The sequence below is a fragment of the Periplaneta americana genome, unplaced genomic scaffold (assembly GCF_040183065.1).
Source record: "Periplaneta americana isolate PAMFEO1 unplaced genomic scaffold, P.americana_PAMFEO1_priV1 scaffold_20, whole genome shotgun sequence".
NCBI classification, from domain to species: Eukaryota; Metazoa; Arthropoda; class Insecta; order Blattodea; family Blattidae; genus Periplaneta; species Periplaneta americana.
Window position 1 is genome coordinate 219,917 of NW_027185501.1, and position 72,089 is coordinate 292,005.

Below are 72,089 nucleotides of genomic sequence, written 5' to 3' on the forward strand. Positions count from 1 at the left end.
GGGGGGGGAATGTAATCAAGTACTATATCATATTATTCTCAGTGTTGGATTTTTTTAAATTGTTTTTATGGTGCTGCGATTTTAAGTTTTGATAACCTAGCATGTAAATTTACCTAAATTGTACGATAATTGATATTGTTTTGCTTTAAGTTCAGTGTTACTGTTTTTGGCGAAACTAGTGCTGAGTTAGTTCCAGTGATTTTGGAAGTGAATTTCTAAGGGTTTTTTTTTTTGAGATGGATTTGAAAACTTGAGGGTTTTATACGGGTATATGAAGAAAAGGAAATTGCTCGGAAATGTATTAAATTGCATCTGGATTGATAGGTGCGTGGTCATGAAAGTGCAAACATTGTGACTTCTAGTGAAGGAAAGGAAATTAGAGATATAAAACACACAATACTATGTAATGTGAAGAACACAAAACTTGTATTAATCCAATAATTACTGAAATATAGTGGAGCATAACAAATAATAATGAAATAAACACACACTTTCCATAATGCAACTTAGTTTGCATGTCAGCCATTAAACTAGCCACCAATAGACCATTAATGATAACACCACTAAAAAAAAATCATCGCACTTGAAAATCCTGAATAGTTTCGTATATTCAAGACACAACAATGGCCTAAACTAACATAACCTAACCTGTCACAGATTCGTATATGCAGGGCTTAGCGCGAGTGTACACTAGCGTGAAACTTTCGTAATATCACCAAAATTATATTGCTATGGCAGAGAATAAGGTAAGACAGTTACGGGGGATTCAGCGAAGTACGAAGGGAACTAACCAAGCCCTAGTTTAGCCCTGTTTATTTGTTTATTTTTTTAGTTTTGAATGGTTTGTTTTCTTTAATTTAATTTGAATGATATACAACATAATATATTATAAAGATGACTGATATGAACTTAATTTCATCGTTGTATTAATTCCAATGTTTTATTGTTTGAGAAAGTTCAATGTTACTGTGTTTTAAGTTTAGTTTTGGTTTGTTTCTTCAACTTTGTTTTGTATAAAATATAATTTATTGTATAACAAAGATGACTGATATGAGCTAATTACATTGTTGTTGGGTTTATTAAATTATACATATTTGTTGTATGTTTTTTGTTTTCTTAAGATGGTATTCTTGATATAATAATCGAAAATATACTGTATATAATCGATACTATGGAATACTCGGGGTGGGTCCTATAATGCATCTGTTCCTTCGTCAGCACTGTAGGAATCTCATCTACCAAGCTTCTCCGTAACATGTCAGTGTACTCTGTGTATTGTTCAAGTAAGTCTGCAAGACAAGTGGGTCATAATCAACAGTAATCTTACTAGAAGTTTTGATTTTATCAATATACCTGTGAGTTGAACACGACTGACTTACTAAAATTCTGTTTCACTAATGTTAGCTTCGCCAAAAAGTTTGAGACCACCTCTATGATGTAGGGGTCAGCATGCTGACCTCTTACTCAGAGAGCCGGGTTCGATTCCTGGTTGATGTTTTCCAGGATTTTCCCTCAACTGTAAGGCAAATGCCAGGAAATTCGGGCCACAACATCCCTGAATATCACTGGCCTCATTCATCACCAAAATCATATTCATAACAAATCAGTAATACATATACAGTCGCCATCTAGTCTACAACAATAAAACCAGTCTCAACAATAATACACAGGCCTCCGGATTTCACCCAAAAGATTAACTCGCGATATGACCAAAGATGTTAAAGTTAGTATAAATAAGAGCGAGACAAAAAAAAAGTTTGAATGGAGCCACCATTTTCAGTTGACTATCAATGCGGTAAACAAATCACGATTGCAAAGCATGTTTTATAGTACTGTAAAGAATTTGCAGTTTGAAATGTTGGCAAACAAAGAAACAAATGGTAGGGAGGTGACAAAAACAGAAGAAAGTATATAAATATTAGAAGAAATGAAGTACTCCAATACAATAAAATAGATATTGACTTACTAAAATTCTATTTCACTAATGTTACCTTCACCAAAACGTTTGAATGGAGCCTATGCGGGAAGCAAATGACGATTGCAAAGCATGTTTTATAGTACCGTAAAGAATTTACAGTTTGAAATGTTGGCAAACAATGAAACAAATGCTAAGGAAGTGATAAAAACAAACAAATGCTAGTGAAGTGATAAAAATAAACAAAGCTAGGGAAGTGATAAAATTATAGCGATAAACAGACATGACTGGTTGAAACACGTCCTTCCGTACCGTTTATTGGTAAAAAGTAGTATGACACAGTAAAAGTGTAATAGTCATTACAATATCGATATTGAGTATTGTTGAACAGGTTCACTTTTGACAATGTTATTTCCAGTTATTTTATATGTATATTTTCTAGTTAGTATTAATTTCGGAAAATTTCAAAGATATCATTCATATGTAAACTAGAAACTAAGGTACAGTTATCCAACAGGAAATGACTTTTATTTAACTTAGTACTGAAACAGTCCCAGGGAGGAATTTGTTCCAATAGATCAAGAAACAAGCTGTAAAAGCAGCCCAATGATGTGGATATTTAAATAGGTTGAAATGAAACACTAAAATCTTGTGTTCTGACAGAAAGTTTAGAATATAACACCATAATACCCTTTACTTACTTACTTACTTAAATGACTTTTAAAGAATCCAGAGGTTCATTGCCACACTGTCATTGGTCCCTATTCTGAGCAAGATTAATCCAGTCATCAGCATCATAACCCACCTCCTTCAAATTCATTTTAATGTTAACTTCCTATCTACGTCTCGGTCTCCCCAAAGGTTTTTTTTCCCCCTCGGGTCTCCCATCTAACACACTATATGCATTTCTGGATTCACTCATATCCGCTACATCGCTGTCCATCTCACGTGTTTGGATTTAACCCTTTCTGACCTGAATTTATGGGCGCACAACATCATAGAGACACCATGAAGAAACAAAAAAACAAAGCAAACCTCTTCCTAATAACAGCTGGCCAAGGAACTGGCAGGTGTTGCACTCTATCAGTAAAGAAAAGAACTACTTTTGAGTATACCAAATGGAAATAAAAGTAGTAGTAAGTGCTGTTACTGCTAGTTTTTAAAAACTTGCATTCTAGTGACAAAACATTTCAATGTGCAATGTGTAAGTACTGCAACTAAAAGTAAGTATTTGTTTGTGCCAGTAAATACTAGGGAATTTTCAAATATGATACAGACTAGTGTCGTGCAATGTTCGAATATGAGAGGAGATATCAGGATACTACAAAGTTCGCCCTACTCCATAGGCATTCCAACAAGTGAAGCATGTATACTAAAATAACCGAGTCCATTGAAAACTGGTAAGAGGCCTTATGTTCGGTTCATGTTTGTAGAACCAAAGCTGCTCCCTTTGCATTTGTTCAATCTTTCCCTTTCCGTACATATGTTCGGTGCCATTCCCTTAGTTCCTACTCTCCCTGCACTTTTATGCTTTAGCTGCATAAGGATATCAGGCACATATCTTGCGAAATTACGCATAGTAATGAGTATAGATAATTTTTTTCTTATTAATATGATTAAACATTCACACAAATATGTATAAATAAATCAAACAAAATATATTTAAAAGAAGTGTATGTTAAAAATACTGACTAGTACATGCAATGTTCAAACATGAGAGAGGAAACCAAGACATTGGAAACTTCGTCTTATTCCATATGAAAAAACTAATTGCAAGATATGTGCTCAAATCTTTAAGCGGTTAAAATAGTGTCCTGCAATGTTCGAATATGAGAGAGGCAACCAAGACATTACAAACTTCGTCTTATTTTATATGAAAAATTAAGCGCAAGGTCTATGTTAAAATATGAAGGGGTGGGAGTGGAGGACAGCCAATATTTTTACAACAAAATGGAACAAACACGACAGGCCTTCTTCCGCAGAGCGAACATCGATGAACGTCGAACTTCGTCAAACTCGACCAACTTGAATTGAACACAGTGCAGGTGATACTTCCATTCATCCATATAGTCACACAAATATTGTTACCAAGCAACTGTGATTTATTTGAATATTATGTGAAGAATGTAATTATGTATGTATTTATTAACACTACAATTGGGTATACACCCGGTGGTAGTGATATATAATATACAATAATACCATTACAATTATGCAATAATTACAGCAATACAAGAAAAAAATAAAATAAAATAAACCTAAATTTATTTCTAACTATAAATAAATAGATGCAATAAACCTAGGAAATAGATGCAATAAACTAGCTATTTTCTTTCGGTAATTGGTATAGTAACAACTGTCATGTATTTTAAAACATTGTGTGATATACCTATATGTACATATATTTCTGTTGAAGTTTAATCATATTTTTGTAATAAAAATTATCTCTCCTTAGAACTAAATAAAATTTCACAAGATTTGTTCTAAAATCGTTACTCGGCTAAAACCATGAAGGGTTGGGAGAGGAGTGTAGGAGAGGTCAGGGAACTTCAAGGTCATAGATCATACAAGGCGCAAGACCGAGCGAGTGAGACAGATCCACTTCTTCAAAGCAGACTTCGGTTCTTGTTATGCTCGACAAACTTGAACTAAACATAGAGTATGAAATGCACGATACTAATACAGACCATACAGTATGTTTTATAGTAATTGTAATACCTTATCCTAATTACTGCTTCAATGACAATAAGAACGCACGAAGTGTAGAGAACTAATCATAACTCGAGAAGAATATAACCGCAGTTTGTTTAGCTTCAAGGAGGAAAATTTGTAGTGGCTTACATCTTACTTCTTGGAGGAAAGTAATTCATTAAACACGAGAAGGCACCTTAAACAACGAACAGAAGATGGAAAATTTTCTTGGATTTTTAAGTGGAATTGTAGTTGCTAAAGATATTGGTGTTCACCACACAACAACATGCAAATCCAAGTTGAGTATCATTCTCATTATTTACAGTCTTCTCTGATCAAGAACTCACACTGAAAAACTAAAATTCATTAAATTATTACTAAAAACTAATTTGACAGACATTGTTGTTTTCAGATAAGTTACTATTAGGTTGAATATTTATCAGGTATACTGTTGACCTGAAGTTGCTGTTAGGCAAAAGCGCTTGTCTTAAAAATATGTTATATAATCAATGACGTAATTCATTGTTTGTAATGTGGTAAGTGTAGACTGAACAATATAACTGATAAATATTAAAAAATAATCAAGTTGTTAAAATTTAATAAATGAAGATTGAGATTAAATAAATCTCACATTATATACTGTTCTTCTAAAAAATCATAGCCAATTTTAAATAATCAGTGTTGATTCGCTGATTCATTCATTCATAGCTTTCTGCCCAAGGGCAGGTTTTTCACTGCAAAACCAGCATTCTCAAATCTTTATTTTCTGCCTTCCTCTTAGTCTCTGCATGTATGATCCATATAACTTAATGGCATCTATCATCTGATATCTTCTTCTGTCCCGAACTTTTCACCTGTTCCCTTCAGTAGGCAGTTTCTTCTCAGCCAATTTCTTTTTCTCTTTCTATCAGTTTCAGCATCATTCTTTCATCACTCACTCTTTCCAACACAGCTTCATTTCTTATTCTGTCTGTCCATTTCACATGCTTCATCCTTCTCCATATCCACATTTTAAATGCTTCTATTCGCTTCTCTTCATTTCGTCATAATGTCCCTGTTTCTGTCTCGTACAATGCCCCACTTCACACAAAGCACTTCACCAGTCTCGTCCTTAGTTCTTTTTCCAGAGGTCCACAGAAGATGCTCCTTCTTATATTAAAAGCTTCCTTTGCCACTGCTGTCGTCCTTTTGACTTCCTGGCAGCAGCTCATGTCATTGGTTATAGTAGTACACCCCAAACATTTGAAGGTATCTACAGAGCTATTATTGTCATAAGTCCCAGAAAAGAGCACCCGGCCGGCCGCGCCCTGCGTGGTTTCCGCCGAGCGCATAACCATTTCTCCGGCGCTTCTCCAATACATAACAGTACTAACAATAAATGTTCAATAATTTGGACTCACCATGCTCACAGTCATTGCTGAAAAGGCCCCCGTTTGCCGCCACACACAACTGACATCTTCTGATAAACGAATGAACAACACTCTGAAGTTCCACATCATTGATAGCTTGGATTTCTTCTCGTATATAATCTTTTAATTATCTACAGAATGAAGACTTTTCCTATAAACCCCACCTTTTAGTGTTCCCCATAAATAAAAGTCACAGAGTGTTATATCTGGGCTTTGTGGAGGCCACAAATTATTACTGATTAGTCTCGATCGAAAATACGCCTCAATTCCCTCATTGACAAGGCAGCTGTATGAGTAGTGGTGGAATCTTGTTGGAAATAAACTACAATCGTTCTGTGTAAGAACACTATGTTTCCTGCTTGATTTTCGATTCTTCACCGAGCCTGTTTCTTTAAATCTTTTAGCGAGTTGTCTAATTGTTTTGGCAGAAGGCACAGGTCTGTTTGGAAACTTTATTCGAAATTTTCGTCTTGTTTTCGCACACGACCTTCTGTCTTTTATGAATGTATTGTACATATACACACGTTCACACAATGAGAATTTGTTGCTAGGCATTACCTAAATACACAATAATCCTAAACTTTATACACTAACGTTGTACACTTGAAGAATTGAGAGTTTCATTACACGACTTCTAAGCACACTAAATGCCATACAGCTACTGGAGGTCGACTGCACGGGAGAAACAGTCAGCGCGCGGCAGAAACCACGCAGGGCGCGGCTGGCTGGCTGCTCTTTTCTGGGATCTATGATAATAATAGCTCTGTACTTGCTCTACTGTCTCATTTAGAATTCGCACGTTTACCTTCTTTATTTTCTTCTGATAACCATGGTCTTCGTCTTGTTTGTATTTATCTTCATTGCATACTGCTCACAGCTTCAGTGTTGATAATAAAGTGTTTTACACAATTATTGAATGGGAAGCAATTTTATCCAAAAGATAATTCACACAAATTAAAAAAAAAAGCTAGTACTTGTAAATATGAATCAGCATTAATTACTAGTACTACTAGCAGCTACTTCAATTTTTATTCACTCCACCTGATGAGTACCAAAACTGATGTCATGAAGCAGATACAGTATGTTTACATCTAGTCTATCAACATTTCAAATCTTATTTCTGATGTCATGTATGAAAGACGGATATAGAACTGGGAATAAAACACGTAGCAGTATCACTACAGTCTCTCCAACTGCAATTTTTCCAGTATGAGGAACATAAGGTCAAAATGTTAACAACTGCAAGATGGACAACTCACCAAGAACATGAGGCGTGCTTGTTCTGAATCTAATCGCCTTGCTGCACGCTGTATGCCAGATAACCTGACGCAGCTGCTGCCTCAGAACTTCACAGATGTCTGTCTCCAGGAGAGCACATGCATTGTTGATAACTGCACAAACCCCGTCCAGACTGGAACTTGTGCTAGCTCGACTGGAAGTGCAACAGTAATGCATTCAACTTTTAAATAACGACTCTAAGTTCATTCCTTCCATACTTAAAGCACTGCATGTAAATTAATACACAATTTAAGTGTCCAATATTACTTAGCAGTAATAAAGTCTTCAACAGTCCACTGGTAATTATTCTCGCTAGTAGCTATTCTCGCTAGTTCATGGGTTCAACCTGACTGGCAGTGAAATATTACTCCCTGGGAAACAAGGGAATAAAAATTCTTTGTTATGTAGATGACGTTGTTTTATTTGCTGAAATGTTGATGATCTCCAGTGATCATTTCACCAGTTTAACATGACTGTATATCATCAAAAGACTAAAGCTATAACAATCTCGACTTCCTATAATACACAAGTTGTTGTGGTTAACAATGTTATTGATCAAGTGTCAAAATTAAAATTTTTGGAACTGTCAAAGTTAAATTTTTTTTTAAATAAATATTACTACCTACGCAAGTCTGAAGTAACCATTTGAACGAACGAATAAAGGTAACAGAATTCCAGTATATTTAAGGGAAACAATTTGGAAAAATTAACATTTTAGGGATGAACCAAAAGGCAAAAGTACGAATAAACAAATTAATTGTGAAACCAATTTTATTACAGTTGAAACTAATTTATATGCAACCCAGTTCTGATTTAAGCACAGGATTTTGTGTGTCCTGGCAAAGCAGCACTTTATTACAGTCACGTTGTTGACTCCTCCTCTTTGCTTACGCCTTAGGAAGTGAAGGCTCTATAAAGTCTAGGCAGGCATTATCAATTTGCCACACCGTTAAACATTATCATGTCGTAGCTCCTATGATAATAAATCAAATGCACTGTAATTGAGCAAATAATTGAGCGGCAAATAATGTCCTTATGTGTTTTCTGCAAACGCCAACGAAAGAGGCAAAATGGCGGGCAATTATATTAAGTATTTATCGAGCCTTAGGAAGTGCATAACGTCATAAGCAGCAAATCACAAGACACACACATTTAAATGTAGCAACGTGATTGGCTGTCGGAAATGAGAGTGACAGGACTATACCTATAAATTTTCTCTGAGTTATACATAACTAATTTAATTCAGGAAAGATATTCAATTAATGAAGGGCATGCATTTTCATATGAAGTGACATTCCAAAATTAGTCCTGGCTTCACTGTGGCTCACTCAACATGCCTATTATCACGAATTACGAATCACAAGAGTGGTCACAAAGGCAGTTGCTCTCGATGCAACATGGCATGGCTGATCACACCCACAGAGAGGGGAGGTGGTGTCATTGGTCACACAAATTACATTGGTTCACGGCCTAACATTAGCATTCCACTGTGGCTCATAGTCTTCTTAAAGCAAGCATTTTAAATTCTGCCATTTTTTTGTTTCATTACAGATACCGGAACAGTGTCCATTAAATCGGTGTGGGGAAAGACATATTCTACAACAAAACATAATAACAGAGGTTCTCAAAGGGAATAAAATCGGAAAAAGATGACCATAAGACAACATTCATTGTAATTACGCGACAATATTGAATCTGATTGTGAATAAAAATGTATATTTACATGGAAAGATACTGCTACTGTTTTTCAATGGCAACTCTCTTGATAGCTCACGCTATTTTTTTCTCTTACAGTAGAACCCCTTTTTAATGAATCTCTGAGGGATTACTTTTTTCACCTTAAATACTGCTTACATAAAATGGGAGGGAAAGCTTAAATTAATTAGTACTAACATGTGTGTTATATACGAAACATTTTAATTAATTAATTAGGCCTACAATTATTATTTACAATATATTTCATTATATTTCTTAACGCTTCAAATGGTGAGACATGAATGATTTTCCATCTGGGTGAACCCGAACCACACTGAAACTCGGCATTGAAAGTTTCTTCTTTGTTCTTCATTATTCCCCATAAGGAAGTAGTTGGCAAACCAGCTTTTCTGCCATATGCGACATGTTATGTGAGGATTAACCTCCACGTTTCTTATTATTTCCACTTTCCGTCTGATAGTTAATTTCTTCCATTTAGTTGCGATTATAACAATGCATAAACAGCATAAACTAACAAAAAAAACTTGGAAACAGGATCCACACAACTCACGAGATCAAAGCAAGCAAAGCGACCATCTGTGAAAGCAAGACCATAAAGAACTGCAAAGAATAATGTCACCGCGTGGCACCACATTACTATCTGATACTACTGATTAATAATGTCACCGCGTGGCACCACATTACTATCTGATACTACTGATTAATAAAGTCACCGCTTGGCACCACATTACTATCTGATACTACTGATTAATAAAGTCACCGCTTGGCACCACATTACTATCTGATACTACTGATTAATAAAGTCACCGCTTGGCACCACATTACTATCTGATACTACTGATTAATAAAGTCACCGCTTGGCACCACATTACTATCTGATACTACTGATTAATAATGTCACCACTTGCCACCACATCACTATCTGATACTATTGATTAATAATGTCACTGCTTGGCACCACATTACTATCTGATACTACTGATTAATAATGTCACTGCGTGGCACCACATTATTATCTGATACTACTGATTAATAATGTCACCACGTGGCACCACATTACTATCTGATACTACTGATTAATAATGTCACTGCGTGGCACCACATTACTATCTGATACTACTGATTAATAATGTCACTGCGTGGCACCACATTACTATCTGATACTACTGATTAATAATGTCACTGCTTGGCACCACATTACTATCTGATACTACTGATTAATAATGTCACTGCGTGGCACCACATTACTATCTGATACTACTGATTAATAATGTCACCACGTGGCACCACATTACTATCTGATACTACTGATTAATAATGTCACCACGTGGCACCACATTACTATCTGATACTACTGATTAATAATGTCACTGCGTGGCACCACATTACTATCTGATACTACTGATTAATAATGTCACTGCGTGGCACCACATTACTATCTGATACTACTGATTAATAATGTCACTGCTTGGCACCACATTACTATCTGATACTACTGATTAATAATGTCACTGCTTGGCACCACATTACTATCTGATACTACTGATTAATAATGTCACCGCGTGGCACCACATTACTATCTGATACTACTGATTAATAATGTCACTGCTTGGCACCACATTACTATCTGATACTACTGATTAATAATGTCACCGCTTGGCACCACATTACTATCTGATACTACTGATTACTGAAAGTCTATTCGATATTTCTGGCTCCATTATCACAAAATCCACTTCAAAAGTATTCCTTAAAATTGGGATTGTCCTTAAACCAGTTTCCTTAAAAGCGCGAATTAATTACATTATTCTTATGGCAATTCGACTGGGCCTTAATAGATTATTCCTTAAAAACGGAATTTCTTAAAAGTGGCAATGTTAAAACGGGGTTTTACCACAGTCTAAAATCATACAGTCACGAAGTTTGAGATGATATTTGGCATTTCTCGTGATACAGCACTGCAAGCAGTTAGCAACTGAGAGTACTAGGAACAATAGACTGTGCCATACTATGTTGCATTGTTCCTTGTGAAGAAAAGTTGTGTAAACTGTGAAATGTTCGTTATCGGTTGTAATAAATGTTAATGGCTAAAACACAATAATTGGAATAATAATAAGGGACAAGGAGGAGACATTTGTAGTGCTATAAACTGTAGGAGACGTTTGTAGTGCTATAAACTGTAAGAAAAAGAGGCCAGAGTTATACTCCTTCTGAAAGAGCCAGCAAGCTGAGTTCATAAAACATACTATGTACTTCATGAAAATAATAAATAAACCTTATGTATATAATATTTCAACAAAGGAAGGAAAGTGTCAATTAAAAAAAAAAACACGATAACGAAAGTATAATACATTTTGTCGTCTGCTAGGAAAGGGGTGTATGATGAGTAGAGCTCTATATAGACAGAGTACCGCAAAGGTCGGTCGCTGGACCCAAGCCCTCACTCTGTTAACATTGTTGGAATAGGGAAATTGACGCTCTCTCTGTTTTTATGCTGCAAATTCCATTCCAGGGCAGTGAAATAATTGTAAATACACTGACATGTAGATAAATGTCTCACGCATGACCTATGAACTTTTAAATGTAACATCTCAATTAGAAGCATTGCATACATGTTACTCGCGTATTAGCTCTGGCAAAGAGAGAGAGTAAATGTACAATGCAGACCTACTCCAAGTATTACTGTACCCCTTTTTAGGAAATATATTTTGTTATCATTTAGAGACTTATCTAACCTCTCTGTCCGTGATTCATTTTCTTTCAAGGCTTTGTTTAACTTCTTTTTGATCACATCAAGCACACCAATTTCCTGCTCCATCTGCTGTGAATCTTTCTTCAGGTCACAGTTGCATTCTTCTGGTGGAATGGGTAAATCTGCAGATTTCTCTGCAGTGCCGGTTTCCAATTTGTTAGTGCCAGCCTGTGTCATATTTAAAATGGAAAATATTATGAAAAATAAGAAAGCTGTAGGCCTAATACAAATTTTATTATTTAATTATATATCATTATAATATAATTAAGATATATAATATATTATATCTTATGTATCACATATAATACAGTGTTACTATAAATGATCATTTCGATTACAAACTTGAATAACTATCGTTAGGAGACACTTAGAAACATGATATTGGTATCAATGGAAAGAGAAACTCAAATATTTTTTGTTATATTGGTGAACCTGTCGCATATTTATTAATTTCGTTGCTAGGAGGCGATATAACAGAAAATAATTGCAAACGAAAACAGGAGGGCATTTTGTGTGCTAGATTTTCACATATCCCAGTCTGTTGCCACTGTACAACGCAATTTTAGAAGAAAATTTGGTGTTGATCCACCCAGTGGGCCCAGTATCTGTAAGTGGTACGCTGACTTCAAAACGAGGGGATGCATCTGTAAGCGGAAGTCAACCGGTCGTCCATCAGTAAGTGAGGCAAATGTGGAGCGTGTGAGAGAGAGTTTCACACGAAGTCCACAGAAATCCACCGTAAAAGCCAGTAGAGAATTAAACATCTCCCAACAAACTGTGTGGAAGATTTTACGGAAACGTTTGAAGTTCCATCCATACTGTCTGCAATTGTTGCAGGCTCTGAAACCAGATGACAAAGCCAAGCGACAGTCTTTCTGTGAGGAGATGCAACTCAGAATGGAAACTGAAGGTTTCATCGAATCATTGGTGTTTAGTGATGAAGCCACTTTCCATCTGTCAGGAAAAGTGCACAAACACAATGTCAGGATATGGGCTTTGGAAAATCCTAACAGTTATGAATTATGTGGAACATGTACGCGATTCCCCCATAGTGAACGTGTTTTGTGCTATAAGCTGTGAAAAGGTGTATGGCCCTTTCTTTTTTGTCGAGGCGACAGTCACAGGTAATTCGTACCTAGACATGTTACAGTTATGGCTTCTTCCACTACTGGAACAGGACATCGAAGGTCTCAGTTATCAGCAGGATGGGGCATAACCCCATTACCACTTAGATGTCAGAAACAAACTGAATACACGACTTCCAAGGAGATGGATTGGACGTGCAGGCCGTGAAGATTTAGAATGTTTGCATTGGCCTCCACGTTCCTCCGACCTCACTCCTTGTGATTTTTTTGTGTGCGGTTTTATAAAACAACAAGTGTATCAGCCACCATTATCACCTACCATTGAGGATCTTCGTGTCCGCATCACAGAGGCCATTGCACTGGTGAATGGTCCAATGCTACAACGTGTATGGCAGGAAATTGACTACAGACTTGATGTCTGTTGTGCGACACATGTGAGCACATGTGACTTACGGTTGTGAACCAAATGTTTCGCTTTCTGTTTCATGTTACATGTTTTGCAGTGAAAAAATTGTTGGAGTTTCTGTTTCTGTTGATACCAATTTAATGTTTTTTTAATTTTCTCATTTTTGCTGATTTATGAGTAGCACATGTGATTTAACCGAATGGATAACAAAAAATATTTGAGTTTCTCTTTCCATTGATACCAATATCATGTTCCTAAGTGTCTCCTAATGATAGTTATTCAAGTTTGTAATCAGAAAGATCGTTTATAGTAACACTGTATATTGTATTATATTATGTTAAATTTTATTGATTTATTTTATATATTATTATATTATATTATGTATAGGAAATAATCAGCATTTGCGAGGAAATAAACCAGCATTAATACCATACTCACTTCACATAATCGGGAATGTTTAGATGGTATTCATTTGCACCAGTTTATCCTTGCCCTTGAGGTATCCGATAAACATGTACACCTTCCTCTTGCCTTGTGTTACATCCATATGCACAACACTGAGGCATTTTACTGTCTTTAAACTAAGAAGAAAACTGCTATTTAATTCAGTTTAATGGTTTTCTTATGCTAGTACTAGCAGGTGAGGTCACGTGAACCAATCAGAGTGCCGCATTGTGGGCAAGCAGCAAGGAAAACAATTGCGATACTCTGTCTATATAGAGCTCTGGTGATGAGGCGATAATATCGATCCTAATGGTTAGCAACTAAAGTTCAATGGTCACTGGATGCATATTCCCCACGTACTGAGCTTTGTGACTGTATGTACTAGACTGTGCTTGCCAGTGATGTCTCTTGCTACCCTGCAGTGTTGTCTGTGATTCTTGTTCATGGTTGTATTATTCTTGCAGACGGGAGATAAAATAATCCACTTCCACATGGTATTCCTTAGACTAGCTCAGTAACTCTTCCAGAAATTAACAAGAGAAAAGCACAATTTTACGGAAGGTAAAAGATCAATACAAAATTAATTGCTACACTGACAAGAACACATTCGCAGTAACAATTAAAAAATATTCTCCATGCTTATTTTCCTATTTCTACAAGGTGTTAATCCTTTTCAAAAACCCTGTTTATTAAACAAACAGCATTCTGTTTTACTATACCAGATACTGGAAATACAATGCATAATGCTGCTCTTCAGTTTATTTAGTGTGCGAGTCCCAGCAGTGTGACACAGGAAGAACTGCAACCTAACAAATATATATATTCTGTAGTGACAGACGCTTCACCAACAAGAGTCTCAGAATAATTCTCGTTACATATTGCAATGGCAGAAAATAAGGTAAAGTCAGAGACTTTATGTCTATTCTATTAAAATGCTTCTTAAACATTTTACTTTATGGCTGATAATTTGGGCACTAGCACAAAATAAATACGATAAAATATACAGGTAGCTGAAATGAAAGTTTTGAATGAAAATGTAAGAGTTGAGTTCCAAATAAATTCGGTAACGAAGTTGTAGGATCCAGCGTGAAATCGGCAGAACATTATTTACTCAGAATGAAAAAAACTACAGACTACTTAAAACAACTTCCTATTACAATCCAAAGACTAAACAAGATCAATAAGAGTACAGATCCGGTGAACACTGAAAGAGCTGTAAAGCTGAAAATTTCACAATGTCTAGACTCTGAAATGTAGAAAAAGAAAGTGACACCACAAGTCCATATTTACACGAAAGGTAGGTGCTAACTCTACTTACCTTATACATTTCCTAACTATGAAGTAGACATACTGGATGTCTGTGAACCCTCTTCTAAAGCATCCATAGCTGCAGCCTTCATGAAGTATCCTGCATGCGGTGACAGAGCTCACTTCCCACAGCATGGCTTCCAACTCTGACACCAGAGCACTTCGATTAGCACACCAATTTCCAAGTCATTCTTGAACAAAGTAGAACGAGTAAGGTAACATAAACAAGCAAATGCAGTCAAACTACTATCAACAACAAGCATAAAAACCATCATTATGAGCTCTTGTTCCATCAAGGATGTGGGAGATGTCAGTGAAAGCTTCACAGCATCCTTACATTTCATTGAAGTTATTAAACCACATTTATCTATAACAAATTACAAATATTCTTAAAATATAACTGCAATATAATAAATAATTAATACAGTTGTATGAACACAATATTTTCATCAAGGCTTCTTTAATCAGACAAGTTTTGGGGTTACTGCTGTCCCATCATCAGTAATTAACAGTGGTCCTCACATAAGTCCGCCATCGGTCCCTATCCTGAGCAACATTAATCCAATCTCTATCATCATAACCCACCTCCCTCAAATCCATTTTAATATTATCCTCCTCCCATCTATGTTTCGGGCTTCCCAAAGGTCTTTTTCCCTCCAGCCTCCCAACTAACACTCTATATGCATTTCTGGATTTGCCCATACATGCTACATGCCCTGCCCATCTCAAACGTCTGGATTTGATGTTCATAATTATGTCAGGTGAAGAATACAATGCATGCAGTTCTGCGTTGTGTAACTTTCTCCATTCTCCTGTAACTTCATCTCTCTTAGCCCCAAATATTTTCCTAAGCACCTTATGCTCAAACACCCTTAATCTCTGTTCCTCTGTCAAAGTCAGAGTCCAAGTTTCACAACCATATGGAACCACCACTCTTTTATAAATTCTAACTTTCAGATTTTTTGACAGCAGACTGGATGACAAAAGTTTCTCAACCGAATAATAACAGGCATTTCCCATATTTATTCTGCATTTAATTTCCTCCCAAGTGTCATTTATATTTGTTACTGTTGCTCCAAGATATTTGAATTTTCCCACCTCTAGGAATGATAAATTTCCAATTTTTATATTTTCATTTCGTACATGAGACATACAGTGGGTGATCAAATTATTAGGGACACTTGGTAAAAGTAGGAATTTCATCTTCAAATTCACATAAAACACAAGTAATTCGGATTTTCTCAACTGGAAAAGCTTTATTACTCTAAATACTGTTTTATAAACAATATTATTACATATTTAATTGTGTAATAATGAATATGGAATGAAATAAACAAGAAAACTAATATTTTGTCACACCTCCCTTTGCAGCAATTACAGTTTTAACTCTCTTTGGCATACTAGAAATGCATTGAAGACAATTGTTTTTAATTTCTTGGCTGTGATGCCACACATTGATCAGTTTTTCTATTAAAGATTGTTTATTTGTAATAATTTCTGAATGAATTTGCCTCTTAATTAGCTCCCAAATATTTTCAATCGGATTAAGGTCCGGAGAGTTACCAGAACCCTAATTTTGTTGTCAGACAGGAATTTTGTCACCTTATTTGCCTTGTGACAGGGCGCAGAGTCGTGCATGAACACAAAATAACCATCTGGAAACCATTCACGGACTTGTGAAAGAAGCCGTTCCTTCAGAACCTTTATGTATTGATATTGTCTCATCATTCCTTGAACAAAATACAGGCGACCAGTTCCATGACCACTAATCACAGACCACACCATGATGCTTAGAGGATGTTTAACAGTCTTCTACATAGAAAGGCGCCAATGAGAGATGCTGGAATCAACATATCTTCTATGACAACCCGTTGGAGGATCAAAGAGTTAGGGTTTTCATTTCCCACTCCAACCAAGAAACCATTCCTGAAACCATACATGGTGAAGAAGCGTCTCTCTTGGGCAAAGCAGCATCAATTTTGGACTGTTGATGATTGGAAAAAAGTGAGTTGTTTGTCATTCACATGATTTCTTTGGTAGTCACAATTTTACTTTGTGCAAATGTGTTTTATGTAGGCCTACTGTTTATTTCTTTTTCCAGGTGTGTTTTTCAGATGAATCCACCATACAGATATTTGCTGACAAATCTGTGTTCGTTAGAAGGCGAAAGGTGAAAAGTACAATAATGACTGTATTATGAAGACTGTTACACATCCTATAAGCCTCATGATGTGGTCTGTGATTAGTGCTCATGGTCGTCTGTTTTTTGTTCAAGGAATGATGAGACAATATCAATACATAAAGATTCTGAAGAAACGGCTTCTTCCACAAGTCCGTGAATGGTTTCCAGATGGTGATTTTGTGTTCATGCATGACTCTGCGCCCTGTCACAAGGCAAATAAGGTGACAAAATTCCTGTCTGACAACAAAATTAAGGTTCTGGATTGGCCTGGTAAATCTCCGGACCTTAATCCGATTGAAAATATTTGGGAGCTAAATAAGAGGCAAATTCATTCAGAAATTATTACAAATAAACAATCTTTAATAGAAAAACTGATCAATGTGTGGCATCACAGCCAAGAAATTAAAAACCATTGTATCCAATGCATTTTTAGTATGCCAAATAGAGTTAATGCTGTAATTGCTGCAAAGGGATGTGTGACAAAATATTAGTTTTCTTGTTTATTTCATTCCATATTCATTATTACAGAATTAAATATGTAATAATATTGTTTATAAAACACTATTTAGAGTAATAAAGCTTTTCCAGTTGAGAAAATCCAAATTATTTGTGTTTTATGTGAATTTGAAGATGAAATTCCTACTTTTACCAAGTGTCCCTAATAATTTGATCACCCACTGTAATCATATACTTTGTCTTTTCGGGATTTACTTCCAAACTTATTGTTTTACTTGCTTCAAGTAAAATTCCCGTATTTTCCTTAATCATTTGTGGATTTTCCCCTAACATATTCATGTCATCCGCATAGACAAGCAGCTGATGTAACCCGTTCAATTCCAAACCCTTTCTGTGATCCTGAACTTTCCTAATGGCATATTCTAGAGCAAAGTTAAAAAGTAAAGATGATAGTGCATCTTCTTGATTTAGCCCGCAGTGAATTGGAAAAACATCTGACAGAAACTGGCATATATGGACTCTGCTGCACATTTCACTGAGACACATTTTAATTAATAGAACTAGTTTCCTTGGAATACCAACTTCTGTAAGACTATTATATAAAACTTCCCTCTTAACAGAGTCATATGCCTTTTTCAAATCTATGAATAACTGATGTACTGTACACTTATACTCCTATTTTTTCTCCAATATCTGCCGAATACAAAAAATTTTATCAATAGTCGATCTATTACGCTTAAAACCACACTGATGATCCCCAATAATCTCATCTACATACGAAGTTAATCTTCTCAAAAGAATATTGGACAACATTTTGTACGACGTCAACAAAAGTGATAATCCTCAAAAGTTAATACCGTTAGTTTTGTCTCTCTTATGGAACCCTTCCAGTGCTCTGATACACCCCAAATAGCAAGCACAATGTATTAATGTCTGACTTCTTAGTACTGATGGTTGCCCCTTCCACTCTCGGAAGCTGTCCCTGATGGTGAGTATATATGTATAGCAGGCGAATTATTGTGACTTACCATAATTCTCCTTCTAATGAAACGAACACAGAGTTCAGCACGTGAGTGCATGATAGTTAGTTCTCCAACTCCTTGGGCTCTAGCTGGTCTGGATATTACTGCTGTGTTCATTGCTGCGCTATCTTTTCCAAACACGATGTTTGCTAAACTCAGACACGATTCGTTTGCTCTGACGATCACATTCCCTTTGAAGATGTCAGCAATCTTCCTGTATAAGAAAGAATACATATTATCTCACATCCTATAATGAGACAACTCAACTTCATAATAATATCGTCACTACAAAAGTTCCTTTTTAATCAGAGAATATGAAATCATTAATGTTAATTGTGGGTTTTAGGCTTTATAATTTATTTTCCAAGTTTCACATCCCAGTACCATTCAGCAATGAACACTTCACGGTTAACATTAAACTGTCGATATAATGTGAAAGAACAGTTAAGTGAAACATAATGAAATTAATATTTTGTTCTTTTCTAATTTTCTATGCTTATCTCTTGTCCAAATGTCATGGGTTCTAGTCTTACCGAAAGCAATGAAATTTTAGGGGTAATATAATATCTAAGTGTGGACCAGAGACCTGCAAGAGAGCGATGCTTAACGATATCTGAGATCGGTTTTATCGAATGCTCTTCGTGTCTAATCGCTCGAGCTCGGGTTTGGCCTGCGCTCGCTTGAGCTCGCCCGGGGGATCGCTCCCCTGTCAGAACGAGCGCTCGCTTCAACCACTGTACGCGAAGCAGTAAGCTATAGTACTACGTAGTACAGCATTGGTAAAAATCGAATGAATTCATTTGATTATCAAAACCATTCGAAATAATAGAAATATTCACAATATCACTCGATTATTCATTGATTTTGCTTACCACCACAACAAGCCGTATGAAGTTACACAAAATATGTACTCATATAACAGAATATGTTCCATTTTAAGATAATGATAAGAGCTTCGAGTTCAGAATCATATGACGCAAAAATAGAATGATAAGCTTCGAATGTTCTGTGTGGTTGTAGCGTACTGACTCTTCTAACAGCCCCAGTATCTGACCCTGATCTTCATTAAATTAAACACCTGACCTACATGGCGATAAGAAAAAAGAGCGCTGCTCTCAGGCTATAGACCTACGTATAGAATGACTAATTAACATACTGCAATGTTATTGAACAATTCATTCATGCATTCGAATGATTTAATCCTACAATGGAATAATCATAGAAATCATTCGATTGTTTTCAACAATTATATATTTTAGTGGAAATTTAATTAATTACAGATTTTTCTTTGTTTAGATTGAAAGAGCCTGAAATGATTTTCTGTATAAATATATTTCATTCTTACTCAGTTTAACATTTAACTTCAAAAACAAACTGAGACACAAATTTAATCGTGATAATATTGTAAATGCAAATGAAATGTTTGGTTATATTACTATAAAATGTATATAAAACCGAGAAATTACATTTAATACGTGATAACTAAAACTGTCTATCGAAGTATGAAATGCAAATAATAAATTACCGGTAGTAGCGATATATTTTGTTTCATCTCGAACGTAATATGAACTTTACTCATATTAACTTGGGAATATTTTTATTTTTTATTTTAGTAGGTTATTTTACGACGCTTTATCAACAGCTTAGGTTATTTAGCGTCTGAATGAAATGAAGGTGATAATGCCGGTGAAATGAGTCTGGGGTCCAGCACCGAAAGTTACCCAGCATTTGCTCGTACTGGGTTGAGGGAAAACCCCAGAAAAACCGTTAACCAGGTAGCTTGCCCCGACCGGGATTCGAACCCAGGCCACCTGGTTTCGCGCTGACCGTTACTCCACAGGTGTGGACAATCCTATGTACTTTAAGGCATTCTTATCCCTTACTTCTCCGAATTTAGTCCAAGCAGAGTTAGTAACTACTTTCCCTTTTTTTCCACTACTCTGACTCTGCTGATTTAACTTTATTTTCGGCATATACTTTTGACATAGTGTCTTGTAATCTTTTACCATCAATAGAGACGGTGTCCGAGCCTCTGCTTGAGATCGACGTCGATACTATTGAATCATCTTCAACATTCGTTTTGATGAAACGTACTGATTAGACAAGCCTACAATTCACCTACTGCTTACTGCTACCGGAAGAGCACTCATGAACACCGAGCGCTCGTCGTCAGACCCGATCGCTCGGTGTGTTGCTTTACTTCGTGATTTATCGGAAATATTCGTATATGATCGCTATTCATTCCGTCAGTGCCTTCCTGGACTGATAACGATATCCCGCGCTCGCTCTCTTGCAGGTCTCTGGTGTGGACTATATCAAATTAGGAAACTGTAAAAGATTTCTCTGTTAATGAATAAAAACGAATAAAAGCAAAATTCTATGTTCAACCCCATCCATTAGATGTATTCAATTTTCAACTTTTCTTAGCATTGAGGAGACCTCTAGTAGGAAAGGAATGGACACTTTTTACTCAAATCTCACTATCCACAGTATTCTGTGTGATAACACCCACTGAGGTGCACAACCTGGAACTGGATATCAGTGGGCCGGATTTATATAAACTTGTTACACTTCTCCAACACTCGTTTCACACCTCACAACCGCACTTTTCCTGCCTGTCTGCATGTTTGGGGTAGATTCATGCACAATGCACGTTTTCAAGAAATTAGATTTAACAGCACATATATTGCACGTTATGTTCTTTTTTCTGGATTTAGTGGATATATTATGTTAACTTGCATAATAGTGCCTTTTATGAATGTTGCTTCGTAAAATCTGGTATTTCCACGTCATTTGTTTATTGAGAAAAAAAATAAAACAAAGCTCCCCGTAATATGGTTTTGTAGCATCAAAAGGCTTTGCACTAATCCCTCCCTTTGTTACACTGAAAATTCCAACCCCCAACTCTCTCTCATTACAAGTCAGGGGTCAAAATATTGAAAGAAAGGAAGCCAGAAGCAGCATGCTTGCAAACTGCAATTTAGTATACTTTTGTGTCGAATTCTGAAGTGTTGCTGTAGCTCCTGTTAGAACTGCAAGAATAAATCTTCTGTTAAAATGCATTGAGGAAAAGGAATATCTAAAGACGGACAGTGATGCAGTTTATTGTGATTGTTGTAATAAAGACGTAAGCACTTGTGTATTTTGGGGCGCATCACAGTTAAGATGTAATGCTGCAAATCCGGAAGGTCGCGGGTTCGATTCTCCATGGGGTCATGACCATGCGGAAATGCAAAAGACTTACAATTCGATCTCACTTTGTCCCAAATTTCATCTCTTAAGTATGCATCTGTCACTTCTCGTGATGTAGAAAGATCATTTTCTGTGTCCAAGAATGTGCTTCAGATAAACATATGAGCTTAAGTGAAGAAAATTTTGAGAAATCAGTTGTAGTAAGCTTATGTTGTTTCAAAATAAAATATAAATGTTGTTGTTGTTGTCTAGTGCCTTGCATTTGGCAATGAAGCCATTAGCAGTCGTGCTTTCCAATACTTTTGAACTGTAGTTTCTTCTGATCTTAATGCTTCACAGGTCTTCAAGTGGTCTTCATTCATTTCTGCTGGATCGTTACACAGGACACATATTGGTGAAGCTAAGATACCTATTCTGTAGAGATGACTTGCTAGACAGTCATGATTTGTCAATAGTCTGAAGGCTGCAACTGCTGTTTTCCTTGGTCTCTGGGGGATTATATCTGGGTTGGGAAGTAGTGTAATTCATTTTTTGTCTTCAGCATTTGATTCTATTTCTTGTAGGTATGAATGAGAAAATTTTGTAGTGATCAAGCATTTTATTGAGGAATATGAGAAATTAAATTTAGACTTTTGTTTTATTGTTGTGCCTTTCTTGGCAAGTGTGTCTGCGGTTTCATTCCCCATGACTCCACAGTGTGCTGGAATCCATTGGAGATGGACAATCTTATTAACTTTTTGGAGTTGTGTCAACATTTTGTAGCATTCCCTTATTTTTGTTGACTTCTTTGTAGCATTTGAACATATTCCCTGAATTGCAGCTTTAGAATCTGAAAGAATTACTGTCTTGTTATATTTATTTAAGGGAAGATTTAATAATTGTCGGAGAGCAATGTGTATAGCCTCTATTTCACCATCATAATTTGTTGTGTCTCTGCCAACAGAATGATAAAAGGAAAAATGTGTACATGTAACTCCAGCTCCAGTAAGGTTTTCTGTGGTTGATCCATCAGTATATATGTGTAGCCATTCTTCTGTAGGGTATCTAGTATTGATCGTTTCCTGTGTTAGAAGTTTTTGTATTTCTTTTTGTGTGTCTGATTTACTTATTTCCTCTGTTAATTCCAAACTGAAGATAGGTTGCAATAATTCCAATGGATTTTCTCTTATAAGTAAATTTTCTCTTGTGTTAGGAATGCTCAATTTAGATTTAATCTGTGTTACCTTTTCTAGGAAACTACTATGAGTTTTAAGGATTGAAGAAGGGAGGTTCTTTTCTGTCCATTTAGAGTTTGGTAGTCGTAACATTTTCTCATGTTGGAGCAGTGCTTGTTCTTCTATTTTTGTTGTTATTGATGGGGTCCGTGTTAAGGCAAGCATGGCATCAACAGGTGTGGATTTAACTGCTCCAGTGATTAGGCGAAGAGCCTGATTTTGTATTTGTTCAAGTTTATTGATGTTAACATTTGCTGCTGTTATTAAAGCTTCAGAACAGTACAAAAGGTTTGGTTTAATATACATTTTGTATGTTGTATTAAGGACTCTCCTTGAGCAGCCCCATTTAGCACCAGCTAACTTTTCAGGATTTGCAGTTTCTTTTCAACCTTTTCTGAGATGTTTGTTATATGTTTTTTCCAACTAAGTTTTCTGTCGAAAGTGATGCCCAAGTATTTGGCATCATCAACTGCTTTGAGTGGTTTATCATTATAATTTATGTTAATAGTCACTGGTTTATATTTTAGTGTAAATAATTCATAAGTTGTTTTTTCTACATTAATAGTCATGAGGTTTTTGGAGCTCCATTCATGTACTTTGTTTAGGGCTGTTTCTATTCTGTCTTTAATTAATTTAGGTTTTTTTGGAGAGCCTGGAGTCCAAATGACTACGTCGTCAGCAAATAAAGCAATTTTGGTTTCTGAAGTTTGTATTATTGATGGAAGGATGTTTATATAAATATTAAAGAGCGTTGTGCTCAGAACAGCACCTTGTGGAAGTCCTCGGTGCGTTTGTTTATATTTGGAAATGTATGTATTATATTTTGTAGCGCAAAATCTTTGTGAAATAAACTGGGTTATCCATTTCAGCATGTTACTTTTCACACCTATTGATTGCAACTTCTCAATTAATTTATTTCTCCAGACTGAGTCATATGCTGACTGAAAATCAATGAATACTGCTAAGGTGTCCTCTTGTCTATTGAAAGCTTCCTTGATGTCTTGGCTTAGTAGAAGTACATTTTCACTTGTACTATGATTCTGTCTGAAGCCGGTCTGTGAACTATTAAGTAGGTTGTAGTATTCTAGGAACCAGTTAAGTCTAGATGCTACCATTCTTTCCATCACTTTTGCAATAACGCTGGTTAAAGATATTGGTCTGAAGCTATTGATATTGTTTGAAGGTTTATTTTTCTTTAAAATCGGGATGATAATGGCTTTTTTCCAGTCGGATGGTACAGTCATTTTCCAACATGTGTTATACAGTTTAAGTAGGATTTCTTTTCCTTTCCTGCCAAGGTGTTTAATAAACTCTGGGTGGATCTTATCAGGTCCTGGAGATTTTTTGTTCTGTAATTGTTCTATTGCTAGATCCAGTTCTGTGTCATTAAAATCTTGATTGAAAATATCATTTTGTATATCTTTTGGTTTGTTAGTTTTTCTGATAGTTTTTTTGGATAGTTTTATCTTCTTCCTTGTATGCTTGGGGTATTCTTTGAGACTGAGCATAAAATTTGTTAAGGGATTCTGCTATTTCCCTATCTGTAGTTAAGCCTTTGTTATTATATTGTAATGGTTCTGTTGTATTTTTTGATAATTTTGTTTTATTAAGAAATTTGTAGATATTATTTCCATCTTTCCTATAGTCCATATGTTCTACAAAATTTGTGAAACTGGTCTTCTTTGCAGAAATTAATTCTTTCTTAAAAGCGGCTGCTTTTCTTCTACAGTTTTGTACATCTTCTGGACACTTGGTTCTTTCGTGTTTTAACTTAGATAGAGATGGAGACCAAAAGTAGCTATATTTCTTTAACTTTCCTTTGGGAATATGTTTTTTGGCTGCTGTCAATAATATTTCACAAATTTTTTTATTCATTTCATCTGTTGACTTGAACTCTGATTCTAGCAGTATATTACACCTCCCTTCTATCTCATTTTGGAAATTGGACCAATCTGCTTTTTTAAAATTCCAAGAAGTTTTTATTTTTGGTTTATTAGTTTTATTTATTAGCCCTGTTATGGAGTCTATGGTGATTCCGTGGCCTGAGCCTGGGTCTTCTATTATTTCTCTTTTTGTATTGTCAATTATATCAGATGACACCATCAGAAGATCAGGATTTGTACCAGAACCATTATAATGAAGGTAAGTGGGTGGATCATTTGGATTAAATATTAATTCCATTGTTGATGAGTTTATTAGATCTTCTATGACTCTTCCTGCTGAATTTATATCTCTGTAGCCCCATCTAGGGGAGTGTGCATTAAAATCACCTATTAAAATACTTTTGGGTTCTATGGGGATAGAATTTAGGTCTAGTTTATTGTCTGGAGGATTGTAGATACTGTAAATTATGTATAAATGTAACATCTCGTAGAACTCAATTTTGATAGTGCATATTTTTAATGTTTTTTTTTTTTCACTTCATTGTGCATGTTTTGTCGTATGATGGTGCATGAATGCATGCATGTTTTAAGATTTGACAGTGCATGGAAATCCAGATATCAGTTAAGCTGAGACAAGAGAAGAAGAGCCAAAGACATAAGAGAGTTTTCACACTCCACCTGTCTGTAATTCTATCATGATGCCATTAATTGCAGGGCCCATCAGAATCAAGACATATATGCTACTGTAATAAGTAAAGCGCGGATTTCTAAGCACAATCAAACAGTAAAATAAGCACGAAAAATGCTGAAAAGAAGCCCCAAAATAAGCAAAAACGAATACACGGAAATATAATGATAAATTATTTGTTTCGTAGAACTCTTCCCTTATTGAAGGCTGTCACCTGGAAACAAGAAGATCCACGTCTTTGTACTGACTTCCAACAGTTTCAGTGACACAATGCAAGGCACGTCAAGTGAACTAATTTAGGGTAAAGAACTTTTAAACCAGCTCCCGCTTTAACAATATATGCAGCAGCATCACTGAGAAAAAACAATAAATTGTCATACCGCATCCCTTCCAGCCACAAGAAAAGTAACGAGTCGTTGAAAAATTTTGCAACAGTGGAATTATTTACTCAGTCAAGCAGCTATTTGTATATTAAGAAGAAATGATCTGCTGCCTGCTTCCCACTACAGCACTACACACGCACTGTCCCGATGCATCTGTGGTTTCATCAATAGAAATTCGTATGTTTTCGTGCTTCAGTTTATCCCGAATATTACAAAATACTTCTTGAAAACACTGTGGCATATAGTTATTGGGCGATGTAGATTCGTCCGGCACCCTTTTGTTTGTGAATTCTTCTAAAAATACCCGAAGCTGCACATTATTCAATTTCCACAATGAATGTCGGAACCCGCTAATGCTAAGCACGAGTCTCTTGAAATGTATCGCTAGAACTCGACTGTACACTGCTTTCAATCAGTTGCTGGTTTAACTTAGATTTATTCTTAAACCTCTCCTCATGCCGCATTGCATTAATATGCTGCACAGTGCCATATTTTTTCTTCGCAGAAACACTTTCTTCACACACCAAACAAAATAAGACACTGCTGCCTCACTGGAAATATTACTCCCAAACTCATTTACGCCTTTGCATAAGAATGCTGATTGAGAGGTTTTTGTGGGTGGCATTCCGTAACTACAACAGCAGCAATCACACACACCTCATTGAACCAACGCGTATTGCACAACTTGCACACTGCAGCTTGGAACTCGGGGATTCACCATCCAGGCACATGACATCATTCTGATAATGCGATAAGTGCAATAACCGATTGACCTGCCTAGTCGCAGAAGCTTGGCGGGGAATCCCAAGGTTCTCTAATTAAAACTACGCAGTATTATTTTGCATCATCCTGGGTCATATCCTAGCATTGCTTTCTTACGCATTCGACTGAAGCTAATTTTTATTAGCCAATAAAAAAAATGGAATCAGTGATAAATGGCGGCTAGGTGTGAAATAACACACTTTTAAAATCACAGCTTTGGGTAAAATATGCAGTTTGAATTAAAAATCGTAAAATAAGGAAGCAAAACGTTTTCCTGCGAAATAAGCATTTATTAGCACTAACAAACATAGTTAAAACTTCTTATCTAGGTGTGTCTTACAAAGTATAATCTTTCTGCTTACCTTTAACAGTGTGGAAAAGAATGTGCATTTTGCTTAGAAATCCGGGCTTTAGTAATAAGCAGTGACTATTCAAAGCAGATAACGTGAACCTTAATGCTGTGATGAAACAATGGCTGGGCTGCTCCTTTGAGATTGAATATCACCAACAATATCAGGGTGCTGCCAGTGCTGTCATGGTAATTTTTTTCTTGGTCATACGCCCCACCCTTGTTTTCTCCCTTGAACTATATTCTACTCTGCTCTCTCTATCTCTCAGACTGTCATTTAATGATTTTTTAATATTAAAGAAGAAGTAAAGAAATTGTTTTGCTTTACATTTTAATTGTACAAGATTTAAAGAATACACCATGTAGCCCCACCATAGATGCACACTTGTCTCATGAATCTTGGAGTGTGTATTTGCAGCACTTCTTGTTTTTCAACCATTATTTTATATAATTGTGGATTCCAGTGCTGCAGAGGTGGACAATTTTTGTTTATGAACATCACACAAAATACATTAGGAACAGCAAGAGATGATCTAAGATCTGTACAGATCTCCGTGTACAAAACTTAGGCACCCATATGCTGTATGGCTCCATACAGATAAAATTTTCTTTTCCCCATACGATTAAATATTGCCTCCATGACAGCACTCAATGCTGCTCTTTCTTCTGAAAACATTTGCATCAACAAAATGTCTTCTACACCTAAATCTTCACATAAAGCCACAATTTGTAGACTTCCTTCCATTTCCTTATGAAGGAGAAACATATACAATTAAGATGACTTAACAATAACAATAAACAAATGAGCGCGAATGTTATTGATGACTCAGCGGATTTGGAGGTATTTTCTATTCATGACGAAGCTGCTGTCATTACAAAAAAAAATGTATTTTGATTGTTTTCAATTTCTATTTTATACAGATGTAATAGTAAATAATTGTATATTATTATTAACCTGGTATATTTGACATAAAAATCTTCATGGCAATACTAATTACGTTTCAGACGAAAGCATAACATGTTCAAAAAATATTTGGAACACAAAAATATTCACAAACCATAATAAGTCTCCACAAGAGGTTGATGAATTTCACTGATCCGAGCAATTCCTTCAAACAGTAGAGTCAACGTATCAGCATAGATAACACTAGCTCGCTTATTAGAAGGGTTCGTCTCCAAGGCAACTAGCAGATTCTTATGAGCTGTTTCTTGAAGCTACGAATAAAAAAGGTAAGTGCTACAATTGTACAAAATGTATAAGCATAACATATTTCTTAGTTCGCTTTCCACCTCAGAAAATATGTTACTTCAAAAGAGATGCAATTCCACCGAAAAAGTACAGAAAACACCTTTAATACACAGTATATACACACCTAAGAACAGGCCAAACCTTCTATGTCTATGTCGACAAGTGTGAGCTAGTAAATGTTCTTAATATGCAGAATCAAAATATAGTAGCATCTTGCAGAATTGCGCTCAGTTAATGTTTTCTCAATAGAACACTTTTTAATATACAAATACACAAAATATCTTATCTCTCAACACGACATTTTTTGATTGAAGTTTATATACAGTCAACTCCGGACCAGCATATTTCGTTCACTATATCCGAGGTTCACTAAAACCGAAGTCTGTTTTTATACCACAGACATTGCTATACACACAGGATAGATTACGTTCAATGTAATTAATAATGTTCACTTTTTTATAGCCATTAGGCAGTAGGTACTGACCGACTTCGCACCCCCTTCCATTAATCAGGAAGATATGTTTACTGAGTACGCGGCCTTGGTAATTCCTTCAGTTCACTTTTACAAAGATACGGGAGGAAGGGTTGACAACAGCTGTAATCCTGCTTGTACTTACCCTTTGGTCATCACTCTACTCCCTTTTACGAAAGAAAACAGTTTCTCTTCCTACTCATTAATAACCTCTTTTAAAGGAGTCAAAACTGAACTGAACATTAGTTCTAGTGTAAAAAAATTCACCTCAAAACAGGCTTATTATCCTACCAAATTATTCAGTTTTAACAAATTTATTGTACGTACAAAAACACTCGTTGCGCACTTTTCATTTGTAATTTCTTGTCCATTTATTTAATAAGAATAATATTTTTACTGCTAAAATGACAATATTTTTTCTTTTACTGTGAAATTTTATGAACACAACTCTCAACAACTGCGCATCAAACCAAAAAAATTTACCAATAATTACTGATGAAAGGGTAGCATCAGTGGTGATATTGAAGAAGTTTAACAACCAGTTCTCTCATGTGTACCTATGCTAAAAAAAAATACGGTATATGTCCATGGTAATTGCAAATAATATCTAAAAATAATTTAACAACCGGTTTATCTGAACTGGTGCGAACCGGCTGAATATCACCACTGGGTAGCATGACGTTAGTCATTGTCAATGTTCTGACACCAACCCAGACCTGTTCACCAGATGTTCCAGTTCTGATACTCAAATGAGCGTGAATATGATGTATAGGTAAGAGGTAAGAGAGTCCCTTTATAACCTGTCTTGATAACATAATTTTAAACTTGAGTGGTTTTTAGCACAAATGCGTAGGCCTATTATATTCGCCAATTTTTTTTTCTGGATTTTTGGATAAAAAAATTGGCGTGCGCATTATATTCGATGGCGTAAATACGGTATTTTCGCGTTCTTACATTTCATGGCAAACCTAATTTCGAGCAAAATTGAATTAGGACGTATAAATGAAGTTTTGTACCTCTCAGGGTTTAAAATACGATAAGTGCGAAAAACGTATAACTGAAATAAATTAACATGAAGAGTAGAAGAATTTTGCCGGAATTTAAGAAAAAAAGTATATGTTAGAAAATGTATAAGTGAGAAATGCACAAATGAAGTTTTACTGTATGTGTACCTCGCCTTGCATATTTTTTTTAAATTCTGAATCTAATTTTATTTACTCATACTCTCAAAATATATAAAACATCTCAATATAATTCTAATTGCAGCTTCTTTGGTGCTTTGCAAATGTACATCCCAATTTCGTATTTGACTCAAATATAATTAAATTCATAAGACTTAGCCAGATCTCTTTATGTGGGAGATGTCCGAGCTAAAGCTCAGAAATACTAAAGTATAAATAAAATTATCCTACCAAAACATTATTTTTTTAAGATAAACATATTAGAATAGAAAACAAAGACAGAAAAATTGAAGTAAGAACTGCATGATTTTGTAATATTACCTTTGAACATAGGTACAATCAGAACTTAATCAGACCTTCATCTTGCATTCCAAGAAGAGGAAAGATCTTAAAAAATCTCTCTACCGATGCTAAATCTTCAGCACGCACTGCTTCGTCAAATTTGTGTGTAACGACAGCCCCAAGCTGGGTTGCAGCTTCATGCAGTAGTGAAAATGAGTTCGTAACACCTGTGCAATCTAGAACAGAAAATCAATTCAATTACCAACTGCACAAATATTTCCCTCAAATGCCACCACATTGTCTTTGGACATTTCTTGGCAGTGGATTATGTGTAGGCAGAGTGACACTGCTCCAATGATATTGTGTGGTTGTGCAGTGCAGGAGAGAGACTTAACCTAGATCATGGACGAACACAAGAAGGAAAAGTTCCTGTGCTCTAACCAGAATCGAACTTGGAACCTCATGAACTGTGGCCAGAAACTCTGAGGCTGAACACAGCACAAATATAAGATAAGTTATATAATTTTACATTTATGTAGGTTCTAAATGATTTACTTTGATTATAAATAATTAATGTAATGATTAACATGTAAACGAAAAGAGATAATGCAATTGCATCACCCTGTCTACATATGTATAATCCTGATTAATGCTCCTGTAGTCAATGAATTCGCGGATTTTATGGCTTGTTTTCTTTTAACCTAGAGAATATACCACACACATAAGTTCAAAACCCAATTTAAGCAAACTCGGTTCTATAACATACCCACATTTAAGAAAAGAATCCTTGGAGAATTTTAGGCTGCACAACTAGAATTATTTAAAAAAATGTAGAATTTCCCCAATACTCTCCCCCTCCTCACTCTCCCCTCTTTTATGATTATCTCTTATATTTATGGAAGCCCCACTTAAGGAAATAAAGAAAACAAGGTCCCCAATGATTCATTAAATAGAGGTTGTACTTTATTTAAAGGTATGTGCTACTGATTTTTACGACTTCCACAATTTTGATATGATTTCAATTAAGTTTTAATCACCAATTTCTTTCCTTTAAGATTAGATGATGTTGTTGAAATTTTAAGAATTTTTGGTTTCTAACTTTGATCCATAAAAAATTAAATAGACAAATTCATATCTTACCAATAAATTATATTACACATGGAAGAATAAAGATCTGTTTCTAGTTTCATGGCTTGACATCCAGCTGAAGAGTGATGAGACTGTGTATTCGAGTTTTGTTTTTATTTGTGGTTCCGAATAAAGAAATTATCTTGAATTTTTTTAAATTTTTTTCTTAAGGTCATGCATTGGCTGTATTTTTCAAGTAACATAAAAATAAAATAAAAATGTCCCTGGAATACAGTGTTTAAAATATGTAGTAAAAATGCCACTGCATTATCTTACTTAGTTTTTGATAAGTCTGGATTCCTAGATTGAAAAATGCAAAAAAATATTATATCCCAGAAACTGGGTTTAAAGGTTAGATGGCCTGGTTAGCTTACAGCCCTTTAAAAGAATTAATATTTAGGTCACTTACAATTCGAATAATGAAACGAAACTTTGCACAAATATTTATCATAGACCATATGAGTTTTTGGTGGGAAAATTTAAAAATGGTAAAAATTGAAATATTTCATCAGAACTCAGTAGGGCATAACCTTAAGAGAGAAATATTCTTCCTTTTGCAATATTTACAGTAGATGGGCTATATACTGGATGTATTAATTATAACTGAAAGTCCATTTATGTGCAAAAACAGAGCAACATTTTTTCAATGTCATGTTCAATAGTCCAATAGTTGGTTACCTGCTTATTCAGGTGTCTACCGAAGATGTGAAACAAAAATTAGTTACATTTTAGTTACGTACTACAACTTATCAATTATTCATAAGCACAATGAAAAAACATTAAACACGTTTTACTTAACTAATGATTTATCATCAGACTTTTTTTTTCTTTTTGTTAAGTTTATTTATACACGCTTTAACATTCACGGTCATCTCGCGTGTTTTAGTATCTGCGGGTATATAAGTAAGCCCCTTTTACTATTCCTGTTTCTATTGTTGTGTTGTAGATAGTTTGTGTGTAGGTAACCGACTCAAATTTTCGATTAATGTTTATGATATTGGTGACTGAGCTGGTGATGAATCATGGTATGCAAGTTTTCAATCCGGCCTTTGTGACTAAGTGAAACCGTGAAAAACACTAGTCAGATTGGTCGGCCATGGGGTTTGAACCTGGGATCTCCTGACTGCGAGTCGCAAATGCTACTACCTGAGCCAACTCGTTCAGACTTGTTCCACAGGTCATCTGATCTTCAGTGCAATGGACGAGCAGCCAACTTTTCTCCCAGCCTTCTAGACTATATCAGACTTACATATGTAATCACTATCGACCACTGTAACAGAGGCAGTTGTGACAACATTAAATAAGTGAAGCAGAATAATAGTATGTGTAATTTCGTTATTCACGACTATTCAAGTCTTTTAAATTCGTTACTTTCGTTACCAATTGCTTAAATGAGTTATTTTTAGTTACTTTTGTTAACAGTAGATGGCCTGTTATTTTTGGACCTATCTGAACACAATGGTATTTTTAAGAATGATGAAAACTCTTATCAAAGCTTTTTTTGAAAGAAAAGTAAAGTCAGGTCATACATCAGAGTTTAACAAGTGAAAGAAACCTGTCCCTGAATGAGAGATCTCCAGGCAAAATTTACCCGTTGCTTGTTGTCGTCTATATTAGAATTCACTTTTATTCATCATCCTTAGCTATCATTTCACCATCAAGGTAATCTTTCAACTTATGGTATATAAAGAGCTTCTCCGATAACGTGATAACAATAGAATACACAGTAGGCTACATAAAAAATCTAAGTTATACACTAACACTACCAGTTATACCTTCATATGTGCAGTACGTTTTGGCACTTTTGATTACCAGCAGTTACAATAACTATCCTTGAATCAGCAACTGTTTCATTTTACATTAAATTTCTGTTCATTACGATGTTAAAAATTCATACCTTCAGCCACATCATCAGCGGTCTGTTTCAAAAGATGTTGATCCACTGAAAGAAAGCGATGTACATGGGTTGCTGCTTCCTCATAATCTTCATTTCGAAGAGCAGTCTGCACCCCGTCACTACACAGCTGCAGATCTGAACTCTCTGCTGGCTCTATGTAATATGGGATTAAAACAATAATACTTTTTAGCATAAGTAACACAACAATATAAATATTGTGAAAAAAGTTCCATTAAAAACTACACAATGAAAAATAATCATAAGATTTTACAGCATACAGTAACATAACAGTATAGTGAGAAAGAAGTCGCTTTAAAAGCTACACAAAATGTTTTCTTTCTCTTTTTAAATTTTCTTTCTCTTCCAACCATTCCATATTTCAACCTAACCTTGATGGTTACATTTGATTTTAACCACTCAAAGTAATTCAAGAAATAATGAACAAAATGTACATTAAATATTACTGCCAATATACTGAAAACTTCGATCTGTGATTATTACAAAAATAGCCCGTTATCACTATTATTTCAAAAGTATAAAAAAAGATTATTAGCCATAATATCCAACTATTGAAGTTAAGAAAGGAAACATGCTGACCTGCAGAAATTAAATTTCAAGATGGAGGGAGCACTTTAGCGAAATGCTAAATTGTTCACCCCCAAACAAGTTTATTAAATATCAAGCACAAAACAACGACCGAGATACTGAAGGCCCAGACTTGAGGGATATAAATCTGTTAAAAATTTAAAACAATAAACCTTATGAAAGGAAATTATCATATATTATTATCCCCATTCATAAAAAAGAGAGATGACAACTTTCAGAATTTCTATCATAGACAACTTTCAGAATTTCTATCACTGTGTAACGAAATATATGAGAAAGGCAAATGGCCTCAAGATTTCACGGAGACAGTAAGGCTGCCAGTATCAAAGAAAAATAATGCCAAAAAAATTTAATAAGTTCAGGACTATCAACTTGATATCGCACTCAGCAAAGATTCTCCTGCAAATACTGAATCGATGTTTATATTCTAAGAGGAAGGAGAGTTGAAAGAGGAAAAATTTGATTTCAGGAAGGGAAAAGGTACGAGAGATGTAACTGGGCTGCAATCAGCAAGAGATATCAGAAAAAAAGTAAAGAAACGTATGTAATATCTGTGGTGGTAGAAAAGGTTTTAATAAAGTGCACTAGAATAAATTTATGCAAATCGTGAAGAAAATTGGTGTGATTAGGAAAGAGAGGAGGCTATTAAGTAATCCTTATATGGAACAGCGAGTCAAAGTTAGAATAGGTCAAGAAATGTACAGGGAAGTGCAGTAAGGACAAGGAAGCTCTTCATCACCTTCCTGTTTAACATCTACTTGGAGGATTTAGAGAAGAACTATTTTCAGAAGGGGTGATAGTAGGAGGAAGAATAAAGTGCATAAGATTTGCTGACGACATGGCGTTGTTAGTAGAAAAAGAAGATGATAATAAGGAATATGCTAATGGAGCTAAATGAGAGCTGAGAGCAGTATGGGATGAAGATAACGAAGACCATGGTTACTGGTAGAAAAATAAAGGTGATAAATGTGCGAATTCGAAATGAGTCAGTAACAAGTAGACAGCTTCAGATACTTGGAGTGTAGGAACATGAGCTGTTGCCAGGAAGTCAAAAGGAGAATAGCAATGACAAAGGAAGTTTTTAATAGAAAAAGGAGCATTTTCTACGAAACTTTGGAAGAAGAACTATGAGACCAGTGAAGAGTTTTGTGTGGAATGTGACTTTGTATGAGACAGCAGACAAAATAAGAAATGAAGCAGTGCTAGAAAGAGTAGGTGAAGAAACAATAACGCTGAAACTGGACAGGAAATTAAAGAGAAATTGGCTACACCACACACGCACGCATGCACAGATATGTAATAAAAGGGTTTTAAAACACTCCACATTCATTGACTTCTAATATACACTATTCTCTGCTTGTCCATAGATCTTTCAGCACTCTCCTACAGATGGGACCTCTCCAGCTCCTTCAGTATTAGCTTCACTTCTTTTCCCTCGTCCAATAGTCAGCTCTTATCCACCTTTCATACCATAGTCATCCCTTAGCCATCCTTTATACATCTAAGAAATTCAAATGTTAAATCACTTATAACTGTAATCTCTCTGAATTCGCAAAAAGAAAATGTATTCTGTTTAAAATCACCTGGCAATATCTAGCCGACACACTTTAGCACTAACATTCTCTGCCAGAGTTGAAGTAAATGTTATCATCTCAGCAAGTTTCTGGGCATCAGAATGGACGATCTCGCAATACTTTGGTAATGCCATGAAGTTTTGCTTCTAGGTGACACTGTCTCGAAAGAAGGGTCTCCAGTCCATTATTAATCTCATCCTGTAATAATTTACTTAACAGTAGATTATTCTTTATCATTTCCGTATTATTTCAGTTACCCTGAGTTAAGAATTTTATTAAATAAGAACAATTAATATAATTGTTCATTTAAGAGTCCATGAATTGTGGGTCCCTATCACCACGGCATGGTGCGTCCTCAGGTTGCGGATCGAGGAGACGGCCTCCAGATATGGAGGGTAGCTGTGAATATATTGAATAAGCAGTCGCGGACAGCCGATGAGGGGTGGTCCTACAACTTGAGGGTTGGGCGAAGGGCTAACAACCCATCACCGTAAAAGACAGCTTGTTACGAATCCTTCAAATAAGCCTCGGAATGGGACTGATTCTCTACGACCACAGCAAAGGAATAAGGTTTTGAGATTTGGTACTTGGAATGTTACAAGTCTATATAGAACAGGATGGGTAACATTATTAGCAAAAGAAATAGCTAGATATAGAATAGACTTTGTGGGAGTACAGGAGGTTAGGTTCGATGGGAATGGCATAACAGAAATAGGAGATTATTTGTTGTATTATGGGGAAGGAAACGATAATCACCAATTAGGAACAGGATTCTTTAATCATAAAAGAATAAAATTAGCAGTAAAAAAGGTCGAATTTATCGGTGATAGGTTATCATATTTAGTACTTAAGGGTAGATGGTGCGATATCGTAGTTATAAACGCACATGCCCCTACAGAAGAGAAAGACGACCATATAAAGGATAGCTTCGATGAGGAATAAGATGCTTAGGAAAATATTTGGGGCTAAGAGGGATGAAGTTACAGGAGAATGGAGAAAGTTACACAACGCAGAACTGCACGCATTGTATTCTTCACCTGACATAATTAGGAACATTAAATCCAGACGTTTGAGATGGGCAGGGCATATAGCACGTATGGGTGAATCCAGAAATGCATATAGAGTGTTAGTTGGGAGGCCGGAGGGAAAAAGACCTTTAGGGAGACCGAGACGTAGGTGGGAGGATAATATTAAAATGGATTTGAGGGAGGTGGGATATGATGATAGAGACTGGATTAATCTTGCTCAGGATAGGGACCAATGGCGGGCTTATGTGAGGGCGGCAATGAACCTTCAGGTTCCTTAAAAGCCAGTAAGTAAGTAAGTAAGTAAGTTCATTTAAGAGTTCCAGAAATTTACATTTTAAATTTTCATTCTAGGACCCTATTGTATTACGTACAAAAGCAAATAAAGTGTGAATTACGAAACAGAAAAAAAATTCTATCATTTTAATTATGTGGCAATGAAACAACATGCGAATCTGCAATACATATTCAGGAGGTACACACATAATTTAGACAAAATATAATTTGAGTGAGCATTAATTTATTGTCCAAAATTAAACTTGATCCTTACATTTAAAGCTGTGCACATAATGCTAGGCCCTAATAGACAACAGGAACAAAACAATTACTCTGATCCTCCAGGCTTCAAGCAGAGAAATTTGTTAGCTCAAAATAAACTTCATGGAAAGCGGCAGCAGCAGTGGAAATAAAGAATGATGCTGAAACGGATCAGGAAGAGGAGAAGGTTGAAAAGAAACTGCCTTCTGAAGGAATGGTGAACGGAAGAAGAGTTCGGGTCAGAAGAAGACATTAAGATATATGAATCATATGCGGAGACAGAAAGGAAGACAAAAAATAGAAAAGATTGGAGAATGTTGGGTTTGCAGTGAAAGATCTGCCCTTGGGCAGAACGCTATGAATGAATTGTTTGTTATGCAAGTCCAGTTTTCAGGTAAAGCTCCTATGAAGCAGACTTCAATAATTTCAAGGAAGAAATTGTTCCGGGGTCGGGTATCAATCCTGGGACCTCTGGTGGAACATACCAGCGCTCCACCAACTGAGCTACCCAGAAACTCCATCCGACACCGTTTCAATTTTTCCCCTTATATCCACACAACTCGAGTCTGAAAAGACGCCAGAGACCCACATCGAGTGTACACAAACTCTGTGCAATTCAGAATTGTGGTTTTCTGTTAAGGTACCTACAGTAACGTATATAGGCCTATTATGCAAGTCTAGTTTTTCAGGTAAAGTTCCCTGTGAAGCAGACTGAATAATTTCAAGGGAAAAATTGTTCCGGGGCTGGGTATCGAATTGTTATTGCGTAGGAGTGCATCTGTTAGACGAATTCTTTCCATAGCCTAATATAAGAAAAAACTGTATTTGAGGTGGATGAAATGGAAACATAGTTCTGCCAGTGCTCATCGTGATTTGTCATAATTATTTGCCGCTTTGGCGGAGATTTCCCAAAGCTCGATTTGGCGAAACGAGCGTTGAGGGACTTCCGCCGATTTTAGCAAGACTTCTGACTTCTGTTGCATTCAAATAATTATAAAATACGATAATTTGGTCCAGGGAGGATCTGTTTTTGGTGCAAAGATAATTCGTTTGGCATGTTTCTTAATTGAAATTAACCTAAGTGGGTCAGTGTCTATTTCAAAATCAGCGGAAGTCCCTCAGCGATCGTTTAACCCTCGACTTATGTATGTGAATGCTGAACTTGTAAAATCATTTGTTAACCTATTCACGTAGACGCAATAAATGAAACTTACAGACATGTGTATTCTTGTTTCTATTATAGGTGGAATAGCTTTTTTAATAGACTAATCGATACAGATATTACAGACATCTACAATTACAATTACCAATTACACAAAAAGTTTTCAGGCTATCCAAATTGAACTAGACATCAATCTGGTAATAGGCATATATAATGCACCATATAACTATGTGTCTTGGATCTTTTGGGAACACCATTTTGATCTAACAACATCCAAATCTATAATAATCCTGGGAGATTTCAATCTTAAACAATCTCTGCAAATACTCAGGCCTTTCGAAAATACAAATTTTTACAATACTTTGAACTCATAACCTCAACTTAGTAAATGAAGATACTCCTAGTAGATTAGGACTTCCACATCAAGAGAATAGTTCCCCAGATTTGACATTTACTACTACCCCTAACGACTTGGAGCATTTCACCTGATACGATGGGTAGTGATCATTTTATAGTACAGATTCAGATTGCTCAAATGCCATGGACTCAATACCAACAATGACATGGATATAGGAAAATTCAAATTAATCCGCAAATGCTTCAAGAGAAACTAGATTTATCCAGACATCACCTGATAGCCCAAGAGAAGGATATGACGAAATTCCTTGCTATATTCAAATAGATATTGGATAAACATACTAGTGCTCCATCTTCCCCAACCAAGGAAAACTTCAAAGCTCGAATGAAACCACCCTGGTGGAACAAAGAGATTATGATGCATACAAATAACAGAAAGATAGTATGTAAACAATTTATGAAGCATAAAATACTTTCCAATTTTATTAAATATAAGCAAAGCAACGCCAGGGTTAAACAAAGCATCAAACAAACCAAAACCAGATCATGGAAAATGTACGCTTCCATCGTATATAGTCCATACTACAGAACATTCATATGATAAAACGTCCGAAAGGTCAAAATGTCCATACGGTGAAAATGTCCATGTACTGAATGTCCATCCGACAGAAAGCCCATATGATAAAACGTTCATAAGGTCAAAATGTCCATACGATGAAAATGTCCATGTACTAAAAGTCCATATGACAGAAAGCCCATATGATAAAACGTCCGTACGGTCAAAATGTCCATAGTGTTAAACGTCCATAATGTCTGAATTGAATAGAACACAATCAATTTTATTCTGTAACTCGCACAAATAAGTTATTAATCATCGGAAACCAGAGCCCCACTTTTAAGATGGTAACCAATACTTTTAAGGTATATGAGAATTTTCTCCATTTTCTTTGTACCTGTTGTAATTTCTCACAATTTGGAGAATTTGTCTTTGATTCGTCAAATACGTTTCATTCACCAGCTCTTTAATTTGTGTATGCCCCTCCTCTTGCTTGCAATATTTGTGCCCAAATTTAATTTTCTTCGCTCTTTAGGCACACATAAATTGCCAAATGGATAATAATGTACAGCCATGACTGTGCCAGCCTTCTATCGCATTGTTTGTGTGCTGCATGATTCGAGATATCTCCCTTGCACTGTGAACAATTGTGCAAACCACTGGGGCGCACACTTAAAAGTCCCATCACAAATTAACATATTACACTGAGACAGAACCCTTAGGGAATCATCATAAGAAAATATTAAAACTCTATTTTCGTCATCCTGGCCTGAGCTAAACAACAGAAACTGTTGACCCCTTGCCATAAGGTCATAAGGAGCTGTTATGACTAAATCATTCAGCGCTGTTGGATTGGGAGGCCGCTCATGGATTTGTGTTCGGTTTATCATTCTTTTCAAACTTCTGCACTCAAGCATCTTTTATGCTACCTCCTCCACAAGAGAACCGAGAGTTGCTACCAAAACAGTTGATGGAGTTTCATTTGGCATCACTCTTGCTCTTGCCTTAACACTGTTCAAGATGCACTTTACTTCTATACCTGCTTCATCAGCACTATGTAAATGCTTATCTGTGCCATCCTGCAAAACCCAAATGTTATGTAGCTTGCTATTAGTTGTTATTGCAGCATTACAAATTTTCCTTTATCTGCATCACCAATATAGTTTTGTCCTATCTCTATTAAAGTCATGATGTTGGTACAGGTACCCACGAAAAGAAAGAAGTGGCTTACCCTTCTGTGATGGAGATAGTGTACATTATAGAACTATGGACATTATGACTCTGGACATCAGAGTGAAGTGGACATTATAAAACTATAGACATTTTGACTCTAGACGATTTAACACGGACATTATTCCATGGACATTTTGAGGTATGGACATTATGTCTGGTAACCAAACGTACTGCTTCCAACTAACACAGCACACTCCGATATCACATATATGGCAGAGAATTCACTGGTTCACCAACAGATTTAACAGCTCCTTCAATATAATTCATCATAATACCGACATGCAAGAGGAATTCCTAAAACTAGTTACACCAGATGACGTTCCACCGCTTGTCTCCCTCCAGGAAGAGAGATTGAATCTTAACGTTTCAAATGAATTGATAGAACCGATATCGTACAACGAAGTAGTCACTGTGATTCAAAAGAAAACAAAAAAAACACCTCTCAAGGACCAGATATAACATATACCATCTTAAACTATCTATCACATCACTTCCTGCAAGGCTTGACTAATTGTTACAATACTATCCTCAATACAGGCAATATCCCGCTCCCATAGCAGCAGTTCTTTGCGATACCAATTCAGAAACCAAAAACAACAGGAGTAGACAGTAACCACTATAGACCCATCATGCTAAGTAATACCACCAGAAAATATATTAAATACTCGTCTATACATTACATTGAACGAATTAGGAAATGGCCCCAATGCAGTTTGATTTACATACTACTCTACATACTCTACTCACAATCTTTACAGAAATTAGAATTTAGAAATCTTCTCACTATTCGTGAGCTGCCACAAGGGACAAAGAGTACTTAACCATATAAATGTTTACAAGTTCAGTGAACCATTAATTTTGTTTTGACAATGAAACTCCTACAAGTACATAGCTGCAAATACAGCTGTAGCATGGATCAGGAAGCAAAATCTCCACTTAATCGCAATTGATGTATCCAAAGCATATGATAATGTTAACTTACAACTTCTAGTTCCTGCATTAGAATACTTCAACATTCCGCAAAAGTTAAATCAATTAATCATTAACCTTATGTGTAACAGGAAAATCAGTTTCCATCCAAGATACCAAAATACTAGTAACCGAATTTCTAACTCTGGTTTATTACAAGGATCATCTCTTAGCCCCATTTTATTTACAATATATACTCATACTCTGTTCCAGTTAAACCTTCAGATAGCCAGACTTACAATGTTTCCTGATGACATTTTTATAACAGCCCGGATACCATTAAGAAATAATACAATAGCTTTGCACTTACTACAAGATGACATAACCACTATCTGCACCGCAATCCAAGATATTGGCCTACAAATTAATCACAGAAAATCTCAACATATAATAATTTCTAAAAATCATAAGAGACACCCTAATGTAAACAGCTTTAAAATATCCAACCAAGTCATCCTCATACAACTTACTTACTTACTGGCTTTTAAGGAACCCGGAGGTTCAGTACTGCCCTCACATAAGCCCGCCATTGGTCCCTATCCTGAGCAAAATTAATCCATTCTCTATCATCATATCCCACCTCCCTCAAATCCATTTTAATATTATCTTCCCATCTACATCTCGGCCTCCCTAAAGGTCTTTTTCCCTCTGGCCTTCCAACTAACACTCTATATGCATTTCTGGATTCGCCCATACGTGCTACATGCCCTGCCCATCTCAAACGTCTGGATTTAATGTTCGTAATTATGTCAGGTGAAGAATACAATGCGTTCAGTTCTGTGTTGTGTAACTTTCTCCATTCTCCTGTAACTTCATCCCTCTTAGCCCCAAATATTTTCCTAAGCACCTTATTCTCAAACATCCTTAATCTCTGTTCCTCTCTCAAAGTGAGAGTCCAAGTTTCACAACCATAGAGAACAACCGGTAATATAACTGTTTTATAAATTCTAACTTTCAGATTTTTCGACAGCAGACTGGATGATAGAAGTTTCTCAACCGAATAATAACAGGCATTTCCCATATTTATTCTGTGTTTAATTTCCTCCTGAGTATCATTTATGTTTATTACTCTTGCTCCCAGATATTTGAACTTCTCCACCTCTTCAAAAGATAAATTTCCAATTTTTATACTGTATTTCCATTTCGTACAATATTCTGGTCACGAGACATAATCATATACTTTGTCTTTTCGGGATTTACTTCCAAACCTATCTCTTTACTTGCTTCCAGTAAAACTCCCGTGTTTTCCCTAATCGTTTGTGGATTTTCTCCTAACATATTCACGTCATCCGCATAGACAAGCAGCTGATGTAACCCGTTCAATTCCAAACCTTCTCTGTTATCCTGGACTTTCCTAATGGCATACTCTAGAGCAAAGTTAAAAAGTAAAGGTGATAGTGCATCTCCTTGCTTTAGCCCACAGTGAATTGGAAACGCATCTGACAGAAACTGACCTATACGAACTCTGCTGTATGTTTCACTGAGACACATTTTAATTAATCGAACTAGTTTCTTGGGAATACCAAATTCAATAAGAATATCATATAAAACTTCCCTCTTAACCGAGTCATATACCTTTTTGAAATCTATGAATAACTGATGCACTGTACCCCTTTTTTTTTTTCGTTGTTGGTAACTCTATAGCATCTATTAGATGCTTTATGGTTGTGCTAACAGATGGAGTTACTTGTCAACAATGTGACGCTGAAACGTGTGTTCAGGTTACTGCCCAGCGACAGTCCTGACGTATTTTTTTATTGTAATGATTGGTTAATTTATATTAACCTGGCACACTCATTATCACACTCACATTCATACAAATTTCCAGACTCTAGACACCCAGGGAATTCCTCTTCTTCAAGAAAAATTCACCGAGAGCCTAGCCTGGGAATCGAATCCGGGACCTCCTGATCTGGAAGCCAGCATGCTGACCAACAGACCACGGAGGCAGTCACTGTACCCTTATACTCCCATTTTTTCTCCATTATCTGTCGAATACAAAATATCTGGTCAATAGTTGATCTATTACGCCTAAAACCATATTGATGATCCCCAATAATTTCATCTACATATGGAGTTACTCTTCTCAAAAGAATATTGAACAAAATTTTGTACGACGCCAACAAAAGTGATATTCCTCGAAAGTTACTGCAGTTAGTCTTGTCCCCCTTCTTAAAGATAGGTACGATTATGGACTCCTTCCATTGCTCTGGTACAATTTCCTTTTCCCAAATAGCAAGTACAAGCTTATAAATTTCGTTAGATAATGCGCTTCCACCCTCTTGTATTAATTCTGCTGGAATTTGATCGATACCTGGAGACTTATAATTTTTCAGTGTGGGTTCGGGTATAAATGGCTCAGCAGTTTGTATTTCAATTTCGTCCCGATCATTTCTATTTGGCCTATGTATATTTAGTAGTTGTCCAAAATAGTTTTTCCATCTGTTCAGTATTGAATGAGCGTCTGCAAGCAAGTCGCCAATGTCATCCTTGATCTCGTTTACCCTTGCCTGATATCCATTCTTGAATTCCTTTATGCCCTTATATAAATCTCTAATGTTTTTATTTTTACTATTTGTTTCTACCTCATTCAGTTTTTCCTTCAAGTATTCTCTTTTTTTATTCCTAAGCGTACGATTTGCTTCCCGTCTTGTATTGAAATAATTATCTGTATTCACCTCAACTGGATCCTGTAAGAATTTCAATTTTGCCTGTTTCCTTCTTTCTACTACCATGAAACCACGGTTTCTTTTTCTTAGTTTCATAATAACCTATGCTCTGTTCAGCTGCAATTTTAATATTATCTCGGATATTTTCCCACATGCTATTCACATCTAACTCTTCCTCAACATCATCAGAACTTGCTAATATGGCAAACCTATTTGAAATTTCGACCTGATAAGGTTGCTTAGTTTCCTCGTCCTTTAATTTCGGAATATTGAATCTTCTAATATTAACTTGTTGCTCTACTCGCTTGGCTACTGATAGTCTTTCTCTTAGTTCTCCAATTACCAAATAATGATCAGAATTATAGTCTGCCCCCCCTGAAGGTTCAAATGTCTACTATACTAGTATGTCTTCTTTTATCTATCAAGATGTGATCTATCTGGTTATGTGTCAATCCATCTGGAGAAGTCCAAGTATATTTATGTATATCCTTATGGGGGAATGTTGCACTTTTAACAATTAAATTTTTTGATGTGGCAAAGTTGACTAACCTAACTCCATTGTCATTACTAGATATGTGTAGGCTCTTTTTTCCAATAGTCGGTTTAAAAATATCCTCCCGTACTACTTTAGCATTGAAATCCCCCAATAAAATTTTCATGTGATATCTAGGTAACTGATCAAAAGTGTGTTCCAATTCCTCATAGAAGCTACCCTTTATATGGTCGTCTTTCTCTTCTGTAGGGGCGTGAGCATTTATAACTACGATATCGCACCATCTACCCTTAAGTACTAAATACGATAACTTATCACTGATAAATTCGACCTTTTTTACTGCTGATTTTATTCTTTTATGAATAAAGACTCCTGTTCCTAATTGGTGATTATCCTCATACAACAAAGTATAAAAATGTTGGGGATTATCATGGAATCTAACCTCAAGATGAATGAACATTTCTCTACTATTAACCTCAAATTTCAGCAGAAAGTGAAATTATTCAAATGCATTGTGCATAGGAAGTGGGGGTGTCATTCAAACCAATTGCAATGTTTATATAACATCATCTTCCGCAGTGTAACAGAGCACGCATTACCAATATCAATAAACAAACAAATCACAAACAGGATGGAGACCTTACATTACCAAGTGGCGAAGAAAATAATTGGTGTGAGTGGAAAACCAAACAAAAAAACATACACTTCAAGAAATAGCATATGTCCTGCTTTACATCCAACAACAAATTATGGCACATACATTTTTTAATTCGATTTTAAACAATTGTTCGGCACTGTTAGACAATAAAATGAAAAATTGATGACCCTGCACACTCATAACCCTCACAATATCGACCTGACTCTCCCTACAGTATATCACCTCTTTCAAGAATATACTCAAAGTCTCTCATACCAAATATTTCCGAGATATCTTATATATTGTGTCCCTTACAAAATATTGACGGCCCTAATTCAGCACTACCTAGTGTCCTTCCAGAAGGAAGAGGTTCAGTCACCACAGCTATTTCAAGAATGGATTGCAATGAGAAGCAACAGAACCTGAATGTAGTTATTATATTCACTGATGGTTCAAAAACAAAAACAGGCGTTGGAGTTGCATAGCTCAGTTCGACTGATAACACTCATGCCAAATTCAAACTCCTCCAACAGTTCTAGTTATACAGCTGAACTCTCAGCCATCCGTCAAGCTCTTATTCCTTTAATAAACAATAAAAATAATCACATAATAATGGCCTCGAATTCTAAAAGTGTACTAAGCAGAATTACCAATAGTGATATGCACACAAAACAAACATGGCTAGAAATTAACATCAAGCAAACCATATTTAAAGTGAATCAAAGGGAACTCGCTCAAATTAATCTGGACATGCAGAATACAGGGAAACGAGATGGTGGACGGTCTTGGAAAGGACGCAATAAACATGTCGAATAACAACGTATTAAATACCACCTTACAGGATCTTACACAGAACAAAATCTGACAAACTCTGGTACACCATAATATACAAATTCGTCCATGGTATTGTGATTATAAAGGACACCGCTCCTTCATCACCTTTATCAGTGCTGTAAAACTAAGATGCAGCCATACGCCTTACTACTTACACAAGATTGGGCTTTCAAATTCGCCTTTGTGTATATGTCAACAAGTACAAGGAGACATTAATCATATATTCTTTCAGTGTGGACGATTTAAACATGCCATCGACAAATTAACAATACAACTTGGAAAGATTTTAGGATATGGTCCATGGAAACCACCAGGAATGCTATTGGAAACAATAGGAAGACTATTATATCAACACATGAAAACATGTAAAATGAAAATTTAATCACACATCCCAGTATTGATGGCATAACCATACATTGCAATAACTGAATAAACGCCAAGATCAAAGGACGCCAAAATCTTCAAACAAAGAGGATATGACGTCCAAAAAGAAGACGACGAGGAAAATTTTCCACTTTCAAAACAGTGTTTGCAGGTTTATGGTATTCATCATCTTGTACTGTGGTCATTTTAAAAGTATATTCTGCTGTGTGTCAGTGGTGGACGGTAGGTTTGAAAGTTGAGGAGGCCAAGACGTGACTGATGAGAGTTTGCATTACATGTATTAAAATATAAGGCCTGTGACGTACCTCATTACTAAGCGCAGAATTTATAGGTTTTAAGAAACTAAAATTAGGTTTTCCAATCGATTTTTTAGGATTTTTTTAGGATTTTAGATCTCATGTTTAGGAATTTATATGATTTTACGGGGGAAAAAATAAACAACATACTGCTAATATACAGAGTGAATCAAAAGTCTGGAACCATATAAATGTCTTCCATACGCTTGATTTGCGATTACTATTGGTGTTACCATTATTTGTAAGAAAAATACTCTACCAGTGACACATTTGAGTCTAGCCCTCACCTATCTCAAAAGCCACCATTCTGAATGCAACTTTGAAATTTTAAATCGAAAGAGGGTCATGTAGGTACTCAAAATCATATGAAATATTCTGAGAAAAACAATGGTGCAATTCTTTTGAGATATCTCTAATCATTTTCAAGTTATTTAAAGATAACTGTAATAATGACACAAACATTAGTTACTGCGTCTAATCTACAGATATTTTGTAACATGGTACAGTACTGAGGAGGCTTTGGAAAAGGTGTTTTTATGCAATTCTGGTAATTAACTTTTCCTGCTTTACTGTTTGGTTAACCTGTGACAGTTTCAATGCACTGCTGTGATTATTTGAAGCTTTCCTATAACAAATTTCTTGATTTTCGTGATGACATTATCGAAAGAGGAAAGAATTGATATCATTCTTCATTCTGGTAGGTTAAGTCACACAAATGTTTTAGCAGACAGGACGAACAGTTCCCTGGACATTGGATTGGTCGGTGTGGACCAGTAGAATGGCTGACCAGGTCTCCAGATTTAACACCGCTTGATTTTTTCTTTTGGAGTTACATAAAGAGCTTGATATATGTAGAGAAAATTGAGAATGTGGAACATTTAAAGAATGGTATTGTTATGCCCCAGGGCTAAAGAACGCCCTGTAGCATGATTTCCTGTGGAGTATTAAATTTGAAACAGGAACAGTGTCAGCGGAATACACGGTCTTGAGATGCTTAGCCAGCGTATAGAGTCTTGTCGGGTGTGTGGTAAAATCACTGCCTACAACGAAAGTATTCTTACGCCTCAGATTGTTGCTGGCCCAATCCCATTGGTCCAGTAGGATAAGGCATGCATTTTAATTGGTCAAATTATATCACGCATTGTTCGGACTCTTTTCTTGCGCGTAATTTCATTATAGTGACTTGTCACTATAATGCACTAAATCAAAATTAAATGTAAGAAATGATTGATTAAGACGATATTTGTAAGTACGTGAAATCAAAAGTGTTTTAAGACCATCTCACAGGGGTGGATGGTGTGGTCGGTACCCCTGGCGGGAAACGGGTACCGAATCATAAAAAGTGTTGGAGAGGAGACGCGTGAGGCAGTTGATTAGTTGGTGGAGATTGTCAACCTAGCTACGTCGAATCTATCCTGACAGAAGATGGCGTCGGTAGAGGAGAATGATATATCCTGTAAGTAGTTTTGCTGTACATATGTAAATATATAATAAATTAGTTAGAGATAACAACATTGCAATCATTTCGGACTTAGTTTAATAGTCATGTAGTTCCCTATAGTATCCTGAGAGCTCCAGTTTTTCCAGCAAAGTAGTTTTCCATTGTTGTGTACAATGGTGGTGTGAGAAATCCTGACGAGAAGGAGCAGAAGTCGAACACAGTAGCCATCCGGCCAGCAATCAGTGCAACCTGAGTGATGGTCGCACAACAGTATCATTGAAGCCTGTGCTAAAGTCACTCCAGAAATGCTACAAAATGTTAAGATACATAGACAATAGAGTTGGGTCGATTCATTCACGAATCGTTCATTTGAACAACTAATAATAAAGAATCGTTCCCATTCAATCTGAACTCCGTCTTCTCATCTTACAGTGGGGCATCTTTTGTTTTCGTTTCTGTAAGTTTAATGCTGTAATTGAGGGAGTACCGTTCAAAATTTGCTAAATGCATAATTTTAGATCGAGAAAAATAAGAAAATAATATACCACAGTAAACATGATTAATAGCATTACCTTTTAATATAAGTTTGCAAATATATATAATTTTCTGTTACAACACAAATTGTTAATAGATCTGTTCAATTAGTTTAGCAGATAATGATCTTTTAATTGTACAATAAACTGGGTTTGCAGCAGAGTTTCTATAAAGCAAAAAAAAAATAAATTTTACAACAGTAGGCTATGTTTTACTGAAATATACTGTAGTTAATTGTTATACTTTTTTCATAAAACAATAGCTACCGGTACTATTTTTAACAAAAGAAAGATCGTTCCGATCATTCTGACCAGTAAGTGTTCTTTAAGGTTTTACAAATGAAGGGTACATGGGAATAACTATCAAGGTCCATTTTAGAAAGTTTCGAGAAAAACGAATTTTAAAGTTTAAGTACTTAATACTTTGTTGTGTGTGTATTTAATAGAAATTGACGTAGTGGAATGTCAAGAACGATAATTTCTTATTACTAGCTAGACCGCATGTTAGTACTTCCTTTCCACTATAAGATAGCATTATTAACTCAATTTCGATTTTTGATGGACCTTGATCGTTTTTCCCGTGTACCCTTCAAATCGCACGGGATTTTATTTATGGATTTGATTACTTTTATACAATTTTCGTTTTTAAACTTAAAATGAAATCTCTAACACGAATTTTGAAGGGATTTATCAATGTTTTTAAATGTAATTGACGCGACAGTTCATTTTGATCGGTAAGAGCTATTGTTGTTGTTTTTTTTTTCTTTGTTGGTAATTCTACAGCATCTATTAATGCTTCATGGTTGTGCTGGCTGATGGAGTTACTTGTCAAAAATGTGATGCTGAAACATGTGTTCAGGTTACTGCCCAGTGACAGTCCTGATGTATTTTATGTTTTTGATAATTGGCTAATTAATATTAACCTGGCACACACACAATCACACTCACATTCATACAAATTTCTTCTTCAAGGAAAATTCACTGAGGGCCAAGCCCGGGAATCGAACCGGGACCTCCAGATCTGGAAGCCAGCATGGTGATCAACAGACCACGGAGGCAGTCACTGTTGTTGTAATGTCTAAATATGTAATAATGAGATTATTCAATTTTTCCTAGTTTTATTTTGTATAAATAAACAAATAAGTAAATAAATGGAAGATATGAAAGAAACAAAAAAAAAAAACAAATAAACAAATACATAAATAAAAAAATAAATAAATAATTAAATAATTGAGTGAGTGAGTGAGTGAACAAACCCAATGTTGGAATAAGTGCATGTAAAACATGTTTATTTCAGTTACAGAAAATATGTTTTCTTCATCGATTAATAACACTGCAGAAAGACTTTCTTAAAACATGCATTCTTATTTGTCATTGCATTGGATACATTCGGATACAGGGTATCGTTACTATCTTCATATATTACGCAGCGGAGCCTAACACTTACACGGCTTTTTATGTGGGAGTATGATAGAATTTGATCCATAGTTAGTACATTTAGTAAAGTATGTCCCAGAATGCAGATAAGCCTCAGGCTGCAGTTTAAACCTTCGGGTCCCTCCTGCGTACAAGAGAAAAAAGTCCCAGAATACCTGATATGGTACATAATTCAATTTCATCGAAAAGTACATTAAGCAGATTTTGAACTAGACGCTCTCAATTTTTCTTGTCCGTTCTGGATAATTTTTTCATTTTCCCACTCCTACTATAGTAAATATATTGTTATTGCACTGATTCTAAGGAAGGAAGTCTATTATTTATCGTCACTTCCTTGGTGTCTATAAGCAACAGGAAGTAAGTAGGTCTAATTTACTTTTCTGTGGAGGTGATACTTTCATTCATTCTTCTGCCGACAACTGAAATTTACAGAAAAAATTGCAATTATCACATTTATTAATATTGGTCGAAACATTTACATGAATATTATTATTAACAGCTAATAGACCAAGTTATGTCATTCATTCATTCAATCATTCATTCTTGTGCTGACGACTGAAATTAATGTAAACATTACAAGTATAGCAGTTATTAATATTAGGGCAAAATTTCGATGAATATAATCAGGATTTATTTCGTTGCTTATTTCAAAGTCCTTTTTCACAGCTAACTGGATCCTTCATAATAACTGACCTGTTTCTCCACAAGGAACTCTCTTTCTTGTTACTCAAACTATCAGCTACATAACTTTCCGCAATTCTAGATGTCTCCATCCTCCATATCTCTTAAGTGCTAAAATATCCACACCTCTGTTTGCCAAGAACGTAGCTGAGTTCTTATAAATGAATGGCCTGTATACAGTTTAGGATTTTCCAAATTTAAAAAAGTTCCTACCTTGTAGGAATTGTAGAAAGAGTACTCCTCTCAACTTGATGTTTGTAACATTGTCCTTTGTTACATCGCATAAACAACCGCGAATTGTTATTCCCAATCTTTGACCTAATCATAATGTACTGTACTTGGTAACAATTTGTAAATCACAAACACCATTTTTACTAGAAGTAATTGTGAATCTATGGGACATATCATTTTTAGAATCCTCAATATTCACGATAATAACATTAGCATTCACCTCAACATCTTTCAGTCTCAATCATAACAATTCTTCACAGCCACATGCTCCACCGATTTCCACAACTGCCATTCCTTTCACTAATAAGTATCTGTCATCAGGAGTATCTGTAAGGAATTCAAACACTAGATTTGTTCAGTTTGTACATGTTATTCTTTCGTCTCAACAAAGCTTTCAGTTTAGAGTAGCTATTTTGACATGTCAATATTATCTCCAGTAAAAAGATTTGCCTTTAACATGGAATATCCACACCAGGAACTAGCCGCTGAGTTTCCTATTTCTGACTTTTCAAAGAAATATGCTAATAAAGAAGTTTCACAAATAATCGTCTTCTTAACACTGCACCATTCCTTAAACATCTTGTATGAATGTTCATATTGTTTTTTTTATTTCTGCGGCAATAAAAATTCACAAGCAGTTCTTTAAGCTTCTCCAACATCACCTAAAATCATTTTTAAAGACTACAATACATTTTTAAAAATGCCTGCCACACTTCTTTATATATACACTGTTTTGCAACTTCAACAACTAACGGACTAAAAGGCCGGGGTTCGGGCGGTGACAGAATTTTCTCATTATCAAACTTCCAGCACAGCCCCGAGGTTCAACCAGCTTCCTATCAAATTGAGTACCGGGTCTTTCCCGGGGGTAAAAGACAATCAGAGCATGGTGCCGATCACACCACATAATTCTAGTGCCGAGGTCAAGAAAGCATGGGCTCCACCTTCATGCTCCCAAAGTGTCTTCATGGCATGTGAAGTGGATACCATTTTTAAAACAACAATGTAATAAAACAAAAAAATAATATTCATTTTGTTAAATTTTTACCAGATTCTGAAAAACCTCAGATGTCAAACATTTTCAAACATGAATATTGAGTCATATTCTATTTAAAAAATATTTTTGGATACAGAAATATTCGTTGTGTTTTTACTAACATTTTCCATTCATATAGTCCAATAATTCTTAACTCATGCATTTCTTTTAAACAGTTTTTTGTGTTTCCCCAAATATATATATATATACGCAATAAGGGGAAAACAAAGAATTGTACGCACATCAAAAAGCAATTCTATGATACTTTTCTCATGTTTCTAAATATGTGAATACACATAAATCAACTGAAAAATTGTATTAATTCTAAAATACACATCTCCCAAAATGCTGTTGTTCATGTCCAAATATGTGTTATTGCGAAATTCTGTGTAATCATGTAGTCAATATTGTATGTTAGATGTTATGGAAAGAAAAATATCTTCATTTCTAAAATATGTCTCTCAGAATAGTATTCTTTATGTTACACAATGACTTCTCGCGAAATTATACTGTATCTTTCTCTATTCTGTACATAAAATAAAAAATTATATAAGTAATATGACCTGAATTTGTGAGATAATAATAATTTCTGAAGTCATATTTTGAAAAAACCGGATATGATGTAAACAGGCATACAAGAGTAAAAAATCTTACAATATAAATTTAATTATATACATATAAGGAAGATTGTAACAGAAAAATTAGCATCTTCTGGAGAAGAATGAAATGTATGAAATGGACAGACAGAATAAGAAATTAAGCTGTATGGAAAAGAATGATGCTGAAACTGATCAGAAAGAATGAAAGGAATTGGTTGGGTCACTGGCTGAGAAGAAACTGCCTACTGAAAGATGCACTGGAAGGAATGGTGAACGGGAGAAGAGTTTGGGCAGGAGAAGATATAATATGATAGACGTCATTAAGATATATGGATCATATGCAGAGACAAAGAGGAAGACTGAAAGTAGGAAAGATTGAAGAGAACTGAGTTTGCAGTGAAAGACCTGCCCTTGAGCAGAACACTAAATGAATACTGATTCTTTGTACGACTGATAGTGAGATAAATTTTTGTTCAAGATGACACCCCAACAGGTTCAGACTGAAAACAAGGTAATCCTTATTTATCGTCAGCTGTCTCTGAAGTTCAAGTAAAAGCACATATAGACATAAAATTACGTAAAATTTATGTCAGCACAGCTTCAGATCAATGTACAGATCTTATAATTATTTTATATCTGTCTTTGTACAACATCACATTTACAGTGGGAAGGAAAAGAGACTGCAGAGAGGTTGTAATGTTTTTTAATAGGCTAACGCCCAAGAATAAGACAAGCCACTTGAAATTTAATGGTCACTGACAGGCAGAGATAAAATATAAGATCTGCAGAACATTGAGTCAACACTTAGTGGGCTTGTAGGTACCGAGGGATGTGTTTTTGTTTTGCTGAACTTCAAGACAATGCTAACTCATTTAAAGCTTGTGTGACTATACCTTGCATATATTTTCGTTTAGTTTTACTTTGTGTATAGTTTGATTTCTTCCATTATTTTATTTGTACTCCTGGTGGTGGGTGTGGAAGGGAAGTTCTGTTGGCCTTAAGGGGACACTCAACTATATTTTGAAACTTTTTTCTTATTTGACCAATCTTTTTCAAATTTGGAGAAAACGTTTAATATACACATGGAAAGTAACATGCAAAATCTCAGCTCATTAGATCCAATACTTTTCAAAATAAAAAATATTTCAATTTTTAATCAATCATTAATATGAAATATCACTTTTAATTATCATTTTTTATTTTTTGGCTTTGTGCATTTGACTGTGACTTCTCAATGAATAGGGGAAGAATTCTGCGTATTGATTTAGTTCTGTCACATAAATTAGTGTAGAAATTTAATTTTTCTTTTCTATGACACTTTTTCTCCAATTTTTAAGTTGAGTGTCCCCTTAAATACACCAGGAAATATATATTAGGCGTCTGATGTACAACTGTTTTCATTTGAGTTGACCCTGACAGGCATTTGGCTAAGAAGTTTATTAATTCATGTAAGGAACGCTATGTAAAGATTCATCTTTATTGACGGGAAAAGACTGGTAAAGGCAATTTATTCGTTTTGTTTGTCTATAGCTGAGTTTCCAAGATTTCTGAAAAGTTTAAACAGTTTACTTAAAAATGGAAGCTGTTTGGGACTTCAAAGGTTGGCACTTCGCCAAGTTTGGTACTTCAGGGTTGGTAATCCTCCATTAGGAGGGCGTCTACAAACATGATGATGGTGAGCTGTTGCGGCTAGAACATCAAGGACAATAAAGCACATTATTCTACAGTCCACGTGTGCTTTATTCATCAATACGACCTTCGCAGGACTTTACATTTGGTCCTCGCGAACCGGATAAGTATTAGTGACATTGGAAACACAGGTAACAGTGCAAAAATCAGTGAAACATAAAAGTGATTTTGTGGTCAAAATCCAAGATGGCTAAGAATGAATGCTGAGAATTGTACAAGAAAGGCAAGTTCTGTGAGAGTCATCTAGCGGCCTGACAGTCAACTCCTTGCACCAAGCTACAGAAGCTACAATCCAGTATTTCCACCTAGCGGCCTTGCACTGAACTCCAAGGGCTGCAATCCAGTTCCATCAAGATGTCCAGGTTAACAGAAGGTCGCTGACCAAGGAAACAACTGAGGCCAGTAATTCTAACAATCAGGTTAGCAGTGAGATTCAAACTATGTCATCAACAAGATAGGACAACATGAGTGATTCAAAGATACTTATACATCAGAGAGGTTTAGCTAAGACTAGTTTAGCTAGACTTGAAACATTTCTTGGAAGGGTTCATGAAGTAACAGAACCGGGTTTGATCAAGGTAAAATATGAGGGACTAGAAAGAATACAAGTGAAATATGAAGAAAGTCAAGTTCAATTAGAAATGATAGCAGACAAAGATCATTCAGAGGACAGGATAGAATTTGAAGAGCAGTATGATAGAGTAAAATCAAGATTTTTAACAATAATGGAAAGCAGTAATAATGTTGCACAAGAGAGTAATCAACCCATTGTTGAAGGGAAAATAAAGTTGCTGATTATTAGTCTGCCTAGTTTCAATGGAGACCATAGCACTTGGCTCAACTTTAGGGATACGTTTAGCAGTCTAATAGTAAAAAATAGTGATTTAGCAGAAGCTCAAAAAATGCATTATTTATTACCTGCACTAAAGGGAGAACCACACAAACTAGTAGAAAATCTAACAATATGTGATGCAAATTTTAGAATTGCTTGGGACATGGTTTATCAGAGATACAACAATGAAAAATTTATTGTGTCGAAACATGCGACAGCAATCTTGTCACTTCCAACAATGAGCAAGGAATCACACGGAGATTTACGGTCATTAGTGAGCCAAGTAAAGAGCAATATGAATGCGTTAGAAGCGCTATCTTTAGAGGTTCCATTACACGAAGTACTATTATCATAATTGATACTGGAGAAAATAGACACTCAGAGTAGGCGCGAATGGGAATTAAGCTGCGCAGATCGAAACATGTCAACACTCAAGGAGTTATTGGATTTTCTTGAACATAAATCTCAGGCATTAGAAACAATAAAGGGTACGACTTCAATACCTGAAAACATAGTAAAGTTAGATAGAGGAAAGCAAGCGAGTAAGGCATTGATAATGACACAACCTAGATGTTATTATTGTAACCAGTCACATTCTCTGTACAATTGTCAAGCTTTTTCATGTAGCAGTATTCAGGGGAAGAAGAACTGCGTTCTCAAGCACAGACTCTGTTGGAACTGTTTGCGAAGCCAACATTTAGTGAAGATTGTCGAGCTGGGACCTGCAAACGGTGTGGAGCGAAGCACCATACACTCCTACATCCAAACCAGACAGCAGAGACACAACAAAGGGATTCCGTCACTACACGACAGACATGTCACAGCATCAACAATGAAGTAAGGTCACATGTATTGTTGTCGACAGCCATTGTAATGGTGAAGAACGCGCAAGGAGACTTACAATAATGTAGATGTGTTCTTGATAGTGGTTCACAATGCAACTTTATGACTGAAGAATTAGCACAGAGATTGAGATTACGAAAGTCAGTGGAAAGAATTCCTATACAAGGAATAAATGGAACACCATTGAAAACTACGCATTCGGTGTATACTCAGTTATCATCAACAGATGGAAAGTTCACAGCTGATACAAAGTTCTCAGTGATTTCTAAGATCATGGAGAAGATGCCTGCAGTCTACGTAAAATACAAGAAGGAAGATATCCCATCTGGAATGAAACTAGCGGATCCTACTTTCAACAAACCAGGGAAGATTGATCTACTGATAGGAACTGAACTATTCTTCCGAATATTGTGACAAGAAGCAAGAGTGGACGTAAACGACTCACTATCCATGCACAACACAAAACTAGGGGGATATTATCTGGTAGGATTCAAGCAACGACAGCAGAGGTTATTTCGACTATAGCAGTAACATCACTTCTTACTTGTAACAGGGACAACTTAGAACAAAAACTACAGCGTTTCTGGGAATTAGAAGATATTCCAGAGAGAACAAGAACAGTAGAAGAAGAAGAAGAAGAATGTGAAAAACATTTTGTAGCAACTACAAGAGATCAAACTGGAAGATTTGTGGTTCGACTTCCTCGACGTCCAGACCATGAGCAGTTAGGACACATGGGAGAAATAGATACAAGGAAAGAGGAAGAACACAAGGCAAGTTGTTACCTTCCACATCATGCAGTTTTCAAGAACTCGGGAAAAGAACGAGAAACAAGGGTGTTTGACGCATCAAGTAAGACAACGGAGGTCACATCATCAGCACCATTTCAAGCTACACAATGCTTACAAATGCCGGCTGAAGAAGTATCACGAAGATATCCATTAGCTCCAAGAGCTCTGCAACGAGATTTCTACATGGATGATCTTCTCAGTGGTTGCAGTGAGCTGCAAACAGCCCTCACAACAATGCCAGAACAACGAACTCTACTAAGCAGTGCAAGAGACAACACAGAGCAAGAGGATATGACACTCAGATTCTCTTCACTACACAAACTACAACGGGTACTCTCGTATTGTCTCAGATTTGTTCACAATATTAGAAGAGGAGCAAAGAAGAGAACTGGTACATTGACAAAGGAAGAATTGCGGTACGCACTGGTGTCGTGTATCAAACAAGCACAGCTTCAAGAATACTCGACGGAAATCAAGGATTTAAATACTTTTTCCACAGTATCAACGAAGAGTAAACTGAAGGATCTGAATCCATTCTTAGATTCTGAAAACATTCTCAGGGTGGGCGGAAGACTGAATAACTCTTCTAAGTCTTATGAACATAAGCATCAAGTTATTCTTCCACCGAAGAAAAACATAACAAGGCTGATAGTAGAAGCAGAACATTTAAGACTACTACATGCGAGTTCACAGCTTTTAATAGGATCTTTAAGGCAAAGATATTGGATTGTAAACATTCGACGTGTGGTAAGACCCATTATTCATAAATGTCTACCATGCATCAAACAGAAGGCCAGCACATCCAAACAACTTATGGGACAGCTACCTATTCCATGGGTGACAGCTTCTCGACCGTTCATAAATTCTGGAGTGGATTATGCCGGACCTTATTTTATAAAACATGGTTCAACAAGAAGCAAGGTCAAGGTTAAATGCTATATCGAAGGCAATACATTTGGAGCTCGTCAGAGACTTGATGACAGAAGCATTTCTCGCTGCCTTACGACGATTCACAGCTAGACGAGGGAAATGTGCAAATATATACAGTGACAACGGTACCAACTTCGTAGGAGCCAAGAACGAATTACGAGTTGCATCAATTATTGAAGTCTAGAGAAGGGAGCAAGGCGTTGGAAGAGTTTGCTGCTAAGGAAGAAGTCAGCTGGCACTTCATTCCACCCAACTCTACACATTTCGGGGGGACTCTGGGAGGCCGGAGTCAAATCCATGAAACACCACCTAAGATGTGTCATCGGAGCCAACTGCTTGACATACGACGAGTTGCACACTTTAATATGTCAAGTTGAAGCAGTTCTCAATTCCAGACCCATCACATCCATATCAAATGATCCTGATGATCCTTCTTATCTTAGTCCAGGTCATTTTCTTATAGGTACTCCTTTAATGTCCTATCCTGAATCAGACTTATCCTCGTCACCAATCAATTCCCTGTCTCGTTGGGAACACATCCAGAGGATGCATCATGACTTCCGGAGGAGATGGTCATGTGACTATCAAAATGGCTTGCAGCAGCGATGCAAGTGGTGTACGAAGGAAGGCAACATCCAACCAGGTGCAGTAGGTTGCTGAAAGAAGACAACCTTCCACCTATGCAGTGGAAGCTAGCAGTGATCCCAGGAAGGGATGGACTGATTAGGGTAGCAGTCATTCGAACTAAAGATGGAACATTCAAACGGCCTATTAGTAAATTATGTTTGTTGCCAAATGTTAATTCATGTTATTTTGCATGTTTTCAAGGGCCATCAGACTTTCACTGATTTTCAGTAACAATTTGTGTAACTATTTTGTGTTAAATGTTATACATTTAAGGTGGGCGATATGTTTGGACTTCAAAGGTTGGCACTTCGCCAAGTTTGGTACCTCAGGGTTGGTAATCCTCCATTAGGAGGGCGTCTACAAACATGATGATGGTGAGCTGTTGCGGCTAGAACATCAAGGACAATAAAGCACATTATTCTACAGTACACGTGTGCTTTATTCAACAAGAGCTACCAGGACTTTACAGAAGCAAAAAGGTGCTTTCAGCTAGTAGAGATCTACCTTCGTGGACAAGAAAACTTAGTAAAAGCAATTCATTCTGGTTGTCTATAATTGAGTTAACGAGATTTCTGCGAAGTTTAACAACCAGTTTAATGCAAAATAGAAGCAAAAAAGGAAAACTCAGACAACATAAGGTGCTTTCAGCTAGTACAAATTAAAAGTTACATTATTTTGTTCTGTTATAAAATAAAATGAATTACTGTACTAAAGGACACTAAAGGATTCCAGAATGGATACATTTTCGTTGAAATTATTGAATTTTCCAAAAATGTAAGCTTCGAAAATAGAAATGGAACATACATCTTGATTACACAACTTTTAACACTATATCACTTTGGAATATGTATTATATGTCTTTCTCATGTTAAATTTTATGGATGTGTAGAATTTCCATGTCTGTGTTGATGTCTCTGATATGCAGATCAACACACAACTCAATTTCAGAACACACACACTCTTTGACTCCACATTACACTACACAAACACACCCCCACAGGAAACAAAATAAAAGGCGCCAAGACCAGCAACAACCAGTTCTGAAGATGGTCAATAGCAGGCCGAAACATGTTAACCAGGTACGGTAAATTTAACATGAAGACATATAATACATATTCCGAAGAAATGCAATGTTAATTATCAATTAGTTGTGTCATGAGTAAGGGGCATCTCTCTAATCATTCATCGCTTAATGATACCATTAGAAGAGCATTAACATCATCAGGGGTTCCATCCATCTTAGAACCTTCCAGGATCAGCTGTTCAGATGGCAAAAGACCCGATGGTCTGATTCTAGTCTCATGGCATGTAGGCAAATCCTTAATTTGGGATTCCATATGTGTGGATACACTGGCCCCTTCTCATGTCTTCAACCTCTAAGACACTAGGATCTGCAGCAGAAAGTACTGCTATCAGTAAACATCATAAATATAAACATTTTACAGATAATTATATTTTTATCCCTTTTGTGGTTAAAACATTTGGATCATTGTGTAGTGAAGCCAAAGTTCTTATCTCCACCACAGACAGAAGTTTAGTCCTAGTCCAGCTTTTTGGGGATCATCGAAGCAGTCAATATCTATATCAGTGCATTGGTATCGCCATTCAGTGTGGTAATGCAACAAGTATTCTTGCATCCTTCCCTAAGTCCTCTTATTCAGATGAAATTTTATTTTTTAATTAATCAATTTATATCAATACACCATATTTTATTTTATTATACTTTCATTCTGTATACAGAAAATTTATGTAATCAGTTAATTAATATGATTTATACCAGTATGAGGCAATATGTTGATTGTATATACCTCAAACTTAAGTTTCAAAAGTAGCAATATTATTTTTTGTGTAACTACAATTGAAATTTATTTTCATTTAAATAAAATTATGTATTATCAACATTAGTTTTAGAAGTAATTACTAGGGAAATAGACATTTATTGGAATTATCCAATGTCGAATTAACCTATTTGTATTATATTATAATTTCAAAAAGTTTCCAATCCACAGAATCTATATTTTCTATCAGTACTGGCACGTTAATTAGCACATGACTGACATAATGTATTGTGATTAAAAAAAAAAAAACGGTGAAATTTCAACTGCCTACTTTCACTTGTTCCAGAGAAAATGGGGACACATGCAAAGAAATGTAACTTTTTTAAAACCAAATACACAAATGAACACGTGGGAAGAACTATATTTTCTTAACTGCACATTAAGGTTCATCTCCTAGACCTAATTTAATATAATATTTAATCTTCCTCAATTTGGTGAGGAAAGACAAAGAATGTTAAACAGTAACATTTAAGATGGCATTAAAATGTCTTACAAAAAATTTGTTTACAACAAACTAAAATTTACAGTAGATAATATTTCACATAATGAAAATTTAGAGTAAAATAAAAAAATACAGATAAAATAGAATGAGAAAATTGAATTTGAATTGAAATACAAGTGTTGCCGTAAAATCTGCAGAGAACCCTTCAAAGCTATCATAGAAATGATATGAAAATGCTGCCTACATAGTACAGAATGAAGTTTCTGGTAGAAAATTAATAAAAGAAGAGAAAGAAGATCTCTAAGCCAAAGAGTTTTGAAGTTCATACTCTCGGAAAGGGTAAAGATTTGTTACTTTTATACTGATAAAAATCATCTAACATGAATGTAATACATAACTGCATCATAAAATGTATGTTATATTAATTTCTTCAGAAAAGTTAAAGATATGCTTTAAATACAAAATATGGAAACAACAATATTTAAATTCCCTTGCAGCCAGTTGACTACATTTAAAATCAGGTCGAAAGTTCTCAACCCAATACCATGGATAAATATATAATAGGATGCGAAACTCACTGAGTTTCCCGTAACACATACTAGAGGCGCTGTTGTAGAATTGATCGTGCTGCCATCTATATGCGGTTAGAGGCGTTATTACATCTAGCAGCGCACCAAGTAGCGAAAAGAGTAACTACTCCGTGCATCCAGCAGCGCACCCAAGTAGCAAAAATAATAACTAATTACTCCGCTTATCTAGCAGCGCGCCTAGCGTCGAAAAGTTGAACTATATGCAGTAAATATTCCTCCTCCCCCCCCCCCGCCCCAAACCCTCAATTTAAAGTAAAACTTTAAAATTTTTATTCCTCACATCATCTTTCACTGAAAATTGTTATTGGAGCCAATAGTTGGAAGAGACAGTCTATTTTACACTACCTTATAATGGAACTAATTAAAATACAGCCAAACAGGGACAGAAAATAAAAGAAAACAAGGTTAGATAATTGGGATTTTATTCTTTAGGTAATAGTGTACAGTGCACTTTAAGTCTGCAAAAACTAGTTGCATAATTGAAATTACTATATTACTGTATACTATTTTACAATACATTCAACAACACAATTTTGACAAGGTCCATCATATCACTGTTTAACATACACTACATGTGCACTAGGGTTACCAGATTGTAACAATTTAAAAGCAGGTCATTTTAAATGAAAATGAATTTTCCATATAAAAGCAGGGCATAATAGACTAACTTGATACTTGACGTGACGTCTTTTTACATTCTGTTATATAATTAGGTAATTTGTTTGTCTTTGTACAATAAAACTGATACAAAACTATTATCATGAATAGAATTGAAGTATACGGATTCTAAATTAGCTTTTACCTTATTTAATTTTCGGATTGTTAATACTTCTCTGGTGACTCGACTTGTTTGAGCAAGGATTTTACAAACATAATTCCTCTAATGGACCCCAACTCAATAGTTACTCTCTTTTGTCCATTGGGAATTGGCAAGAAAGAAAAGCAGGACAATTTCTGATTTTTACGAACCCTGGCAGGACGCAGGGCATGTCAAGCGAAATCCAGAACATCTGGTAATCCTATACACACAGATACACTAACATATTTAGTGTGCAGTACATTGGTAAAGTCTATACAACAAATTGAATAATTGAAATTGTGGGGCCCAGTCGGATAAGAGAAAAAGCCACATCTATATATTTATATTTTGGAATGCTCTGCCATCTGTGCTCGTTTACAGATGTAAATGATACCATTTGAATAATGTGTTGTCATATAGTTTAGTCAGAACATATTTCTTCACATTCCAATGAGATATCCTACATATCGAAATTTATGGTTTGTCCCCTTGTCTGCCTGGACACATCGACTATTGGTTAGTCAACTGTCCAAAAACAGGTTTGGACCCTACAAGTAACACTCATGGGACAATCAGAGCAGGAGGTAATGAGTAAGAGTGGCCAATTCCTTTCTCCCCTCCGTTGCATACATCGCTGACTAGATACATATTACATTAATCGGATTTCAGATACTACAAAAAAATGTTTGATAATTGAAACTGTCATATTACTATCTACTATTTTGCAACACATTTTAGAACACTTTTCTAGGATCACATCTAAGGTTCTTAGACATTGTTGTTTGGCATACACATAACGGTAACGTATACCAAAATGTTGTATGTACTGAGGGTCAGAGTGAAATACATGAGCTGCATCACTTACTTGCATTATGTTGGGCAAAAAAGTTTACTAGGTGAACTGAAGGTATGTTAACCCCCAACTTCCAAAGTCAAATATCTCTCTTACATACACACACATGTACCACATACTGTAACTTTGCTCCCTACAATTACACAATATATTTAACATTTGCTAAAAACATTTTTTTCTGGGGCAAAAATAAATAAATAAATAAAAATAAAAAAAAATAATAAAAAAAGCTATGAACTTTCCACCAATATGATATTATACCTTTTTGTTACACACAATATGAACTATTTACACTACTTTAAAGACACTGCAATTTTTTCTCCAGTCTCTTCACCTTTGCTTTCAGAGCTGCCATTTTTAGTTTGTTGCTCCTGGGTGAAGATGAGAAGTGAGGACTCGAGAAAAGTTTTCGTTTTGCAACACCAGGACCTAAAGATTACGAAATTAACTTCAGATTAATCTAATTGCTGGGAACTATTTTAAATAAAAATGAAACGTGACAACACCTTTAGCCTTGTTAAGTTAATGTAGGCCTAACAAAAGGCATGCAAGCTATGGATAGGCTATATAACATACTACAAAATTGACAATACATCAAAATGTGATCAATATTTACCAAGTTTGGAAGGGGGTGTAGCTGAAGCTGAAGGAAACTGTTCCATCTTGGATGTATTCATGTCAGTATCTAAGGAAATAAATGATAAATTAAATTGAAGCAAGAATTGAACAGACTTTGTGCTCCATTCATTTCAAACTGCTCTTAACTGTACAAATTATAACTCATATAAATGTTAAGTAATAGTAACAATCCAAAAGTTTAATGCTGCAACAAATTTGATTGTGTTAATCTGAATTGTTCGTTGTAATGTAATATAAAATATTTTTTTCCTAATAGCCTGGGCTATAGAGGACAACTGACACTAACAGAAAGGGTTAATCAGCAGAGGTGTTGGGATATTAAAGAGAAGTCAGTAAGAGGGAATGATAGTGTACTTCGTGTGCCAGGGAGACTTGTCAGGATATCAGTTGCAATATCGATCGTCTGGTTCAAAAGTGCGACAACTCAAAAAAACAAGTTTTGAGATATCTTCAGTTGAAAGTTTCAAATAAATCCCCTAAAAAGGGACAGATTTGTGGTTCATTACCACGACAATTAGAATTGAGTCAGTATTCAGGACGAGTATATCACGATCTTCCAGTTCATTATTAATAGATTTCGAAATGTAGTAATAATGAATTAATAAAGCCCATAGTTATAATTACTTCTAAAGCAGTTTATTTCGTTTTTATTATTTTTGGTTGTAAATATGACTTATCTCAATATTGAATCGGAAAGAGCTCCGAAAGGGGCTTTCAGTAGTATAAATAACTAAAAAATGGCAATTTTTGAGTTGTCGCACTTTTGAACTGGACGATCGATATATAACAAGATAAACACCCTGCCCTGTAGTTAAGAGGATTTGTTATTATTCGCTACTATAAAAGAATGAAGTATGAAAACTGCAGACATATGGCAGGGGGCAATTAACTTAAATGATTACTAGCATGTTACCAGGCTCACAAGACAGTATCGCTTACCTTCAGCTGTGGGAACCACATTGAATAGGAGCGATGGTTGCTGATAGCCCCTCAGCTGTTCACCAATCATACTGTTCCCTGTAATAATCACAAAAAAAACGAAACATAATTAATTATGTATTTTGAAACATGTAATGTAAGAACAGCTGATGAGAAACTAAGGCATTCCTTGAAATCCATAAACTTGACTAAGTGGAATAATTACCTTGTTGGCATGCATCTTTATTCATCCCGGCATATGCCGTCGAAGCAGTAATCTTTGAAGCTGGAGTACTCATAGGAGCAGGAATTGTTTGAAGCATAGCTGCCAAGCCTGCAGCCTACTCAGTTGCAGCTTGTAAACCTATGAGACTACGCGTACCTGAAAATAAAGAAAAAAGAGTAATGAAATCGGAAATCTTAAACATGAATGACATAAAAACATTGCTAGTGTACTAATTACCTTCAGCAGCTGCAGAATCAATCTTCGCCCTCCTAGCATACGTCTGCAAAGTCTTGTGATGCCTGAAAGTTGGGGTAGACCCCAGTGATAAGGTCGCTCGAGGCATAACTGGGCTAGATGGTGGGCTCCGGATTTTAGGGTTTGATGGCACCACTAATCCATTAGCATGAACAGTGGGCACTGCAGTTTGCTTAAGTATCACTTTTTGTGAAGAGCTATAATAGTCAGACTCAATGAAGTGGTCCATCCAGATTCTCAACCTGTGTGTGGCATCTGCGGCAACTCGATACCGGTCCTCTAGCCCACAAAATCGGAGCCACTTCCAACACCTAAAGCAATGGATTACAATTACTAATGAGATAAAGTAGAAGAAATATTGAATAGAAATCATGCAAAAATTGGGGAAAAAAATAATAAGTTATCTGCTGCATTTGTGTTATTTTAAGAGATGTCTAATGCGCATCACTAGGTGGTGAGTGACCATAGGAAAACTGGTAGCAGCAACAGATATTGGGTACAAACTAAATTAAATATTAGGCCTAAGCTTATTATTATTATTATTATTATTATTATTATTATTATTATTATTATTACTACACATGATTGAGAATTTCTCCAGAATGGCTAACTACATTAAAGAAGGCATAATTTTATTTTCCATAACTGTGAGATGTTTATACTAAAAACCACGTGGTTTTAGTTTGCAGCCACGTGGCCTAATTCTACAATTCAGGTTTACGAGGTTTCATTTTCAGCCTTCTTGCTCTTTTTCGTCAATATTTCACATTTCGTTACAGTTTGACTGAATTTCGGAACCATCTAAATTTATACTCCTACTATAATCCTAAATAAATTAGCAGAAAGCAATGCACAGCTCGTCTAACCTACTTCACCAAAAAGTACATTGTTTTCAAGTGTAAGGTTTAGGCTACACAGGACACAATAATAATACTAAAGCTTACCTCATAGGTTCCTGAGGAAAATAGAAAAAATGCTTCCCTCCCACAGTATTAACAGTCTTGCATCCAGGCGCTGAGCATCTTCCTCGAATCTTTTGCATTTTTCTGGAATCCATCTTGCCTTCATAACGCTGTTGGCTAGTCATCGGCCAACGTTCTGACTACTTCGTATCGGAGAGTGGAGAACGCTGGTCCTCACGTAGTTCTATGATTTACCACCTACGACGTCGGGCGCTGATCACCTTATTTCAGAATACCGCATCTAGATCGTGCTGTCCGCAGTTTCGCATCCTATTATATATTTATCCATGCCAATACTATCAATTTTCTTATCTACAGTTTCTACCCACTGATGCTAGTTCCATTTTTTCATTCTCTATGGAATTCGCATTCATCACTAGATGCATAACAATGCCATCTTCAATAATGCAAATGATGTATTGGACCACCATTATGGGTTTTGATTTCATTTAAAGCAAGCAAAGATAGCACTTTACGGAGAGTACGTGTATTGAGGAGCTCGGTTCGATTCCCATGGGACAACTAAGATAAACTTCTTCCTACTGAGGTAAGCTTTCTAAGTTACTGTATGATTCCTGCTTGAAAACTGCAACAATAAGTAGGGAATAAACACATTTACGTTTTGTAGCGTCAATGACGATTCTAGGATTAAATGTATATATTGGGGACTGATAATTAAGCCTCGATTGTCTAAAAACACTGCCGAACGTGAAATGCAATTTCAACATTACTGAGGACAATGAGGTTTTATGGTTTTCATACACTACATTGTTTTATGACAATCTTCCTTATTAATAAATACAAACAATATAAATCGTACAATGCTACACTTCTGAATGTTTGGAATTCTGTGAATCGTAAATTGTATTTAAATAGTATTTTAAATCTGGATTATACTGCAAAATGCAGGCCTACACAAAGTCACGGAAATAGGGATCAATAAGAACATGGAACATCAATAATAATAATTATCATTATTATATAATCGTAATATTACAAAATAAATATTAATAATTATTCATATAATTAATACTATTAATATCTAAAAATAAATATAATATTTATCAGTTCCATATTTGAATTCTCTGCGTATTTATCCATGAAAACAAATTACCGAAATAGGTTAAATGCAGAAATTTGTAGCCTCTTTAAAGAACATATTCAACCCACCCAACAGAACAATTACGTTCTAGATTTTATATAATTTACTTACTTACTTATGGCTTTTAATGAACCTGACATTCACTGTCGCCCTCACATAAGCCCTTCATCGGTCCCTTTCCTGAGCAAGATTAATCTAGTGTCTACAAACATATCCCACTTCCTTCAAATCCATTTTAATATCATCCTCCCATCTACGTCTCGGCCTCCCCAAAGGTCTTTTTCTCTTCGGTCTCTATGCATTGTGGATTTGCCCATAAGTGCTACATGCCCTGCCCATCTCAAATGTCTTGATTTAATGTTCCTAATTATGTCAGGTGAAAAATACAATGCCTGTAGTTCCACGTCGTGTAACTTTCTCCATTCTCCTGTAACTTCATCCTTCTTAGCTCCAAATATTTTATTTTATATAATTACGTGTATTAATTATTATTAAAATTAAAATATATTAACATTTGTATTGTAAGGATTATTTGTTAATTTTTTTTTTATTCTTTTAAAGATCTTAGGAAAGTTCATAGTAGGCCTATGTACTGATTATAGTGAATGTGCACTTTAAACTAAATTGAAAATGTATTATTAACAGTTGAAGTTCATGTGTGACTTATACGACATTGGAAAAACTTAATAGACTTTGTTTGCAAAAAATATGCTAGGATATGTATTTTATGATTCAAAATCTTGTAGAAATGCAATTATACATATATCAAGAGTTGTAGATATAATAATAATAATAATAATAATAATAATAATAATAATAATAATAATAATAATAATCTGTGGTGCTACAGCCCATGAAGGGTCTAGACCAACCAGCCGGCTGCTGGCCTCACACCCATATGCCAAAGCACAGGTGGACGATCAGAATGGAGGTATCATGTGGTTAGCACGATGATCCTCCCAGCCGTTATAGCTGGCTTTCGCAACCGGATTTCACTACCTACCATAGCTCTCCAAGTGCATCACGATGCTGGGTGGGCACCAGTCCCATACACTGGCCGAAATTTCATGAGAAAATTTCTTCCCCCATGAGGACTCGAACCAGCGTGCATTCAGTAACGCGAGTCCTAGGCAGGATGCCTTAGATCACAACGCCATGGTGCGGGACTGTACATATTATATTTTGAAAAATTTACATCACACATGAGGTAAGGTAATTATAATATTTTTCATAGTGTGATTTACACGACAATAAAAGACAAGGAGAATGCATTCCCTACTATAATTTCACAATTTCTGCTCTTTTATTTGCATGGAAATTATGAGAGGTGGATAGGATTTTCAGCAATGATGAAATGAATTGCAACGGCAAGGAAATTAAATTTTGAATATTATTTTACCGCCTATCCCTCAAAATATATTGTGACTTACATGACTTGTCAAGGTACTTACAAGCATAATATTCTCAATCTTCTGTATGTTTCTGTGTCCATATACAAAGAATAAAAGAAATGGAGAGAATACAATCACATCTCCAACTCTGTTGTCGCTAAATACAGCTATGAGGCTTTTCGAAGCGAAAGTGTGTCCTACACTCACGTATGGGCTAGAGCTTATATGGGAGCATCTAACTTCAAGTCACATGAGGGCAGTGGAGGGTCTCAGGCAGCTTCCTCAAGAGTTAATGGGGACTTCAAAATTTGCACCATCGAGATTGACCTTCATACTAGCCCGAGAGACATATCGTCCCTCCTCTGGCAAACTAGCGAAAGTGAAAAATAAGCGCCCTGCACTTAAGGTCTATATTGCACTATTAAATAGTGCAATATAGACCTTAAGTGCAGGGCGCTTATTTTTCACTTTCGCTAGTTTGCCAGAGGAGGGACGATATCTAGTGGAGGATCTGAGGATCAACCTGCAGCTGCCATCTACAGAGTGGTACAAGAAGCTGCCTGAAGAGTTGCGGAGGAAGAAGGATGAAGTATGGGAGGAGTTTTACACTACTGAGGAAATGACGCGACGTGAGTGGACTGAGACAAACTTTCAGATGAGACACTTAGGAACAGGACTAGCTGTGCATGGTTTGCATTTCAAAATGTGTGTGACAACAAGTTTTCATGACCCAAGGGATACATGCGTGTGAGATGTCCAGCAAGAATATGCTCCATCAGTGAACTTGTAATGGACATATAGATCAATGCACATTGTGCGCAATTTATTTTTATAATTGTTCAGTTTCTGAAGCAAAACATATAACAGCTGTATACAAAGTACAACTATGTGACACCCAACGAGCAGACTGTATCACATCTTGGTATTGAAAGCAATAACTTTCAATGAAGTCATTTGAATAATTATTGTATTGGGCACAATATTTTTCTTCAGGGTTTGAAAATAAGAAGATTGTTTTGAGTTAATAAATTTGCATGTTTAAGGAATTGTGGAAGCTTACCTCTCACTGCGTCCAGTATCTCTGTAACAGACTCACATATTCTTTTTCTGGATGTGTCCTCCTCCGTCTTTCACCCATTATTTGTAGATTCTTTCATCATCTCTGATATCTTGTGAAAATACATTAAGAATGTATCTAGCAGTGCCACAGACATCATCCACTTCACTTTGTTCTCATCGCATACCAACGTTTCGTATAAAATCTGATATGCTCTTAGACATTTCTGATAATGATGCAAGTAGCAGTGTCATGTTCTCATGATAAATACAGAGGCATAAATGTTCAGGAGTGTGTTGTGGACGAAGTTCACCAAATCTTGCCAATTCAATTTTAAATTCTGGGTAAGTGTTTTGAGACTGTTTGTAGGTTTCACTCACACCAAGGAACAGGAACCACTTTTGTACCTTCTCTTTTTCACCTTCTGAACAAATGATTACATAATCCTTGGTCCCAGGCATTTGATAGGACATGCTGTTACTGTTATAGAAAGCTCACAGGTCCCTCGAATAACAGCTAAATTGACAAGAACTCATATCTCTTCTTTGGTGCTCCTGTTATCGAAGTGGTCTTAAAGTCGACAGAAATTGAAATATATTGAATCCCATAATTGCTTGTATCCCACTTGGTCTGATCACTTGGTTGGATTCATTTTAAATAGACTTACTAGTTGCCAGAAAGAAAAAAAAGTGCTTACCGGTATGTTTTATCTTTCACATTCGAATGTGGAAGGCTGCACAGTGTATAATGCATTTTCGGCACTGCCTCCGAGATTGTGAAAAGAAAAAATATATAATCATCATAATCTATCAGCCGGAGTGTAATCAAACTCACATCCCCAACACACAAGTCCCTTTCCCTGCTCCATCTACGCTGGTTATCACTAGCTGTGTTAAATTAAATTCCAAGCATTCCAAAAATTTTAGGCGACCATTACAAGTCTTTCAGAACTTTCGAAACAATTCCAGGAATTTACATGTATTTCACTGACTCAATTACCTATCGAAGTTTCTTGCAGTATTACAGGTTTACAGAGACATCTATCTGCACCAGAGAGTGAACTCTGTATGTTTCACAGAATCCACTCATTCAGCAATAAGACTAATTTAATTGCGTCAATCTACATCATGGGACACCCAACTTTAGTTTTGTTCTAAAGTGAGCCAAATTACGGCATTTATAGCCCTTAAAACTTCTCCATCGTCGAATAAAATTTTACTATCTACTATTCAACATTTCTGAAATGTTTCAGGAACAACAGGAGTCCATGGAGTGAGAAGACATCAACAAGCAGCCCATGGAGTGGGACCCAGCCGAACATCTGGCTGCACCAGGATACCAGACAATGGAATGGGATACCTAACGGAATTAATGATGGTGGACAAAGCGTTTCGCCAACAAGGTAAGACCTTGCGCTTGCATCTTCTTTATTAGATCAAATAATTGATTTATCATGAACTATTACTCCAGCAGTATTCCTCGTCTGCAATTCAGTAGCAGGAAGCTGGGGATTTAAGATTATTTACCTCTAGAAATATAAGGCTTTTGCTTTGAGAACTATTATTATAGCATTTTTATAATGTCTGGAATGGGGAATTCTCCTTAATCCTTGAAATTAGTTTTTACAGATTTTTTGATAGCTTGCATGTTCGAATGTGTGGAAATATTTAGATTTTAACGACGATAAAACAGTATGTTCTTCCATATAGGGTTTTGTGTCTTTTGGAATTTAGGCAACACCAGTTGTTACAAACCGCATACAAAAACATCAACCACAGATGTACGAATATGTACAGATACGGAAACAAACATTGGAGTTTCCTTACTGTCTAAGTTTCGCTTACAACACAGCGAGCATGTGCAGTTAACAAGAGCCCCTGTATATATGCTACTTGTGAACAGTCGTTGCGAAACTGTTGCCTACATACAGGTGGACGCCCATCAAGACTCGCTCCATGAAAGAATTTCGAGAAGACTAAGTACTCAGTGCGTATGAGAATGCGTAGTGTTTCTTTTTTATTACGATTTTGTTGAGACGGACTGTTCCCTCTCTGTAGCACTTGTTCAGTCTGCTTATGATCTTCGTGTAGCTTTAATGCATCAGTCCCGGAAATCAAAGTGCTGTAATGCTTTTCTGGTGTTCACTACAAATACAGAAAGGCGAGAGTAAGATTATTGCAGTATTCATATTAAATAGTGTAACATACAGAAATTTACAATATGAGTAATAATTAATACTAACACTGAGCAATTCTGCGAAGCATGGCCTACGGAAAGTGTTGTCTGAGCGGTAGTTGTGTGTCATGCTGACCACCATGGAGACTTGCAATAACCTTCACAAGCAATTTCTGTTACACGTCAAATGTGAGCTCTGCTAGACATATTTTCATTCACGGACACCAAGAGCCAAGGGGCTTTCGTAGCACAATCAAAATTACCCCACGCCTACCTATACTATTTTTAGACCTAAATATTACTGTAAAACCTCCCAAAATAGACTTCAATATACACAGAAAACAAACAGCTACTACACATGCCATCGACAATAATTCCACCCATCCCACAACACACAAAATCAGCAAATTTAGGTACCTTATTGACCGTTTACTTACGATACCCATGAACAAGAGTAACTACAAAAAAGAATTCAATTATATTCAAAACCTTGCAA

At 35.9% G+C, this 72,089-nt stretch overlaps 1 protein-coding gene and 1 long non-coding RNA gene across 5 annotated transcripts; both read right to left on the bottom strand.

Annotated features, from left to right (window-relative positions):
* Positions 1–7,210: 7,210 nt before the first annotated feature.
* LOC138693739 (uncharacterized) lies at positions 7,211–33,019 on the bottom strand. The gene is made up of 6 exons (XR_011330428.1): positions 32,594–33,019; positions 30,359–30,555; positions 28,194–28,350; positions 18,671–18,878; positions 15,015–15,195; positions 7,211–7,447 (listed from the first exon to the last, which is right to left on the bottom strand). It is a non-coding gene; the product is annotated as an uncharacterized lncRNA (long non-coding RNA).
* A 28,630-nt stretch (positions 33,020–61,649) lies between these two features.
* On the bottom strand, positions 61,650–66,159 carry LOC138693737 (uncharacterized). Of its 4 annotated transcripts, none has more exons than XR_011330424.1 (6): positions 65,851–66,159; positions 64,889–65,217; positions 64,652–64,807; positions 64,447–64,524; positions 63,485–63,553; positions 61,650–63,297 (listed from the first exon to the last, which is right to left on the bottom strand). XR_011330424.1 is itself a non-coding variant. In XM_069817560.1 (6 exons), the coding sequence occupies exons 3-6, from the start codon at positions 64,746–64,748 to the stop codon at positions 63,167–63,169; spliced, it is 375 nt and encodes a 124-aa protein (XP_069673661.1). In that variant the 5' UTR covers positions 64,749–64,807; positions 64,889–65,217; positions 65,851–66,159; the 3' UTR covers positions 61,659–63,166. The 4 variants fall into 4 exon arrangements, 2 of the variants coding, with proteins under 2 accessions (XP_069673661.1, XP_069673662.1); XM_069817560.1 differs by having other exon boundaries at positions 61,659–63,297; XR_011330425.1 differs by lacking the exon at positions 63,485–63,553 and having other exon boundaries at positions 61,651–63,297.
* Positions 66,160–72,089: the final 5,930 nt, after the last annotated feature.

Bases quoted from the DNA above. Each gene is read 5' to 3' on its own strand.
- LOC138693737 (XM_069817560.1), bottom strand. From the start codon at position 64,748: ATGCTTCAAACAATTCCTGCTCCTATGAGTACTCCAGCTTCAAAGATT. The intron at 64,525-64,651 runs GTAATTATTCCA...TGATTATTACAG, and splicing joins TAAAGATGCATGCCAACAAG to GGAACAGTATGATTGGTGAA. The intron at 63,298-63,484 runs GTAAATATTGAT...CGTAATCTTTAG, and splicing joins TACACCCCCTTCCAAACTTG to GTCCTGGTGTTGCAAAACGA.